Here is a 68,529-nt window from a genome sequence, read left to right as displayed (position 1 = left end):
ACTTAGGGAGAAGAGTGTCTTGGAACAGCAAGTGCAAAGGCCCTGAGGCACATGCATGCCCACTGTACGCAGGGAACAGCTGGACCAGAGGTAGTGAAGGGGAAAGTGGTTGGAGCTAGGGTCAGAGAGAGGAGGTCCGAGAGGCTGGGGCGTCTCCCCATCTCCTGGGAGGGTTTGAGTAGGGTTGGAACAGGGTCTGATGCAGGGCAGTATCAGGACCCCAGCGAGGAGGCGACTGTAGTCGTCCTGGCAGGAGAGGGTGGGGGCCGGGGCCACGTGTGGGCTGTGGATAGGTTGGTGTGTATGTCTATAGCCAAGAAGGGAGAGTCCTGCCAGCGTTAGCTGCCCCGCCTCCTGAGTTCTGCACACCACCCTGCCCGCCGAGGCCCGCCCTCCCTTCCCACTCTACAGAGGAGCGAGGCTAGGGGGAAAGCATAAATAGTGACTGTTCACATGGGAGGGACCCTGTCTGAGGCGGCTTTGACAGAGGCATCTGCGAGGTCACCGCCACTGGCGAGACTGGATGAGGACCCGGACTTCCTAGAATGTAGTGCAGTTTACGCTTTGACTTTGGTTGGTCTGTTTGTCCAAGTACAGTGTCCGTGCTTGGGGGGGCAGGGACGCTCGCTTGCAGCCAAGGCGGGAAGGGGCCTGGCACGCGGGGGGGTGTGGTGGGGGGTGCGGGTGAATGGACAAGTGGGGGGAATGAGGGGTGGACAGGGTCTCTCGAAGCTGGTGTCCTGCCCCGCACCCCACCCCACTGTCTGCCTCTCGTCCCCTCCCTTCCAGTCCCTCCTGCTCTTCAGCCGGTCCCTAGACACCAACGGCGACTGCTCGCGCGTGGTGGCTGACGGCTGGCTGGAGCTCCAGCTTGCGGACAGTGAGAGCGCGCTCCGGCTTCTGGCAGCTTCTGTGCGGCTCCGGACCCAATGGGAAAGCATCCTGGACCGGCAGCTGGCCCATCAGGCCCAGAGGCAGCGGCCAGAGGTGGACGAAGGGGAGGACGCGGCGGCTCCGGGGGACCGCAGGGAGGTGGCAGACCTGAGCCGGGACCTGCTGCGGTTCGTGGCATCTGAGGTCCGTGCTGCCTGCATGGCTGTGCCCACATTCAGAGGCCGGAAGGCCTGTCTTCTCCCTCCTTCCCTGGTCATGCTTTGGGGTTTGCATTTGACCCCAGGCACCCAGCGGCAGAGGCCAAGCCATTAGCCCCTGCGGGGCCCCTTCCCCCAACCTGCGCAGTTCTGTGTGCATTTATTGAGCACCACTGCACATGCTGTGTGAGGTGCTCTCACGAGGGGTGAAGGGTGTGCAGCCAGAGAGGGAAGCTGTAAGAAGCAGTCTGTTCACAGAGGGCGCAGGGAAGAACTGGGCGGGGCAGGTGTGAGGTCCGTTCCCCACCTCGTAAGTGGGCAGCTGGGAATTGCTCCCCGGTCTGCATGCAGATGGAGTAGAGAGAAGGGTGTGCACCAGGGTGGCTTCCCAGAGCTGCAGGCCCGGGGAACCAGGGCAGGGGGGATGGACCAGCGTGCTGGGTGATGGTGGGTTGGGTTGTTGTCCCACAGGTGACAGGGAGCAGAAAAGGGGCACCGGCATTGATGCTAGACCAGCCTCTTATAGCCAGTGGCTGAGACCGTGCTGTGACTGATTTGAGCAGTTGGCCCTGTCCTGGGTCCAATTTCAGGCATAGCTGGATCCAGGTGCCCTAACAATGTTTCCTTGAGTCTGTCTCTCTTTCCTTCCCCAGGTTCCCTACAGCCTCCGGCGGCTCACAGGGCTGGAAGTCCAGAACCTATATGTGGGACCCCAGACCATCACCGCTGCCCCCAGTCTCCCGGGTCTCTTTGGCAGCTCTACCCTCTCCCCCAACCCCACCAAAGGGGGCTACGCAGTCGCTGACTTTCTCACCTACAACTGCCTTGCGGTAAGCATGGACCCCACCTTGGCCCATCACCCCACCCCTGACCCTAAACAGAGGGAGTCCCGGCCTCCCCGGGACTAGTCACATCCCAGCTTAGGGCAGGAGGTGGTTTTGGCGTGGGGCCCGCCAGCCCCGAGGGGTGCTAGCACAGGTCGCAGGCAGGGGGTTGGTGAGTGGGGCAGGGGGCTACATCCTGACGTAGACTTCCTGCCCCAGAGTGACACGGACCTGTACAGTGACTGTCTCCGCACCTTTTGGACCTGCCCCCACTGCGGCCTGCACCTGCCCCTGACGCCCTTGGAGCGCATCGCCCACGAAAACACGTGTCCCGAGGCCCTGCAGGACGGCCCGCCAGGTAGGGACGTGGGGGAGGCCGGGGCAGCTGTGTCCACCCGCACCTCCTGTGCGGCTTTACTGCGAGGTTGGGCCTTCATCCGCTCCCCGTCTGGGGACTGAGGACCCTCAGCCCTCTGGCTCTAGTTGGTGCCACATCGGGTTTTGTCACAGAGACCGGGAACCAGGGATGGGAGGGCCCAGAACATCGCCTCTTTCTCATTCTTTTGTGTCTGTCTCTCTGGGCTCCATGTGAGGCTGACTCTGTCTGCCTTGGTTTCTGTCTGTTGCTGTGTCTCTCGTTTTTATTCTGTCCGGCTGCTGTCTTTGGCTCAGCCACCCTGTCCCTTTGTCACCCAGGGGATGCCACAGCAGGCAGACCCCACCACAGCAGCCGGGGCTGGTCTGGGAGGTGGCAGTGGGACCCCACGGTCCCCGTGCCAGGATGTGCTCTTCCTGTCTCTGTGTCCCAGGGGGTGACAGAGACAGACACGACGAGACACACAGAGTAGAGACTTGCCTGTGTGTGTGTGTGTGTGTGTGTGTGTGTGTGTGTGTGTGTGTGTGTGTTAATCAAGGAAGGCTTCCCTGAGGAGGTGGAACCAGAGGCCCCAGAGACTGGGAGGTGGCCTGAGTCCTCTGGGTGCCTGGGACTTGGAGGGTGGGGTGGGAACACGCAGAGGTGACTCCCACCCCCGACAGCCTACTTGTCTTGTAGGGGCAGAGGAAGCCGCCCCCGAACCTGTCCAGAAGACGTCTGCCCTGCAGAGGCCCTACCACTGCGAGGCCTGCCAGAAGGACTTTCTGTTCACGCCCACAGAGGTGCTGCGCCACAGGAGGCAGCACGTGTGAGTGGGGCCAGGAGCCCCACCTGCCACCCTGTCACCCCCACGAGGCTCTGGGACTCCTGCCCGAACTGCAGCCTGGGCTCAGTGCTCTGGTTGGGCTGGCCTGGCACGGAGAGGAGTGTGAACATGCGAATAAAGTCTCCTAGGTGGCCTCTGCCCTTCGAGCCTCCTGCTGCCCCTCATTGGTCCTCCCCCGCCCAGGCTCTCGTCCCATCTGCTGATCCAAGGCGCCCCGGGGCCCATGGGGACGGCGGGGCCTTCAGCTCCCAGGCAGAGGACCCTGATCCCCCCCACACGCAAGTCTGTCCTCACAGGCCCTGCTTTTCCTCAGATGGGGGAGACCTGCGTGTCGTCCGTCCGCACGATCCGCTTCGAGAATGGAGCAGGGGGTTGGGATGGGCCCACGTCTGCCGCGGTGCCCAGGGCCCTTCCCGCTGTGGGTCTGCAGCAGGTCTCACTCGCCCCTCCTTCCCCACACAGCCGCATGCCTAAGAACCGGAGGGAGACGCCGTGAACCTTGATGCTGGCAAATTCCATGGCTCAGGTGAAAGAGAAAAGCGAAAGATGCAGGCAACCAATGCGCGCTGCAGAGGAGGGAGGGAGAGCTGTGGCGTGAGCGTGGTCCCCGCGGGACCGGAGCAGCGGGAAAGGCTCCCGCCGACCCCAGTCGGGGGTCTACAGAAAGGACAGCAAATGCGTCATGGCCTGGGGGGCCTTGTTCTAGGAACAGCGTTGGCTTAACCTTTGAAGACCAGCCCGCGAGATTCTAATATTAAAACCTGAGCGCATCAGACAATTGCAACACCCCATGGCCCTGGGGAGACCCTCAGCCTCTCTGCTGTGCTCTGCCCTTTCTCTCTCTGACCAATGAGCACAGCCCCACTCTCTGTCTGCCTCAGAGGCTTCATTTGCATCTGGAAATCCAGGAAAGCTCTCGAATTTTGTTTCCCTGAGTAGGAGAGCGACTCATGGTTTTGTTGGGGCCGGGATCAGAGCCTAAATGAAGCCACTGCAGGGGTATTAAACAGGAAGGGGGTTAAAAGAGGGATGGGGGCGCCGACGGCAGCCTGGGAGGCTGGAGCTGTGGGCTCCGGTCAGGCCCTCAGGAGTGACCCCCAGGACGACAGGACCCTGAGGCCACTGCCGCCGGGAGCGCTGGGTGCAAACACGCCAGGCCCCAGCCGTGACCCTGGGTGTCTTCTGCCTCCTTGTGTGGATGGGGTCTGCCTGCTGGCACCTGCTCCGCAGCCAGAGTCTGGCTCTGCTGCCAGAGGCGGGGGGTCAGGTGGGCCCACCCGGCGCCCCCGCCATGGGCAACACAGGAGGAAGCCGAGGAGGTGCAGGACCACGACAGAAGGAGGAAGAACCCCCTGCAATCCACCTGCGGGGGCAGAGCCTCCAGTCTCCTTCACGCACGTGTTTCCAGACAGCTACAAACTGGTCAACGTCCTGCGGTGCCCTTGGCCCCTTGAACGGTTCTGGGAGACAGATCCTAAGTGTTTCCCCAGCTTGTTGCACTTTACTCTGAAAGCGGACTCTTCACGAATGGCGGAGCAATGGCCCGAGTGTAGACACCCCACTTGTAAATACCTGTGTCCTTCCCTTGCGTGTCTGGACTGTTTGTTAATTCCCAAACAGCGCAATAGTGGACACCTTTGTTTGCATCAGGGGCTCTCGGTCTGCTTCTGAATTCCTTTTAAAAAGGCTCTCCCCATTATGGATAATTCAGGAAGACGGGAAATAGAAGGGAAAAGAATCCCCCAGAATCCCTCCCCACCTGAGAGACCCTGGGCACCAGGGGCTTTGGATTCTGTCAGCTTCTTTGCACAAAGCATCTGCACAGACACAGAAGCCGCTTATCACCCGTGCGTCAGTCCCCTTGGGCCTTGGTGGGGCCGCCCGGAGCCACAAGCCGCTTCCTTCCATTCTGCACCACGCTCTGCACCCCCCACCCCTGCACACGGTGCCTCTCCCCCAGCTTCCGGCTGCTTCCTTAGCGCCTTCCCGAGAGAGCAATTAGTGGGTCAAAAGGTAAGAGCGTCCTCCCCATTCCGTTTCACCACCGCATCTCACTTTGCTGCTTTCTTTTGGCTTTGTTTTTGGTGGCTTTACTCAACATTTTGAAGTTTTTTATGGTGGTCAAATCTCTCTCCCCTTATGATCCCTGAAAATGCCTTCCCTGATCCAAGGCATTAAAAATAGAGAAATAAGGGGATGCCTGGGTGGCTCAGTGGGTTAAGCATCGGCCTTCGGCTCAGGTCATGATCTCAGGGTCCTGGGATCAAGCTCCGCGTGGGGAATCTCTGCTCAGTGGGGAGCCTGCTTCCCTTCCTCTCTCTCTGCCTGCTTCTCTGCCTACTTGTGATCTCTGTCAAATAAATAAATAAAAGCTTTAAAAAAATAAAAAGAAAAAATAAAAAGAATAGGGAAATAACCGGTTTATGGGAGAAAATAATTCAGAGCTGCTCCCACACACTGCTCAGCCACGTCTCCTTAGAACATTACGTCTTGTCAGGACTGTTCCTGACAAGTCCTTTTTTTCATGTTAAAACATAAATGAATACTTTTCCTCTTTTTCATGTTAAAACATAAAGGAATGTCTCACTGGCAAGAAGCAGTTTTTATTTGTGTGTGCGCATGCGCACTGGCAGGGAGGTGCTAAAATGGAAGCTATCCAGCATCTGCCAAAAAGATCCAAGCAGCCCTTGGGCTCCGACCCTCTAAAACCACTCTAGGGGGTGAGTCTGAAGGACCCTACCCAAGGAAGGGAGAAAACTCAACACCCAGATACAGCCTCCAGGGCATTTGTCCAAATTGAGAAGTTCTCATATCCTGGCTGGTCACCTAGGGCACTTATATCCGCTCCAAAATGTGCACAGAAACTCCAGGTGGGGCTGTAGCCTGGCCATTCTCACAACAGCAGGAAATAAGGCTCCCGGACACCTCACTTTCCACCCATCAGACTGGCCCAAATTAAAAAAATTGATAAGGTTCCCCTGGGGCAAGGGCTTGGGGAGAGGGGCACCTCCAGCCGCCCCGAGGGAACTTCGTACTTGGATTTCACAGCAGCTTTCAAGATGCAGTGTGTACGCATCACTCAACACCTTTTAAAACTTTCTCTTAGGGGCGCCTGGGTGGCTCAGTGGATTAAAGCCTCTCTGCCTTTGGCTCAGGTCATGATCTCAGGGTCCTGGGATCGAGCCCCACATCGGGCTCTCTGCTCAGCAGGAAGCCTGCTTCCTCCCCTCTCTCTCTCTGCCTGCCTCTCTGCCTGCTTGTGGTCTCTCAGTCAATTAAATAAATAAAATCTTAAAAATAAATAAAATAAAACAAAACTTTCTCTTGAAGCGTAACACACAGAAAAGGGCACAGATGGTAAGGGAATGGCTTTGAATTTCCACAGAACACGAAACACGCCCAGGCCACCAGCATCCAGACAAACCACGGCCAGCCCGGGCCCCCCCCGGCCACCAGCACCCTGAGTCCGCGCACTGTCGCCTAGCCTTGCCCCTTCTAGAACCTCATAAGAATGTTCTCGCTCGTGTCTGGCTTCTTTGGCTAACATCCTGGTGCATGGAGCTGTGTGGTTTACTCATTCTGTTGTGGGAATTCATCGCACTTTGTTTAATCTGTTCTTTTGTTGATGGGCGGCTGGCCGGGTTCATGCCACTGCGAACACACAGTCCGTGTGGCTTTGCGTGAGCCCATCTGTGCCCTTCTGCAGAGTTCGAGCCCAGGAGTGGCGTCGCAGGGTCATGGGACACACACGGGTTCAATGATGGTAGATTTTTTGCAGTTGTCTTCCAAAGTCGTTGTACCAGTGTGTGCTCCTACTAGCCATGCGTGAGACCTCCCATTAGCTATGCAGATGACTTTTTATTTTATTTTATTTTATTTATTTGACAGAGAGAGAGGAGGAAGTGGGCTCCCTGCAGGGAGCCCGATGCGGGACTCGATCCCAGGACCCTGGGACCATGACCCGAGCTGAAGGCAGAGGCTTAACCCACTGAGCCACCCAGGCGCCCCCTACGCAGATGACATTTATTGTGTATTTATTGCATTGTACTTGCATTTTCCACAATGGCTCATGGTGTCAAGTATCTTTTCATGGGCTTATTGGCCATTTGTTTATCTACTTTTGGTCATTTATTTTTTTTTTAAGATTTTATTTATTTATTTGACAGATAGAGATCAGGAGTAGGCAGAGAGGCAGGCACAGAGAGAGGAGGAAGCAGGCTCCCCGCTGAGCAGAGAGCCCAATGTGGGGATGTGGGGCTTGATCCCAGAATCCTGGGATCATGCCGGAGCCAAAGACAGTGGCTTTAACCCACTGAGCTACCTGGGCGCCCCTACTTTTTGTCATTTATATCCAATATTTTGACTCTTATGAAGGAATTATCTTACTGATTTGAAGGAGTTCTTTTTATTATGTATATAGTTTACAGGGAGCCTAATGGCTCAGTAGGTAGAGTGGGTGGGTCTTGATCTTAGGGTTGGGAGTTTGAGTCCCAGCTTGGGTGTAGAGTTTACTAATAAAATTTAAAAAAAATACAGAGTTTATGTATTTATAATATATATATATATAGTCCTTTATAGAATATACATGTCATGCACATAGTGAATATTTCCCCCCAAGTCAATATCTGGTTTTTCAATTTCTTCCACCCTATGACCTCATTTTACCTGGGTCGTCTGTCAAGATCCCATCTCCAAATAAGGTAAGGTCACATTCATAGGTCCTGGAATTAGGACTTGAGTGTATCTTTTTGGGGGACACAACCCAACTCATATCACTGCCTCCCCACCCCCGTCCGTAATCTACCCTCTGCACGGCAGCTTCACGCAAATCACAAACCCGACTCTGTCCTTTTTCTGCTCAAAATCCTTCCAAGACAATGGAATAACTTCCTGCCGTAAAAAGGAAAGAAGCACCAAGACACAACAACGTGAAGGAACCTTGAAAGCTCTATGCTGAGTGAAAGAAGCCAGACACAAAAGACCATACAGTGTGTGTTTGTGGGGGTGGGGAGGTGGGGGGGGTGATATTTTTGTTCAGGCTCTGATCTCAGAGTTTTGGGATGAGATCTACATGGGGATGGCACTCAGTGTGGAGTCAGCTTGAGACTCTCTCTCCCGCTGCCCCTCCCCCCCTCCTCTCTAAAATAAATTAATCTTTAAAAAAAGAAAAGACCCTATAGATTTCATTTCTATGAAATGCCCAGAACAGGCAAATCCACAGAGCCAGAAAGTGGATTAGTAGCTGCCCCGGTTTGGGAGTTGGGGTGGCGGGGGCGCAGCTGTTGAAGGGTAGAAGGTTTCTTTCTTAGGGGTAATGAAAATGTCGTGCAGTTGATTATGGTGACGGCTGCGCAGCTCTGTCACTAGACAAGAGCCATCCAACCGCACGCTTTAAATGGGACAGTTTTAAGGTTAGTCAATTACATCTCAATGAAGAGGTTGCAGACAAAACCGCCTTCCACGGCTCCTCAGCGCCCTCTGGAGGGAGCCCAGGCTCATTGCCTGCCCCACAGTCATCCGCACCGAAGCTGGAATGACCCGGAGCCGCGCTGTCTCGCTGTCCTGCAAACAGAGCTCCCAGGACCCTACAAAGCCACACGTAGAGACACCGCCGGACTCATTCAAGGAGGCCCCCAGTTATGAAGGAGACCAGCTTACCCACACAATCCCCCCACCCCCGCCAGACTCAGGTAGTGACGCCCCGAGTCTCGTAATCGCAAACGCACGAGCTGGACCGAGGCACGGCATGACAGACGCAGCCTGGGACCCGGGCATTGGTGGGGGACACACGCGTGCCGCGCAGGGACAGGCTCAGCCGCCGACGCCGACCCCCAGCCGCACAGGCCCGAGCCCGCCGGGCCCCGCCACTCACAAACCCCCACCGCCCCCTGCGGGCGCCCCGGAGACCCGGCGGGTTCCCTACCTCCCCGATCCGAACCCGGGCGGCTGCGGCTTCCTCACCTTAGGAAACGAGGGAGGTATTTTTAGTTACAATTAACCTCCTGCCCAATTTCCCTCCTCCCCGGTGGCACATCCAATTGGTTTAATTAGAGAGGATTCAGCGAGAGGCATTTCCAGTCGCCGAGCAGTTGGGGAAGGGGGAGGAGAGCTGCCCCTCCCCCTTCGCCCGGGTCCTGGGTCCCCCCATTCCTCCGCCCCCACCCCTACAGGCAGCGCCGGCTTCCCCCACGGCCCGACCTCGGCCCGGCCCCGCCCCCTCCCTACCCTCCCCCACCTGCCCTCAAAGTGGGGCCCGGACGTGCTTCCTGCTTTCTAGCCCCCGTCCAACCCACTTCAGTCCCGCGGAGCTGGCGGGAGATAAACACGATTCCGAGTCACCAAAATCATATCTAACACAGAGAATAAGTCATGCTAGGTCCTTTCAAAATCACAGACTCTTAGAATTCCTTTTTTTTTTTTTTTTTTTTTTTAAATAAGAGGCCGCGCGGGCGGAGTGGTTAGCCCACAGGCTTCAGGGCGCAGGTCTGAATGGAGACCCACGCTCTCTAGCTGTGTGACCCTGGGCCGGCGCAAGGTCACCACTCTGGGCCTCAGTCTCCTCATCCCGGAAATGGGGACAGCGATTGCACTTCCTTAGTCCTAAGGGTGAACCAGGTGTGTCGGTGTGGAGCCCCTCAGAGCCTGGCCCCCAGGGTGCCGCAGCTAACTTCCACCCCGACTCTGCTCTACTTACGATCTCCTGTCACCTCAAAGTCTAAACCAAGTGCTCATTTGCTCGGCCCTTGGTGGGGGCCCCCCCACACTAGGAAGCCAGCTCCTGAGGACAGGGGTCTTCGCCTCGCTCACAGACCTGCCCAGAGCGCAGACTGCGGACCTCATAGATACCCGGGCCAAGTGAATGAGGCTCAGCTGCCTCTTGTCCACTGGGCACTTGTGACACGCCCAAGGCTGCCAGGGCTGAGGTTCAAGCCAATAATGAAATAATGACGGAGAGAATTCCAAGGAGGGGATGAGGAAGGAGCAGCAGGTAGTCTGAAGCCGGGTGCCTCGGTTTAGCTGCCCCTGAATCTTTGCAGAGGGGACTCCGAGCAGGGGAAGGTGATCCAGGGCAAAGGGAGCGCCTAGGTCGGAGGCGCAGAAGGGGGACTGAGCTATTTGCCACAGACAAGGGTCCAAACCCAAGCAACTTACAGTTTGCACTGAGCTCCATGACAGCTCCGGAACAAAACAGCAGGATTGGCAGCTCTTGGAGTTGGCAACTGACCCGTGAGATTTGAACCACGTGCACCTTGTTGCGGAGGTTGAGGGCGTCTGTGGATCACAGGCCTCACAGAGCCTCAGTTTCCGTGTTTGCATTAGGAGGTTCCAGAGGCCGCCGTGTTAGGAGGTGCATATATGAGGGGCTCCTGGGTGGCCCTGTAGGTATAGCCCCGGACTCCTGATTTAGCTCAGGTCAGGAGCCCCACGAAGTTTCGCTGCTGGAGTCTGCTTGTCCCTCTGCCTCTGCCCCGCCCCAGCCTCTCCCTCACAGGCATGCTCTCTCTATTTAATAAAATTTTGAAAAAAAAAAAAAAGATGAGTATGTGAGTGAGTGGTGTTTGGAGGTGGGCTCTGGGGGTCTCACCCTTCCAAGCTCAGGTCTGTTCAGTCCTGAGAGTGAGTATTACAGAGCAAATGAGGATTTGAACCCAGGTAGGTTGGGGCTAGAGTCTGGTTCATGACCTCCCTGCTGTGCAGCCTGGTGGTCTGTTGGCCACACATGAGAGTTTTCAAGGACACCCCGGGGTAACTGCATTTGTGTCCCATGGGACAAATGAAAAAAGTCATCTTGGAGCCACTGTGTGGAAGACTGATGCAAAAGGGGCCATTTTTCTTCATCCTCCCCGAGTCCCCATCTCTTGCGCTGTGAATTTGCAGGCTCCCGTCCCCGCCCTGTAAGGGGTGGAGTCTCTGCCTCCTCCCTTGAATCTGGCTGGCCTTGAGATCTGTGACCAAGAGGATGCAGCTCAGAGAACCAGGAGTCAGACCTGAGCTGGGACCTCCGGAGGCCTTGGGCCCTTCTGTTCCTTCTTGAGGGCCAGCTGAGCCTCTGTGTGAATGAACAGGACAACCTCCTGTGGCCCCTGCTGCCGGCCAGCAAAGCCCTCTTGCTGCCCCATCTCTGGCCACAGATACACAGCAGAGCCCTGTTGAAGTCACATGAACTGCCCAGCAGAGCCTAGTTATGCCAACCCATAGCATAACGAGCTAAAAAAGAGTTGGCCTTGTGAACCACAAAGCTTTGGGATGGTCTGTTACACAGCAATAGCTAATTGATACAGAGTGCCTGGGGACAGTGGGGATAAAGAGTATCAATTATTAGGACACCTGGGAGGCTCAGTCAGTTAAGTGTCTGCCTTCGACTCAGGTCATGATCTCTGGGTCCTGGATCGAGCCTCACATCGGGCTCCCTGCTCAGCGGGGAGTCTGCCTCTCCCTCTAACCTTCCCCCTGCTTGTTTTCTCACTCTGACAAATAAAATCTTTTAAAGAAAAGAGTATCAATTATTATAATTGGTGGTTCATGAGCTTCAAATCGATGAGAATTTGAATCTCGAAAGACACACAAGAACTCAGATTGGCGGCTTTTTGTTTTTAAAGATTTTATCATTAAAAAAAAAGTAGAAGACGTCCGTGAAGGGAGGTAGGGGAGAGAAGGGGCGGGGAGTGGGCTGGCAGGACGAGGGGACCTCTTCCAAATGTCGGATCCGGCTGACCCTCCTTCCCTGACCTCCGCAGCCCACTGCCAGTCCCTTCTCGAGCCTGGAGGCAGGGGACCCCCCCCCAGCCACCATCTTCTTAAGACCCGGGACTGGGATCTCAGTTTGGGCTCCAGGCAGAGGTGATGGCAGAAGTGGGGCGCAGGGCCTAGGGGCCTTGTCTTTGTCCTTGAGAGACCCTCGAGTGGGTGCTCAGGCCCCCATGTCCCGGTGGGGCCCCAGGGAGGTAGGCATTGCATTGGGGACCTTAGGAGGTGGGGTCCTGAAGTCAGGGGGCCAGGCGGGGACCGGAACCAGGTGTGAGCTTAGTGGTCACAGTCCGGAGGCTGGGGTCTGTGGAGAGGGGATGAGAGGCCAAGTCAGGAAGTGGGGAGGGGTTTGGTCCCACATCAGCCCCACAGTGAGAGGAGTGCAGAGGGAGGCACGGCGGGAAGGACGAGGAATAGAAATAGAGGCAACAGAGAGAGAGATGGAAAAACAGATAAGACTCTTAAAACCAAGAAAGAGAAAAGAAGACAAGGAGAGAGACTGGGAAACCCCTCCACCTCTTTTGAGGTCCCGCGACACTCAGACCAGGCCACACCCATCCTTGGTTGGTTGGGGCAGAGCTGAGATCCCTACCGACCTGCCAGGCCCTGGACAAATATCCACCTCTCCTTCCCAGGCTCCATGCCTAAGCTCTCTTAGGTCTCCACTCCCATCTCCCAGCCTTTCTGTTGGCCCCAAGTTCACTACTTGCCAGCCTGCCTGCTGGTGCCAGCCCAGGCCAGTCCTCCTTCCCCCTCATCCGTCTGGAGGCAGTGGTGATGGGGCCATAGGGCTGTCTCATAGCCTTGAGTTTACTAAGTGCACTGGGCCTTTGCATATGCTATTCCCTCCTTTCCTGCGTCACACCTTCCGTTCTCCTGGTCTCAGCTCCCAAGTCCCCTCTTCCAGGAAGTCTTCCCTGAAGCCTCCCAGCCTGGGTCTGATACTCCCTTTGGGCTCCTCCAGTTCCTGGGTTCCCTCATCCCAGCCCTGTCCACTTTGGGCATCATTGTCTGAAGACACTCTCCCCCACTGGACAAGAAGCCCTGTGAGGGCAGGGCTGGGCTGTTGTGGTCACTGCTGTGTCCCCAGCACTACCCAGCCCAGGGCCAGGCACACAAGTACTCAGGGAATGTGCATTAAATAAGGGAGTGTAGAGGTGCTGAACTGAAGATTCTGGACTTCACCACAGGGCACTAGGGAGCCATAGAAGAGTTTTAACTCGGAATCAGTCAAGGTCTGATTCGTGTTGTAGAAATTGCAGGCAGTTCCTGAACCCTGGGCCTTTGCACACACTATTCCCTCTACTTTTCTGAGCTCAGTGAACCTATACAAGTGAAGTTTTCTTTCTGAGCATCAATTTTTCTCATCTGTAACACAAAAATAATAATTTCTCCCTCTTGGGGGTTTTCTATGAAGACTAAGTGGGAAGATGCTCTGAAGTCTTAAGACCTGGGAGAGTGAAAGAATGTACCCTACTCTCTTGCCCCTCCCTCTTCTCCCCAGTGGACTCCTATTCATCCTTCAATGCCCTACCTAGAAGTTACTTCCTCTCTGAAGTCTTTCCTGCTATCTCAGGGCCAGGGGACGTCTCCCTCCTCCAAGCAAGCTCTGTATTGTTCCACCTCTTGCTCTGGACCATCATTCCTTTCTGATGTTCACTTCCTCCAAAGCTCAAATTTTCTCAAGAGCAGGACCCTGTTTGAGACTGGTCAGGATCCGGAAAAGGGCTTCATGTCCGCCGGAGGTGTGTGAACAGATGGGTGTGCGGTTGACTGGGTGGGCAGGTGGGCGGGTGAAGCTTTGGAGGGGGCGGATCAGTGTGGATGGGGGTGGAAGACTGGGTTGATGTATTTGCTGGTTGGAGGACCGGTGGCGGACGGAGGCATGGGTGGCTCACGGGTGGGCGGCTGGATTGGTGCGGAGGTGGACGGCTGACCAGGTGGGTGGGCGGGCAGATGACTACGGATTGAGTGGATGTGTGTTTGCATGGAGAGTGGGTAAGTGGATGACTGATGGATGGACACACGTACAGACAAATGAATGAGCGGGTGGGTGGATAAACCATCTTCCCACTGAGCCCTGCAGACCCACGAGGACCCCCTCCAGGTGGGCGCAGTATTGGAATCTGGAGGCCTTACAGAGCTTTGAGATCTACATAACCCCCAACCCAGAACCCCGAGACATAGGACACTCACATTTGTCCTGAATCTATAGATAATGCCACTCTCCTTCTAAGTTCAAACTCATTCCCATCGACCCTGGAAGAGAAAAGAGGAGGGTTGTTCATCTTCCCCGACTTTCCCATATGCCCAAATCCCTCCCACCGTCTCCCTCCCCAGGGGATCCCACTACCAAGACAGACTGAGTCATCATTTAAGAAAGTACTAGACCTGGGACGCCTGGGTGGCTCAGTCCACTGAGCCTCTGATTCTTGGTTTCAGCTCAGGTCCTGATCTCAGGGTTGTGAGATCAAGCCCCACGGTGGGCTCTGTGCTCCTCACAGGGTCCATCTGTCCCTCTTCCTCTGGTGCTCCACCCCTACCCCACCCTGCGTGCGAGCGTTTGTATGTGTGTGTGTGTGTGTGTGTGTACACATGCATGCGTGTGTGCGCTCTCGCCTCTCTCAAATAAAATAAATAAAATCTTTTTTAAAAAGGTACTAGTCCTTTAAGTAGAACCTTCCAGTGGATGGGCGGAGCCTGGAAGAAACAAGCTCAGCTAAGAAGTGGGCTCCAGGAAATCTGTGATGGTCCCCCCAGCTCCACTGTTATGCAAATGAATTACTGCATTATTCTTGAACTGGATCCCAGAAGGTGGGGCATCTTCGTTGAGAGGAGGGGTCTGGTGTGCTGGGGGCAGGGTTAGTTAAGGGGCGGGGACTTACCTGGAGGCCTGACAGTCATGTGTGGCTGAGCTTCCGTGTAGCCCCCCATGGGCTGGCCCTCTGGGCTGAAGGCTGCACTCTGCCCTGGGAAGGAGGTTGAGGGGTGCAGGCTGAGCCCCAGGATATGCGGGCCCCAGCTTTGATACTCCCTGGGGAACATTAGGCCCTCTCTCCCCGTTTTCTCCCGGTACCTGTGCGGTTGGATTGATCGATCATTGGTTGCACGATGCGTCTCCGGGCGTTGATGAACCTGGGAGGGGGTTGTGGAAACCGAGGAGGGTGTAAAGAGGGAGTAGGAGAGAGGCCGAAATGAACACACACACGGAGATGGAGCTGGAAAGAGGACGGGACAGAGGAGGGGAGAGGAGAAGCTCCCGGGGGCTTCGGGGCCTCCTTCAGCACCGTGGACAGCGCCCGGCCTCCCACCCAGGCTGGCCCAGGGACTCACAGGAGCCTCCTGGGTCACTCACCAGTTGTTGACTTGCAGGATCGTGAGCCCGGTGTCCTGCGCCAGCTGCTTCTTCTGCTCCTCCGAGGGGTATGGGTGCTGTGACCACCAGCAGAGAGTCACCCTGCCTGCCCAGCTGCCATCTGACCTCCAGGGCCCGGCCCCGTGGGGATGGTGAGCCCAGGCTGGGGCAGGGCCCAGAGACTCAGCTTGTTTAAGCGGCTCCAGGCTTCCCCAGGGGCCAGTGGAGGGAAGCGGAGCCAAGCTTCGGGCAATTATGCTTGTGGGCGCCCCCACCTCTTCTAGCAATTAGGGGCTAATTGGCCAGCTCTCATTAGGGAGACCAAAGCTCAGGGCGGGGGCTCCAGCACCAGAAGGGAGGCAAAGCCCAGCACGGGCCCTGTCTGAGTCTCTATCAGGGTCCCAGTGCATGTCTCAGTGCATGTCTCTCGCTGTCCCGGTCTCAGTCCCTCTGGGACTCCGTCTCTCCCTGACTTTTTTTTTTTCACTCTTCCTGTATTTTCCCAGCTCCCTCCACAAGGCAGCATGTTGCACTCGAGAAGCCCAAACTGCCCACTGCCCGTATCTGAACCCACGTCTGGCTAGGAGACCTCTTGGCTCCTCGCTTACAGAATGGAACCTCCCAGCCCCAACCTCATAGGCTCTGTTTGGTGATTGGTGGGGGGGATGTGAATGGCTGGTGGGTTAGGGGAAGGACTGAGCCCTAATGGCACCTGGAAGGCAGCTAGCACTCACGGATGCTTGCTCGAGTCAGGCCCCATCCCTTGAAATTCACCCTCTGTATCTCCCCCCGAGTCTCAGTCTCCCATCTCTGGGTCTCTCTTGGGGCCTCAGTCTCTGTGTGGCCATCCTTCTCTTTCTCTCTCTATGCCCACCCTGCACCCGGGCCCCAGGGCTCTCACCGAGAGGTGCTGGAACAGCCATGCTCTCATGATGTTAGTAGCCACCTTGGGGAAGATCCCCCTCTTCTTATTCCGCCGCCGCTCCTGGTCCAGCTCCTCGTCCTCTCCCCCGGAACTGGGAGAGGCCACACTTGTGTCTAGTCCATCTCCTGAGGGAGGACAGGCAAGCTGTGTTTGTGGGCAGCAAGCAGGGAGATCAGAGGGACCCAGAACCCTTACCCAAGAGACCACTCCACACCCCTATTATCCTTGCACTTCTGGAAGTCCTACTTGCTGTCTAACTTCAATCCTCAGACTGACTCCCACATTTCCCCTCCACCTCCCAGGCTTCTTACCTTGGTCACTGGAGTTGTCCCCACTCTGGGAGGCTAGGCCCCCACTGGATGGACCCGGGGTCCCCAAATGTACAGACCCGCTGTCCTCATGGTCTCTAATCCACATATTATTCTGGAAAACAAGAGCTAAAAGTCAGTGCAACGCTTGGGTGCCCTATAGCACAGTGACTGAGACCATGGGCTCTGGAGCTGGGACACCTGAATGTAAATCCTGTCTCTGCTTCTTTCCTGGCTGTGTGGCCTTGGGCAAGTTGCTTCACTTCTCTGTGCCTCTGTTTCCTTAACTGGAAAACAGAAGAAAACAACTGTCCCCACCTCACAGAGCCTGGAAAGGACTCGGTGAGATCATTCACGTAGACACACAGCAGTCGCCCCATAAACGTGAGCTTACAGAGATCCACAGCAGCTTAGCTGAAATCCTAGAGGGCCAGCAGTGTTTCAGAATTTAGAACTTTCCACATTTTAATTTTTTTTTAATTTATTTTTAAAAGTAACCTCCAACTCAAGACCCCAAGATCCAGAGTCGCAGCTCTACTGCCTGAGCCAGCCGGGTGCCCATAGAACGGTTCCCCTTTGTAGACACTAAATCTGCCCACACACTGTGTATTTCATGACACCCCCAGCAGGGTCTGGGGCTTAACCTCCTCATCAGACTCATTAACATTTCTGCAGCAAAATGGATGAATATTTAACTAAGTGGAATAAATAAAGTCTATAAATAGCCTCTCATTAGTTCAGGTCAGACTAAGCTGCCAAATGAGTTTGCACTAAACTTAGGGGGGATAAAAAACAACTTCTGTTTTTCAGAGATGGGGTGGGGAGGTGTCTCCGAATTGCAGGGTGGGTGGAGGGTTCAGGCTGTGCTTTATCTAGACTCTGATACACTTTGAAGAACTGGACAATGCATTAGATCAGCCCTCGGCCCCAGCTCTGTGTCCTAGGCGCCTGACCTACCTGCACACACTGTGTCAAACCCTCTTTGTCATTCAGTTTAAGGTTCAGCTCCATTGCTGGGAGGTGGACTGGGTGGGTTACAGCTCTTGTTGAATCCCAGGGCACCCCACCTGTCCTGATTGCCCTGGACCCTGCCTGTTGCTTTGTAAGCAGCCCCCCAACTCCTACCCCCCCCCCCCACCCTGTCCCACCGCAGCCTGCCATGGCCCACCATGGGTATCTCATCTGTATCCTGGGGGGGCCAGGCTGGAGATGCCACAGCTCAGAGAAGGTTACCCCGGGTGTGGCATGTCTGTATGGAACTGTGTATTTGAGTGCATGGTGGACGGGTGTGCAAACGGTGGGATCATCAGTCCGAAGGCTTTTGATCTTGGCTGCAGAGGTTCTTGGGGCTCTTCTAGCGCTGGGTCTGATGGGACGCCGTGGGTGCATGTCCACAGCGGTGTGCCTGAAGCTGCCTTGAGACTGCGGTGTGGCCCGGGTCAGTGCACTCACGCCTGCGTCCCTCTCTGAGATGACCTCGTGTACCTTCCTGAGATCACGAGCCCACGGTGTCCTAAGTTTGCGTCTGTTGTTCAAGAGATGGGTTGTCTTCTCTGTGAGACGGTGTGTGTGGTTACTGCACGCGTGGCTTCGTGACTACACCGGGCCGGATGACTGCCACGGGTGTGTATTGGCGACGCCGCGAAAACGCGGAACACCGCCAGGCCTCAGAGCGGGGTTCTCGCTGCGCATGTGCAGACTGTGGGCTGTATGGCAGAGGGTCCTCGAGGCCCGTCTGTGACTGCTGTGGGCAGCCTCCCCGAGTCTGTGCCGGGGCACGGCCATGTGCCTGTATCTGGGGGCAGGTGTGACCCCCTTGTGGGGGTGGTCCGGGTCGGGCTTTGCGCTGCTTTTACGTGACTGTCCATCGGTACCCAGCACGGCATGGAGCGTGGGTACCTGCTGCGGTCTGGCTGTCGTGTGGTGAAGGTGGCACGTGTCTGCGTGTGCGCAGGCCCTGCACTCGCGCCGCGCTGGGTCTAAGTGCTGCGGTGTCCGAATCTGGGTGGCAGGATCTGGGACCGTTTGGCTCCATCTGTCGTGGTGGCTGTTGCTCTAGAAGTGCGGGTCTCACTCGGGGTGTGCAGCGTATGACGCTGCTCTGCGCCTGGGACGCGTGTGTTTGAGTAGGTGGCATATGTGCTCATCTAGCCACGAGCGAGAATGGCGGGGACCGAGTTTGCGTGGCTGTGTCTGAGGCTGTGTGGGTACAGCTAAGTCTACGTGTATGCATATGTGCGCATGTGCTGCCATCTGGGTGTGTCCTGGTCTGCGCAGCCGCTCTTGCGTCATTGGCGCATGCCCGGTGGTCAGGCATAGCTGGCTGAGGCTGGGGGGTGGGGGCACCCTCACGCTGTAGCCTGGCTGTGTCCGCTCACAGCTATGGTTGCGGGGTGATGCCTGGTGGCCCATGCCCAGCCCACCTGATCCGGGAGGCTGGGGCAGGAGGCCGGGTAGTCCTCGAGGTCCTCCCTGCAGCCGCCATCCCGGTCCTCGATGACCAGGTCGATGGGCATCTTTCCCTTGAGGCAGGTGATGTAGCGGTGACAGAAGTTGTCGCACAGGTCGTGGACCTGAGGGGGCACCGGGGTACTGGGGGGGCCACCCGGGAGCCAGGGCTGGGGTGTACAGGGATGGGGCAGCATTCTGCTCCAACTCCAGTGGGCAGAGGGCCTGAGGAGGGGTGGAAGGGGTGAGAAGGGGAGGGGTGGGGGGGGGGGAGTGAGGGTGTGAGGGGAAGTGAGAAGCACTCACCTTCTCCAGCTCCAGCAGGTGGAAACGGAGCACCTGGATGGCCTGTATCATCTGAAAATTGAGACAGGAAGAGACAGAGCAGGGGAGAGAAGGAGGGACGGAAGGAGGGGAGGAGGAGGGGAAGAGAGAGAGAGAAAGAGGGAGAAGGACCAGAGGAGGAGGAGGAGGAAAAGAAGGAGGAGGAGGAAGGAGAAAGGGGAGAAAAGGAGAGAGAGAAGAACAGAAAGAGTGAGATAGAATGACAAAGCCAGAGGACAGGCAGAGAGGGACAGAACCACAGGGTCAGAGAGCGACAGGGAACAGAGACAGAGACCCCGAATTAAGGAAAGATGAAATGCCAGAGAGTCAGAGACAGAGAAAGAGAAGCAAGAGGTGGAAGAGACGGGAAAGGATCCATCGGAAGAGAAGTGAATGAATGTCTGCTGTAATAAAAATACCCCATCTTTTGTCTGCTTGCCCCTTGCTCCATTTCCCACCCTCTGACTATAAACTACATTTCCCAGACCCCTTTGCCAAAGGGGTCATGCAACAGGAAGCCCTGGCTGGAGCTGGAAAGCAAAAAAAAAAAAAAAAAAAAAAAAAAAAGGGAGAAGCCAGGATATTTCTCCTCCTCTCTCCCTCTCTTCTCTCCTTTGCCCTTGGCAGCCGAGTCCCTACACTCATCTCGGCATGGGCTCTGTTGTCCTGGCTGATAGACGAGCTAATGCCTATTTGGTCTCTGTTCTGTGCCAGGCACCGTTCTAAGTGTTCAACTCTTGTTAGCTCATTATATTCTCACAACAGCCCTATGAGATAGGAAAAGCTACTAGCTACAGATGAGGAAACCAAGGCACAGGGGATTCAGCTCCTTGTCCTGGTTCACAGAACTAGTGAGTGGCAGAGCTCCGATTTGAACTCAGGCCATCAGTCCCAGTTCTCAAACTCTAGGCTGTACTCATTGTAAAATGGCAATAATTACCATTGTTTGAGAAAGTGGGTCTGATGACCTCCTGTCTGCTCCCATAACCAACCCCAGGGCTATGGAGGGTGGGATAGCAGACCCCTGCGGAGGAAGGAGCATTGAGAGGAGGGCAGAGATCTCACCAGATTGTCCAGCTCCGGGTTGGAGGAGAAGAGGGGCCTCTCAGAGCGCACCTGGGAGGAAGAGAGAGACCAGGGAGGGTGCATCCTGTCTCCTGCCCACCCCTTCTCCCTGGTTCTTCTGGCACACAGTAGATGGGGATGCCCACCTGCTTGGCAAAGGCAGCAATGTCCTCGTTGAAGGAATCAGAGGAGCATACGTCACCACCTGGAGGTGTGCCCAGCCCAGTACCGGCCCCATCCCGGGGGGAGCACGTGGCCAATTCACATTTCTCAAAGACCAGGGCCAGCAGCGGGAAGAGTGGGTGTCTGGGGGAGGCAGGACAGAAAGTTCATGAGGGGAGAGCAGGGGACGAGCAGAAGATGGAAGCACCTGGGAGGGGACAGAAGACCCGGGGAAGAGATGGAAAGACCAAGACAGAGCACGAGAGTCTGAGGCTCAAAGAAAGGGACCCGCATCCCAAGAACCCACAGAGCCTTCAGTCCTGTCCCCACTCACCCGTAGATCTCATCCTTCTCCCTCCTCAGGCCATCACTGTCCAAGCCCAGGGGCTGGGGTTGGGGAGGCCGATGGGGGCCATAGGGCCCGGGGGCTCTCGGTGCCGAGGGCACTGCCTCTGGGAAGCCAGCCAGGGCTGCAGTGCTGTCCACAATGCCTGGGTAGTGGGGCAGCTCATCGTACTGGGGGGAGGCGAGAAGGGGAGAACAACAGGGAGGCATCAGGAAACCTCCCTACCCTGGCACCCAGATGTCGCTCCTTGCCTCCCCGAACCAGCCCTTTCACTCCCTGGGTCTGAGTTCTGCCACCTTTAGACCGTGGATGTCCCATGGAACTGTCTGGGTGGGTCTGAGAGCCCCGCGCCATGGTCTTCTCTTATACCCCTGGCCTATGAAAAATGTTCCATCAGGGATTCTTGATGTGTGGGCACGAGGGTCCAGAGGAGAGACACTGACCCAGGTCTCAGGTCTGAGGGTCAGGGTGGGGGTCAGGGATCAGCTGATGGTAACTCCCAGCTCCTCCCAGAGCAAGGAGGGGAGAGAGCCATGGAGAGATTAGCCATGGAGAGATTCAGAGAGAGACTAGGAACGAGATACAGAGATACAATCGACAGACAGAGGAGGGGAAAGAGCGGGATGGAGGAGAGAAAATACAGGAGAGAGATACTCACGGGAGACTTCCCATAAAAGCAGCACAGCACGTCATTTATGCATAAATGTATGTCTACACTGCCCCCCCCCCGTCAATTTCATCCCACAGTTGTCAAATAGGCACATCTGACTCTGCCTTAACAACCTGTCACACCCCACTCACCATGTGAGTCCGCCCCCTTCGCCCCCCAAGAACTAAACTTTAGACACAGCAACGAAGGAATGAGTGGGTGAATGAATGAATGAGGCATTTAGCGCATGCGTGAATGGCCGAACTTGGTATTTAGCGCATGCGTGAATGAATGAATGAGGCATACAGCACAGCACCTGGCACACATTTCATAAACACTTGTTGAACCGAAGTGTAAGCCCGTACAACGGCACAACCCACTTGTGTGATCCGCCCCAAAGTGAACCACTATCATCACAAAAGCACGCACCCTGGGGAGGCCAGAGGGGCCTTAATCCACAGGGCCAAACCCTCTCCTTGGACTTGAGGAAACAGGCTCAAAGAATCAAAGAGACTCAAACAGAAGGATGCAGACATTCCTCCCCTGGGTAGCCCTGGCCCCTGCCCCTAGCGGGTGTGTGCCGAGGGCTCTGTGTGTGTATGTCCCCCTCGCCATCTCTTTCTCTTCCTCCTCTCCTAACTTCTGAGCCCTGAAGTTGAATCCAACTGTTCCTAAGATGTGCAATGGGTCCCTCACAGCCTGCCATGTTCCCACCCCCTCCACCCCCAAAGGTGCGTACTCACCTCCTTGCCCGATCCCCTCCGACTGCCCCATCCCCAGGACCACAGAAGAGAGAATTCCTTGGCCCAGCCTGGTGAGAACCCCTTACCCAGTACTGTCCCCACCCCTAATCCTCGGGAGGACTTGGAACAAAAGTAGACCGGGGAGGAGGACTGGGGAGGGCAGAAGAGGAAGGAGGGGGTAGGAGAAAGAACCTGAGATGGAGCAGGAGACTCAGGGGTGGAAAGAGGGGGGAGACCCGGGGCAGAGACAGAGGAGACGGGGAATAGTGGGGAATAGTCAGAGGAGGAGATCCAGGGGTGGAGAGAGGGGGACACCCGGAGCAGAGATAGAGAAGATCCGGGGATAGAGAGAGGAGGAGACCCGGAGCAGAGACAGGAGAGACCAGGGGTAGAGAGGGGAGGCAGAGAAAGACGTGGAGAGGGCGGGACTGGCTGACGGGGGCCAGAGAGCCGGAGCGGGGGACGACGGAGGGACAGGGTGCGCGGCCGGGCTGGGACGCGGGGTGCCCACCCTCAGACCTACCCTCCGGGCCATGGGCTGATGCCGGTGGCAGCTCCCGGGTCCCTCCAGGGCCTGGCCGGCAGGGCGGGCGCAGCCCGGGGCAGCGGCCCCCGACGGGCCGCGGTGCGGACGCCAGGGGGTGGGGCAGGAGACCGGGAGCCCGGCCCCCCCACCCCCGCCGCCGTCAGTGGCCGGCGCCGGGCAGCGCGGAGGCTACGCGCATGGACCCCCGGCGCCCTCCCCCCCGCGGGGGTCAGGGCGAGGGGCTCATGACGGCGGGGGCAGGGGTGAGCGGGGGGCAGGCCCCCAGTCCTTTCACCCCCCCGCCCCCGGGGTCCCGGGAGGATCGGGGCGGCCCGCGGCCGACGGACCCGGAGACTGGGGAGACCGGGGTGGTGGTGGTGGAGAGACTGGGAGAGGGCGCGGGCGGGCAAGGGGGGGGGGGCGGGGGCGGCGGGGGGTCCTGGCGGCAGCCGGCCGGAGGGCTGCCAGCGGCTGGGTGGCTCGGTGTCTCCCCGCCTCCCGGTCTCTCCCGGTCTCTCCCGGTCTCTCCCTCTCTCTGTGGTCACATCCGGAAGTTCCACATCGAGATGCTTAACCCGCTGTCCGCCGGTGGCTGGGCCGCGGGCGGGGCGGGCGGCCCCTCCCCCACCCGCCCCCCCTCCCCCTCTTCCTCCCGCGCCGCCGCCCTCGGGGCGGCCTTTGTGTCGGGGTCTTCCCGGGTCCGCACCCAGGCCGCCACAGTCCGCGCCGCCCTCTCCCCGCACCCGGCCGGGGCCTCCTCGGCCTCCCGCCCCGCGGCCGCCACAGGTCTCTGTCCGCCCTGCCTGGCCCCTGCTCCCCGGCTCCCTTTCTCTCCGGTGCGCCTCTCTTTGGCCTCTCTGTCTCTTTGTCTCTCTCTCTTCGACTCTGTCCGTCAGTCTGTCTCTAGGAGACGAATGAGCAGACAGAGAAGAGAACCTGAGTCTGGAAGTAACCAAACCCCATATTTTAGTTTCTGTTCTTGCTCCGGGTCCCCTAACTTCCCTCCTCTGGGAGCCAAGGATGCTCATGGGCCTGTGTCTGAGGCTGTGTGTGTGTGTGTGTGTCTGGTTGTGAGATGATGCAGGGTTATTGCTGTCTCTAAATATGGTGCCTATTGGGGGGGGGTGTCTGCCTCCGTTCAGCATCAGGCCTCCCACGGTGGTGTGGCAGCCCCCGACTTGGGGGGGTGGTGCGTGTGTGTGCACATGGGGGGTTGCACAGATGTGCAGGCTTGGAGGTGTTCCTGTGTCTCTCTGCCCAGTTCTGACCACCGGCCTTTCACAGGGGTCTCCCCCGCCCTGGGTTTGGGCAGTTTGTGGAATGTGCAAAGTTGAGGGTAAACCATGGGCCTGCTCAGAGCAGGTCTGGAGCTTTTATCTGGCTCCTGGAGGATCTGGGACCCAGACAGCCTGTGCAACTAGGGTCCTAATGAGACACAGGAGGTTTCTGCAACAAAAATTAATATTGAGGGGTGCCTGGGGGGCTCAGAGGGTTAAGACCTGCCTTCGGCTCATGTCATGATCTCAGGGTCCTGGGATGGAGCCCCACATTGGGCTCTCTGCTCAGCAGAGAGCCTGCCCCCCCCCATCTACTTGTGACCTCTCTGTCTCTGTGGGTCAAATAAATAAAATCTTTTAAAAAATTAATATTGAGCTCTAACTGTGTATGGGGCAGGGTGGGGGGAGTGTCCTGGAGACATAGCAGGGAGAAAAGATAAACTTCTTGGCCCCCTGGCACTTGAGTTCTCTTGGGGAGGTCTGGGGAAGAGTAGACCAGTGTAAAAATAATGCCTGGAGTTGACAAGTGTTCTGAAGCAAAGCAGAACAAGGACAGAGATAATATAAGGGGATGTGGAAAGCCCTCAGAAGAGGTGCTATCTGAGCAGGGACCCCGAAGGTGAGGGAGGGAGCCATGTGGACTTCTGAACCCAGAAGCAGAGGAACAGCAAGTGCAAAGGCCCTGGGGCAGGAATGTGTCTGGTGCGTTGGAGAAACAGTGAGGAGGTCAGCAAGGGTGACCACGGCAGAGGGCAGGTAGGAGAAGAGAGACAGACACCTTGGATTCATCATCTCTCTGGCTTTTTCTACATTAGGGGTCTTTATCTTCTGGTGGCCTCAAATTCCTGAGAGGATGTGCTCATGCACATCCTGGAGGCCTGTGAATGGTGTGAAACTGCAAATGGTGGGCTGGGTGCCCGTGTGTGCTCCTTTCCCAGGGAAATGGCCCCTTGTTTTCATCCTATTGTCATAAAGGGATACTGGATCCCCAAAAGTTACCCAAACATCACTCCTGAGTGAGTGTGCCAGAGAGAAGTGAGACAGAGATCCAGACGGAAGGGGGAGAGCAACAGAGATCCAGAAAGAGGGAGACAGAGATCCAGAAGGAAGGGGGACAGAATTCAAGAAAGAAAGGGACTTGACAGGGGTGGCAGTGAGAGAGGGGTGGAGGCAGTGTGCTCACCCCTGCTGGGCTCGCTAAGGATATTTTTATGACCCTCATAAACAGCTCTCCTCTGCGGTGATCTGCTTCTCCACCCTCCCATCATGTGGAAGCGAAACAAAACCACCCAGGGCTGCAGTGAGCCCATGGCAGCTAAAGCAGGAGGGACTGAGGTTAGGAGAGCAGCAGCACTTCCCAGTGGGAGAGGGCTAGGGAGCAGAGGGCTGTGAGGAGGGCAAGGACAGGACGATGACCCCGGTCCCTGTCACTCCTGGGAAGGTCCCCTCCTCTCCCACCCCAGGCTCAGCTGGTGTCATTCCAGAACCCTCCCTCCTCTGTCTCTCTCACTGGGTCACCTTCTCCGACTCCCTCACTCTGTCTCACACGGGACCTCGGGCCCTGTCTCTCTGTCCCTGACTCCACCACCAGCCCTCCAGCCTGGCCATCTCTGGGTGTCCTCCAGGAACCCGGGGTCCAGACCCACCTTGGCCCCTCCTCTCAGTCTGTCTCCCCATGGGCAGAATGGGCAAGGGACTTGGTGGGGGGGGGCATGGTTAAAGCAGAGAGTGCCAGGACCCGGAGAGCCCTGGCTGACTCTGGGGCCCCCTGTGCCAGTGGGCACTGCTCCTGAGGCTCTTGGGAGCAACTGTCCCTGGGGTGACGCTGGCCCTTTAAGGATGGCGGAAGGCAGGGTAAGGGGGCCGGGAGAGCCTTTCATCACTGCCACACACCCCGCCCCCCAGATAGGGGTTTTGGAGCAGAAAATTAATTTAAATCACTTTTTAATTAAAGATGCAAAGCTCTTCTGTCTGCCCCCCCACAACTGCCTTCAGCTGAGGTTCAGGGTGGGAGAGCCTAGGATGTGGACGCCCAGGCTCGCCTTACATCTTGGGGGGTATGCTGAGGTCCGCTCCCCAAGCTGACTCTGAAAACAAGACGTGTGGCCTGATGTGACAGTCCCAGTGGGGAGTGCGTGGACAGAGGGAGAGAGGCAACCGCGTTTTCACTGGGGTGGGGCGTCCCAGGGAGGCCAATGGGAGGTTGTGAATGAGAACCAGGCCAAACCATTGTGGAGAGAGCCAGGGAAGGGCGGGGGGCAGATTGAGTTACAGACAGGGGGGGGGGGGGGGGGGGGAGAGAGGGAGAAAGACAAGAGTCATCTCTGCCATTGCTCTGAGCTCAGAGGACACCCCAGCCCCCCAAACAAGGAGGAGGGCCTCTGACTCTTGGGTATAAATCTTTTTAATTAAAGAGAGGAGCGAGATGTTGGCAAGGGGAAAGTAGGAGTGTCTGGAAAACTGATGGAGGGAGGGGAAGGAAGGAGGTCTGCAATTTTCTCACTGCCCTGCCCCCCCAGCCTGTCTGTCTCTGACAGACAGACAGACACACTTGCACCCCCGTCTCCCACCTCTCTCTCTCTTTCTCTCTCTCTGACTTCCAGCCTCCTCTGCAGAGCTGAGCTGCCTTGTCTCCCAGGGGAGGGAGCAGGTGGGGTCCAGGCCTGGACCCTGGTGTGGTCACTTCTCTGAAGGCGGTGTTTGGACCCCTGGGTACAGGTATGGGGAGTGTGTGTGGCTCAGCATGGACACAGACCCCCCCAACCCAGGTGAGCCCCGAGCACAGGAGGGGGTCTCACTCTGTAGCCCATCAAGTCCTCTATGAGGAGCCCTGGGGGACCTCCAGGTCCTTGCAATGCAGATTACCCCCACCTGGCCGCCAACCTCTCCATGGCGGCTGGGGAGGACCTTCTCCCTCAGCTCTGTCCTCTCTGGGGCTTTGCCCACCAGGCGGCTGTGATTTCCCAGGGACCCGGGGGCATCCCCCACAGTCAGCTCTAAATGGATGGAGGGAGCAAGGAGCTGCTCAGGGGTCCCCTGTCTTCTGTCGTGGTCCTACAAGCTCTCTGCCTCAGTTTCCCCTCTGTCAACAGCGCGGGGTTTGTCTTTCCATCTCTCTTTCTCCTTCCTCATCCTAGCCTCTCTGCAAGGATCTGTATCTTTGCTCAGGGCTAGGATGAAGGGATCCTAAAAGAGGGTCCTTTGTGTCTCCTTCTGTCTTGGGTATGTCTCCATCTGTCTGTCTCACTGTCTCTCCCTCCCTCTTGTCATCTGTCTCTGTGTCTCCTTTTCTCTGGATGGTCTCTCTGCCTCCCCCTCCCACTAGCTCATCTCTGTCTCTGGGGACTGCTGTCTCTCAGCCTTCGTGTCCCCCCTCTTTCCCCTCCTTCTTCGTCCCCCTCCAACCCCCCCAACTCCGTGGCCCTGGGTTTCCGCCTTCTTGTATCTCTCCCTTGCCCCCCCACCCTCTGCCCAGGCCCTTCATAGATGCATCGCCCCAATCCCCAGTGCCTCCCCTGTCTGGCTCCAGGAGAGGGAAACATTTATCTTGTTGGGGGGAGGAGCCCCCCCCACCCCTCTGCCGGCCTCCTGGGCCCATCCATCACTGGAGCCCACGACTCAGGCAGCTCATTTGTCACTGCCGCCTGCTGCCCCACCAAGCAATCATACCATTAGCCATGGCTCAGCAGAGGCCACCAGGACTGGCCTGACCCAGGTGGGGGAGGGGCACTGGCCAGGACTCCCACCCCCGACCCCACTCCTGTCTTCCTGTCCCTTCCCTCCTTTTTCTTCCAATCGGCTTTCTTCTGCCAGCCTTGCTCCGGGCCTTAGTGTCTGCTTTCTGGGTCTCATCTCTGCTCTTCTCTTCTCTCCCCTCCTTCTCCCCCTCCTCTTCCTCTTCCCCTCCCCCTCCCTCCTCGCCTTCTTCCCCCTCCTCCTCTCCCTCTCAGTCCCTCTGGTCCCTCTCTCCCTCTCGCTCACCATACACCTCCCTGTCCTGAGTGTGTCTGTCTGTCCATTTGTCTGTCTCTTGTCTCTCTCTCCCCATCTTTTCCTTTCTGTCTCAGTCTCTCTTTGTCTGGATGAGCTCTCTGTCTCTCACCCTCACAATCCCCGGTCTCTGTGTCTCCCCGACATCTTCCTCACCCCCACCAGGCCCTGCTCTGGTCCCCCTCTGTCTGCTCCCTGGTCCACAGCTCTCTGGCATCCCGTGCCTTTAAGGGGCTCTGACCCTCTAGTAATATCTCCGCCCCATTTGTACCATCTCCGCCCCATCTCTCCCTCTCTCTCCCATCTGCTTCCACACAGCATTTTAAAGTCTCTGCCCTCCCCTCTCCCCGTCTAATTTTCCCGTCTCTCCTTGGTCTTTGTCTCTGCTTTGTTCTGTGGCCCCCTCCTCTACTGACCCCAACTGCCCCTTTCAATCCATCATCCTTGACATTTCCTTCTCTCCATCTCCTGGGGAGAAAATTGCAGGCAGAGGGCAGGGGGGCAGGGAGGCCAACTATAGGGGGCGGGGAGGGCAAGAGGGCCAGGGCCTGAGGAGACACTGAGAACTGGGAAGCCCACCCCTTCTCTCCCCCAGTCTTCAGTGCCGGGAAGGTCTCCCTAACTTCGATCCTTAGGGGAACAGCCAGGAGCCAGCCTTTCCTTGTCCCCTGGAGGGACAGCCAGGCCTCCCTTCTCAGTGCCCATGCACTTTCCCATTGGACGAGGGAGAGGATAGGGCCGTGTGGGGCAAAGGTGCCCCACTCATGCCCCTGTGACCCACCACTAGCTCCCATACTGGCACCTGCACCCACCAGAAGTGCTGGGAGCCAAGCCCTGGAAAGCCTCATCAGCAGTCTGGACGTAGTGGATAAACACCCCAATTTCCTCACCCTGAGGTCGGGCACCCTAAAGAGGATTCTGCACCATCCCTGAGTGGTCCCAGCAGGGTTGAGACCCTGTTTCCCGAAGGGGGTGACTTGCTAATCAACACATCCTTAATGCTTTCCTTCCCCCACCCCCACCCCCAGGGTCTCCTGGAATCACTTCCCAGATAAGCCACTTGCCTCCCATCCTTGCTTTGGGCCAGCTTCTGCAGAGTCCAGCCTCAGACCGTGGCCAGGCAAGGGGGGAGGTGGATAGGCACTGAAAGTGGGTAAGGGGAGGAGAGATCCCCTGAGAATCAGATCTGTCCTTGTGGCTAGGCTATGGTGGTGCCCAGCTTAGATGTTGCTTGTGAAGGTGTTTTTTAGATGAGATTAATATTTAAATCAGGGGACTCTAAGTAAAGTTGATAATCCTATGTAAAGTGGGTGGGCCTCACCCAATCAGTTGAAGGCCTTTAGAGTAAAAGACAGATGTCCCCTGGGAAGGCTGGAAATCTACTTCCAGACTGCCTTCCAGTTTGAGCTGCAACATCACCGCCTCCCTGGGTCTCCAGTCAGCTGGCCTGCCAGCTTTGAACTCTCCAGCTCTCACAGTTGCATGAGCTAATTCTTTAAAATAAATCTATCTAGGGGCCCCTGGGTGGCTCAGTCCTTAAGTGTCTGCCTTCCTCTCAGGTCATGATCCCAGGGTCCTGGGATCCATCCCCACATTGGGCTCCCTGGGCCTGCCGCTCCCCGCTTGGGCTCTCTCTCTCTCTTCCTCTGCCCCCCCCCCATTTAAAAAAAAAAAAAGGAAGAAAGGGGTTCAAGAGGTAGAGACACTGAGAAGATAGGGGACAAGAGGCAATGGTGGGTTAGCTCTAAAGACAACGTATTTATTACCTTTAACTTCCCGAAGCTGCCCTTACAAGTTACCACCAACTCAGGTTTATCCTCTCACAGCTGTGGAAGTCAGCGTTCCGAAACCAGTCACTGAGCCTACATCAAGGTGTCGGCAAGCGCTGGAAGCTCCAGGGAAGAATCCGTTCTTTGCCGCTTCCAGCTTCCGGGGGTTTGTGGTCCAGCTTCCGGCGGCCTGTGGTCCAGCTTCCAGGGGCTTGTGGTCCAGCTTCCGGCGGCCTGTAGTTCAGCTTCCGGGGGCTTGTGGTCCAGCTTCCGGCGGCTTGTGGCCACGTGACGCTTGTCTCGAAGGGCCAACATCTTTGCATCTCTGTGCCTCGTGCTTACCCCCCCCCCCCATTCGTGTCTAGTATCCTCTCCCTCTGCTTCCTTCTTTTAAAGATGCCTAAGACCACATTCAGGGCTGTCCAGGATTATCCAGCATGATCGGCCCATCTCAAGACCCTTTGTTTAATCCCACCTGCAAAATCCCACCTGAATGTCCTACAAGGTAACATTCAACAGGTCCTGTGGATGAGGGCATGGATATCTTCGGGGGCGCTAGTATTCAGCATGCCACGAATGGCTGCCAACAATTCTTCCCCACCCTCTAGGCTCGCACTCCACCCATCAAAGAGGCGGTGGGGACTTCCCTGCCTTCTGAAGTCTTGCAAATGGCTTGTGGTAGACATGACCCAAGGCCCCGCAGCTTCTATAGAGGCTCCCTTGCAACCTGGTGGAGAAGTTGTTCCACCAACTAGGGAGGAGGGGTCCGCGTGGAGAAGCAAAGTGGCCCAGCCCACAGGCAGCGCCCACTGCCAGCCACGAGGGAGGGCATCTCACTCATTCCAGCCCCAGCCGAGCTACCGAATGAATACAGCCGTGTGATGACCTTGGCCAACGCAAGGTGGACCAGAAGAGCCAATGTCAATGCACAGAAATGTGAGAAATAATGCAGCGTTGTTTTAAGCCACCAAATTCCAAGTGGCTTCTTACTCCACAATAGGTGATTGATGAAACACACGCGCGCGCGCTCGTGTGGGGGGCCAACATTTGGGAACAGATAGAGAGGGAGGGAAGATACAGATCAAGAAAGCAAAGCAGAGAGACAGAGACAAGAGAGAGGTGGAGAAAGCAAGGCTTAAAAGAGAACTTTGGAGACAGAGAGTGGGGAGAGACAACAGTGGAGAGACAAGAGGCAGAGAAGTCATCAGGAGAGTCAGGGGCTTGAAGCCCCAGCTAGGCTTTCAGCCCCTCAGCCAGCACCAGCCATGAGCCCCATGAGTGTGTTACCTGAGACACCAGCCCAGCCGGGCTGAGCCTTCAGATCGCTGGAGCCTCAGCGGACTTCTGACTGTGGTCCCGGGACATACCCCAAGCAAAGATGCCCCAGGTCAACCCATAGAGCCCTGGGAGCCAAGCCACCCACTGAACTGTGGGAGAAGATACGGACCCATCATTTTCAGCCATTAAGTCTTGGGGTGGTTTGCTCTGTGGCCACAGACATCCAGATCAGGGAGCTTGGAGGGTCAGGGACAGGTGTGGGTGAGGAGTGGGACACGGGGGAGTTGGGGGGGTCTTAGGTGGAAGATCTAATTGGGAGACACAGGCTAAGGACTTGGGGAATGGTTTGGGAAGATGAGGTTGGGGAAATAGGGGTTTCAAGTTTGGGGCCATTTGGAGGGTCTGGACTGGGTCTGGATGGGGACCTTGATCTCTGAACAGGTGATGCAAAGGGTCCGAGACCCTCTAGTGTTGATGTCGGTTTCATCCCACACCCCTACTCTGACGGCTTTGAGTTTCTCAGCATCCACGCCGCACACTCCCTCAGACGTTTCTGCAGAAGACATTTTTCATTTTCCCTCAACATTCATTCTCCCAGTTTTCCTGAAACATCTTTGGAGATTTTAAGCAGGATGACTCAGGACAAAAACTACATTTTTTTCCCCAGTTCCTCTCACAGCAAGACATGGCCACGTGAGTCAAGTCACCGAGATGCAGAAGGAAGTGATAGGTATCATTCTTGGGTCATAGCCTTACAGGGAGTGGTGGATCCCAGACCGCTCCTCCTTGCCCCAGCCTTCTGGTTAGGCTGATACCACGGACATGAGCCCATCCTGAGCTAAACTAATGAGGGCCACACTCTGGCTATGCCAGAGAAATGAGACAAAAGAAACCTGAGATTTTATTGCCCCAGTGAAATAGTTTTGCTATTCCAGATGCAACTGTCACACGAGAGTAAGATAAGCTCTTACCTTATTGAACCCATTATTTTTTTGGATCCCCATTATTCACATCTAAACCCACATCTACCTACTATCAGTGAAAATATTACCGGTTAGCCTTTACAAGGGCTTAATACATGTCAGGCACTATTCTTCACTTTTACGGGTGAAGAAACAAGCCCAGAGAGGTTAAGTGACTTGGTCCAGGGGGTACAGCCAGTGAGTGGTAGAGCTGGGACTGGAACCCAGGTCCTCTTACTCGAGGACCAACGTATTTGAGTCTTTTAAGTCTTTAACTGACCTGAAAGTCCAGTGAATGCTACAGGCCCTTTCCTGGGAAAAGGCTCCCATATGTGCAGTTTACACATGAGCTCAGAAAGTTCCTGAAAGCTGTCCACCGGTCTTGCAGTCTATTCCCTCAGCACCTGTCTGTGGTCTTGGATGCGCACAGTGGAAGGTGACTGACTGATTCCACAGAAGCCAAGTGTATGTGTCAGCTTAGGTTGGGTGATACAGTAACAAACATCCCTCAAATCTCAGTTGAACGAAATAAAGACCCGACCTTCCCTTCCCTTTCCCTTCCCTTCCCTTCCTTCCTTCCTAATCTCTATGGCCAACATGGAGCTTGAATCACAACTCCAACATCAAGAGTTGGCGTGCTCTACTGATTGAGCCAGCCAGGCCTCCCAGACTTATTTCTTGATCCAGCTACAAGCCCACAGCAAGTCGGGTACATAACACCTTCACTCTAGGACCCCAGGCTGTTAGAGCGGTCCCTACATACATTATAGCTCACCATGGCTCAAGAAAAAGAGACATGGTAGAGCACGTACCGGCATTGGAAGCTTCCACCCAGAAGGGCCTCCTGTCCCTCCTGCCTTCTTTCTTTAGCTGCGGCAAGTCACCTGGTCACTACTGAGTTCAAAGGCCTGGGAATGCACAGTCTTCCCACAGGGAAGGCAAACAGAATTTAGCAAATGCCAATACAATTGACTATACGGAACTTAAGAAAAAAGGTATGAGGGGCTCCCAGAAGCACTGAGTGGCCTGGAGAGCTGGTCCTGAGGCTAAGGCTCCAGAAAAGAGCTCCAAACCATGCCAAGAACAGACCCAACAGGGAAAGCACCTCGATGGCCATTGGCAGATCTGGGTCTTGGACGTCATCCCAGTTTGTCCTGCTGCAGGGTCTGGGGCATAACCGCGCCTGCCCCCCAGCACAGATGCTGCCTGTGTGTCTGTGCCCCTTCTTGCAACTAGCAAGCCAGAGGGGGCCGCTGCCACACCAGCCTCACCAGCTCCATGGACCCCCTACAGAGTCTCCTTTTGCCTTTGGAGTTGAGGACTCCTGCTGGCGAGTCTGGCCCCGAGAAGGTGAGTTCTATGGCCCTTTCTGGTGGATACGAACTTCCCAGGCTGGAAATGTCCCCGCGCATAGTGAGTGCATTTAGGAGCCAGAAATACAAGAAGTTTCCACTGTGTGCTCACGTTACTGAGGTCCAGCGAGAGATGGGAGTTGGCATTAGGAGGCTTCGGCAAGCCTCTGTACTCATTTCCTGTTGCTCTTATAACCCATTACCTACAGCTCGGGGGCTCGAATGACACACACTGCTTCTCCTTACAGTTCTGGAGACCAGAGGTCCAATATCAAGGTGATGGACGCTCATTCTGGAGGCTCTAGGGGAGAAGCTGGTCCCTTGTCTTCTTCAGTTTCCAGAAGTGACTGAGCCCTTCCCCAGGAACTCCAACCTCTGCTCCCCTGTCACAGGTCCTGCTGTTGGCCACCCCCTCCCCCTTTCGGAAGACCCTTGTGGTTGCACTTAGGGCCCACGCAGATAAGCCAGTGTCATGTTCACCTCCTAAGATGTCGGCCTTGATCACATTGGTGACGTCCCTCTGGCTGCGGAAAGGAACCTACCCGCAGGTTCTGAGGGTTAACAAGAGGACCTGCTGGGGGGGCTGTTATTCAGCCTACCACCATGTGGCTTCATGGAGTGCATCCAAGGGTTCTGTCCTATGGACTCCTAGAGCCCTGGAGTGAGGTCAGGGCACTCACCCTCGCACCTCCCCCCTGCCCGGCCCCGCCCCATGGGTGTGGGTCCACTCGCATGCCCATACCAGAGTCACAGCTCTTGTAGGGGTAGCCCTCTCCATGTGGCCATCCTTTCCAGCTTCTGGAAGTCACTGTCCCCACACCTTGTCCCTCAGGCTTGGGGCGTTACTAGCTCTCAGCTCTGCCAGCCCCAGAGGCCTGCATCTACCTTTGTCCATTTCACTACACCCTGCTGGCTTAGAGCGTCCCCAGTCTCCCAGTTCCCTCCCACCTGTGTCCTGCTAGAGTCCTTCCACTCACAGGTCCCAACCTGACCGCCCCCTCTTGCACCCTGTTTGGCATATGTCCCCCACTGCCCTGCGAGCTGGGCGAGAGCATGTCCCAGGGATATTGTGGTCCCTGCAGTAGCCCCAGCAGAGGGCCAGGCACAGAGCAGGCATGTACTGGATATACGAGATTGAAGAATCTGGGGGCTAGAGGGAGAGGAAGGGATAGTCCCCATTTTGTCTCCCCGGGGTTTGGGTTTTTAGGAACCAAGTCTCAGGTGGCAAAGCAGGTGTATATGGAGTCTGCATTTCTCTGCCCTTCTGGGGCTGTTCTAGGATGGCCATCCTGGTGCGTGCCATTGGGGAGGGGAGAGAGAGAGGAGGTGGAGAGAGAGAGAATATAAATTATAAAAGTGGGCAAGCTGGAAATATCTAGAAAGTATAACCTTTCCATCTGTTGCGCTCTATGTGCTTGGTGTTATCCTAAGATATATATATATAATTCAGTAGAACCCTGCACCACTAGTCCCCATCATTATTGTTCCTGTCCCCATTTTCCAGATGAGGGAACTGAGGCACGAAGAAAGGAAATCATTGTGCTATTGCTTCCTGCCATGACAAGTAACTGAAATCACTCCCCCGCTGACTCTCTTGGAACTCCTAGCATGGGGGAAGAATAGTGACTTTGGGATGGGACGGACCTTGTCTCATCCACGTCCCAAGCTCTGGATATGCTCTCTGGAAAGCTGAGATCTTACTCACCGCCCCCAGCCCAGGCTCACCCATTTCCTTGCCTCTACCCCACTGTCTTTGTTCAACCTGCTAAGACAGAGGTGTCCTTGTCCCATCTGGTGCTCTGGCCCTCATCCTCTTCCATCCCCGCCTTCCAAGCTATGAGACTTTGGGTGAGTTGCTTCCCCTCTCTGAGCCTGTTTCCACACCTGTAGAAGGGGGGTGATCCTAGAAGGGGACTGCATGTTTTCCCTCCATTTGGCTGCCTTCCGCTCCCTCCTCTCTCTAGACCAGCCTGACCCCTCCCCCACATCCTTCTCCAAATTGCTCTTGTCCGTTCCTGCTGCTCACCTTCCTCCACCTTTCAGCCCTGTCAACCGCACCCTCATTCTGGAAACTCTTATCTGGGCTTCAGGTGTCTTAGTCTCCTGGTTTCCCACCTACCTTTCTGGCATGTTCTTCTCCATCTGCAGGTATCCCATGTTCCTTGTGCCCCACCCCCTCCGTGGCTTGGTGATAAGGCATTGCCAGCAGATCCCCAAATCTCTGTCCCAGATGTCCCCTGGATGTCCCCCCTCCAGGCATGTCTCTCTGGATGTCCCCGAGGTATCACCCTTAGCATGTACTCACCTGAATCCGGCATGTTCTCCAAACCTGGCGCCCCTAGTTATCCCCACCTTCATTCCCCAAACCCCGGAGAGACCTCACTGCTTCTGCAAGATAGTCTCCACACTGACTCCCTCCCTGTCTCCACCCTCCACCCATCTCCCCTGGGGGGGGAGGCTGATCTATATGCACCAAATAGTAACCCCTGGCTTCCGGTTGAGTTCAACCAATGGGAGGCGCCAGCAGGAGCCTGGTGGGTGGGAGGAGAGCCAGGTGGTTTTCACTCTCCAGACCCCTTCTCTCTTCAGTGTGGGACGTGGGTGCCTACTCCTGGCCTTCACTAAACCTACAGCTTCAAGGCTCAACAGCTTCAGGTACTACCACCTTCAAGCCCGGGGTGGTTACTGCTCCCTCTATTGCTGGCCCCCGGGTATTGCGCCTTCCCCCAGGCTTGTTTCCCTTGACCTTGCCCGCCCCTTAATCCCTTAATAGCTTTTCCTTAAACTTCCCCTGGCTACTTCATTTGCGCCCACAACTTTCCTGCCAGGGCCCTGCCTGCAGGCTCTCCCTGAACCCCCTCATCCAGCCTGATCCATTATCTTCTAAACCGTCCCCTCACACCTCCATCTCCCTACTCCAGGAGGAAAGTTGAAAAATGTAAATCAGACATCAACTGCCTGCCCCCTCTTTAACACCTTTCCAAAGCTCCCCTTTGCTTTTGGGATAAATTCCAAGCTCCTTAGAGTGGCGATAAGGTCTCCTGAGATCCCTCCACTCCCCGCCCCCATACACCCATTCCCCATTCATGCTAACCACTGGCAGGAGTATGAAAAAGCCAGTAACTCACAAGTCTGTACACCTTTACATAGGCTGTGCCCTTTTCCACACGTGCGCACACACGCACACCCACGCCCCTTCTCCTATTTCAGGATTCTGAGAAAAGTCACTTGCTTTATTCAGGAAACTCCCATCAACCCCAGCTCCTCTGATCAGACAAATCTGGGTCTTCTTTTGTGCTCCCAGGATGGCCAGTGAAGAGGAATAGTTTGTGGCTGGTGGGATGGGGGCGTGGCTAGGAAAGCTCCCGAGTGAGGCGTGGGGGCGTGGCTAGGGAGTACCGGGTGTCCAGCGGGGGCGCGGCGTCGGGGCGTGGCTAGGGAAAACTGGGCGGTGAAGGGGGGTGTGGATACGGGAAGCAAGTGTGGACTTTCAGTATGGCTGGTGCAAGTGGGTGTCCTTTCAGAGAATGCGGGACATGGAAAAACCCAGAGTACCTGGTCTGTTCCACAGTTGCCCAAGTCTCAGCCAGAGACCTCATTAGCTCCCTCCTCTAGAATCCCAACTTCTCACGGGAAGGCTGTTTTTCAGGCAGAATTTCAAATTTTTATGGCAACTTTTACAGAAATCACAGAGAAGAGACAGCGACTGGTGCTGATGAGCTAGGAGTAGAGAAAAGGGAGTGGGTAACAGGTCTGGGATGTTGGGGTGATGCGCAACAGGACGACAGAACGCTAAAAACCTGTGGGAAGCAGGGTGTTATGGGAGTTGCAGGGTGATCCTCAGGGTCCCAAGCAGTGGGCAGCACATCGCACTCCCCAAGTGTGTCCTTTGGGCAGGAAACAATAATAAGAAAATACAGATGGCCTACCTACAGACGGGTGGCCTCCAAAGTTAAAAATGCCCACCCAGACCCCCTGGCCCCAGTCCCACCCTCCCACCCACCCCTGCTCCCCATCAGGCAGAGATGTGGCAGCATTTGCTGGCTTGTAGCATTGGTCCTCTGGGACCCTCGGTCTCCTCTTCGAGGGTCCTGCCTGGATTGGCTGGCACTGAGGGCAAAATGAGCCTTCTAGATTGTCAGGGGAGATGGCTGGACTCCCTTTGATTCCTGGCCTCTTCCCCAAAGTCAATTCTCATGGCTGGGGGAGTCTGCTGCCCTCACAAAAGGAAAGTCTGTCACCCCCTTTCCCCAAGACATGCACCCTCCCTCGTCCCCCCTCCCCCAAACACACTATATATACACACAGGCCCCCTCCCCTCCTTCCAAGGTGTGGCTGGGCTCTCAGAGGTAGTGGAGGCAAGTGGGGGCACTGGAATGTGAGAAGTTGCAGGTTCAAATGTGCCTCCTCCAGCTCTGAAACCCCAAACTTCTCCCCTCCCTTCTCCAAGCCTCGAGAATTAGTGTCCTCCCAAGGGCCTGAGTGGAGAAATCAGGGAAGGTGTGGCCCCCTTATGCACGCACCTACCTGTTCCTCCGCCCCATCCCCGAGGGGCTGAACAGAGCTCCCTGAGGGTTGGGGAGAAGGGCCGAGATCGGGGACATCCTGGGATGTATCAGCCTCCTTCAAAGGTCCCCCTGGGGGGGCTGGGTTCCGAGGCCCTAGGGCACAGGGTGGTAGTGATGGGGGGATTCACTAGGGGACGGGGGTCGTAAGGGATAGGGAAAGCCTCGGTGTCTAGGGAGACCGATGGTAGATTCTCCAGAAGGTCATTGGGTAGGGAGTGGTTCTCTGGGGCCAGGCCTCGAGTTGGCACTGTGCCCAGGGGTGTGAACAGTGACTAACAGGGATGGGTTGCAGTTGCGGGTCCCTCCGGGTGACTCCTGAAGGGGAAGGGAGAAGGAGGGTGTTAGTGGGGACAGAGGAAGGGGATATCAGTTCCCAGGAGGAAGGGAGGCTGAGTCCCAGGAGAGGAGGCTGAGTCTCTGGAGCGCGAAGGAGACGCGGGTCCGGAGCAGGGGCAGCCGAGTCTCTAGGGCGGGGCGGGGGATACCCTAGAAGCCCCGGATGTGGCAGTAAGCCTCGAGGCTGGCAAAAAGGATGTAGAGGAACCAGAGGCCCAGGAAGAGCGCGGTGGTGGCGAGCTTGGGGCCGCGCGGGCCGCCCAGCTCGCCCCCGATGTGCGGCCGGCGGCGGTACAGCAGCACGGCGATGCCCACGAAGGCGAAGACGGTGAAGAGCGTGACGGAGAAGGCCAGCGTGCCAGTGCGCACCTCGAACGGGCGGCCCTGCACCGCCCAGTACACAGCGGCCACCGACCAGGCCACCCCCAGGCCCAGGAACACGTTCACGGCGTTGGAGCCGGTCACGTTGCCGATGGACGCGTCCGCGCACTGATCCTGCAGCGCCGCCACCTTGCTGGCGAACGTGTCTGCGGGGGGCAGAGACACAGCAGTCAGTGGGGCTTGGCCGGTCCCCGCCGCCTGCTTTCCCTAAGACCCGATGCCATCCCTGTGCTCCGAGGAGCCAGATCGCGCTGTGGGCCCTACCCGCCTCCCACGGCTGCAGCTCGGCCCCTGAGACCTTGACACCCCCACCCAGGAGACCTTCCCTACGCTTGCTCTCCGCAGAGGCAGCTGCCTGCTTTCTAAGGAACTCGCTGCCTGCTTTAGAGGGGGCTTGTCTGCATTCAGTGGTATCCGCTACCTACATTCCATGCCATCCGCTGCCTGCTTTGTATGGACTCAGTGTCTGATTTGGGTGGAGGGGACCCCCCCTCTCTGCATTCTATGGGGCCTGCTGCGTGCGTACTTTCGATGGGATTCGCTGCTTTCCATAGGAACCACTCTCTGCATCGCATGAATCCACTGCCTACTTTCTGTTGGCCCAATCAACCCACTGCCACCAGGCTGGACAAAATAAGTGTCAGGTTCCATCCACACGCGACGCTGTCGCTGTCAACCCTCCCACCCCGACCCCGGGGGAATGCGGGCATCGGAGAACCATTCACTGTAGTCTGCGGGACCCGCCACCTGCTTCTAGGCCTACAGCGCCACCACCTGACGAGCGAACATACCCACGTGGGCAAAAAAATAAAGGAGTCCGGCTCCCCACATCTGGTCTTCCCACTCTTGTAAGAATTTCTGTCTGGGCCACCTGGTTTCTAAGAGACCCTCCCTCAGGTTTATTTGGGAAGAGGGGCTCATGGCCATTGTGTTTCCAGGGACACACACTAAAGTCTTTGAGGCTCCACTGTCTTATTTCCATGGCACCCCTGCCTCCAACGTCTGGCTGGGACTCTGCCCTCTCATCTTAGTTAAAGCTTTGAGACTCATTGGCCTCATTCCTGTCATGCCCACCAATATGGTTGGATGGAATCTTCCACGTGGTTTCTCCAGGGGAAGGTAATTAACATTTTGTTTCTGTGGTACCCACTGAGTGGTACCTATGAAGTCCCCACCTTATTTCTGTGGGACCCCTCTCCTACCTTTCCCTACAATGCCCCACCCCCTCCTTTCTATGGAACCCACCATCATATCTCTGTGGGGCTCACCATATGGGTTCCGTGTGATGGGTTCCATCCCACCCCCTGATATCTGCAGAACCTTTCTTTTAGGTTCTACTGTCTGATGTCTCTGAGACTCTCCCCGGACATGCAGTTTCCCAGGGGGTTACCGGGGATGGAGGTGCCCAGGGCCACGAAGACTACAGCGTTGACAGAGTCCTTGAGGCCAACGGTGCAGCCAAAGTGGGAGGCCAGGTCCCCGATGAGCGCAGTGAGCAGGCCGATGACCAGGATGCAGACGCCGAAGCAGGCCCAGCCGTGGCAGTACTCAGTGGGAGGCACACAGGCAAATAGCACCTTCCAGAACACCGTCAGGAAGTGCATGACGTAGTCAAAGCAGGAAGGCAGCCGTTCCTCCCGGGACCCGTCCTCCTCCTCCTCCTCGTCCCCTGTGGGCACACGACCCAGCTGGGGCACACACCCACGCCTCCTTCTTTCTCACCTGCAGACCCCTCCCATTTGGGGCAATTTCCAGGTAGTGAATTCCACGAAACTAACTGCTTTCACAGAATCCCTTGCAGCTAGAATACACGGGCCCAGAAAAAAAACACTCACTTTTCCAGAATCCCTTGAAGCTAGAGGCTGTGCGCCAGACTAAAAATATGAGGTTTGCTAGGATCCCTTGCTGCTAGACGTGGCCACATCCCTAGCTAAAAAAGAGTCTTTTTCTCAGAAGGCTTTTCAGCTACCATTTACAGACAGGCATTTCTGTAGCTACAAATAATGACTTCCTCTGATTCACTGCATTTAACCATAGCCGCATACTCAACTAATGGTACTTGCTGTCCCAGAATCCTTTGCAGCTAGAGCACGCCAGACACCCAGCTAACATGATTCATGTTCCCAGAATCCGCTCGGACTAGCAACAGCTGGGTCCTCAGATAAAATACTCACTTTCCCGGAACTCCTTGCAGCTAGTGGCAGGCCTGTCCTCAGCTGAATACTTGCTTTCCCACCATCCCTTGCAGCAGGGGCCATATGACCCAGTCTGGCAATGAGACCTAAACAGAGGGTTTCTGGAAGGCTCCAGCTTTCCTGACATGGGCACCGTGTTACGGATCTGTTTGGCTGAACCTCGTCCAGGATGCCTCACTCACTGTTACAGTTGTGTGTGTCACGCACTGTGATGGAATTTCACCTGCTTTCGATTTGTAACAGGGAAGCACAGATGCTATGTTTTGTCTACTTTGCCCTAAACTGAGAAGCATAAAACCATGAATGAGCAGTAGTGAGCAACTCGAATGGCCAAGCACTACAGATGGAAGGATGCCGATAAAAAACAGTGTAACCCTCCTTGCTTCCCTGCTTCTGCTTTCTGCCTGCCTGGAATGTGAACTTGACACCTGGAGGTGTGGCAGCCATCTTGCAACCATGAGGGCAAACCGCTGAAAGTGGGAGAGAAAAATAAAGAAGGAGCCTGGGCATTTAAGGATGTTACTGAGCTGCCAACTCTTTATCGCCTCCTCCAGATTTCTTTGTTCTGTGAGAAAAAGAAACTCTAGCATGCACAAGCCACCGTGGTTGAGTTTTCTGGTGTTTGCAGCTGAATGCATTTCTAATTGGCTACAGTGAGAAATGGCCAAAGTCAGAGTGGGGAGAACACACTTTTGGGAGGGAAGGGGCTGCTGTCATTACATCTCTTGGGGCATTTTCCTGCCCTGCTTCATATCCTGCCTTGGTTTCCTACTGCCCTTATACCCAGGCCCACACTCCTGCGCTTGGCATCCAAGAATGTGCAGGTTCTGCTTACTTCTCTGGTCTTTCCCATCTTCTTCAGCCTTTCTCATGGAGGGGGCCTTGTGGTTATGTCTGTGGCTCTGGGGATACCTCTCTGGTGTCAAACCCTGAAGCTGCTGTGTGATCTTGAATCAGGGTTCTAACCTCTCTGAGCCTCCGGAGGAGGGCCCCAGAAAGAACTCTGTGTGCAGCCTGGCCCACCTCCAGTGTGATGGTTAATGTTGGTAGCCCCTTCTAGTGCCTAGGTAGAGTCACAGATGCTGCAAACCAAGGCTGCCCTGCAAAGAGCTTACAGTTCAGGCAGGGACAGAAAGGATGTAAGACAGAAGCACCTCTATGTGCCAGACGGAACACGATTCATCCTTCAAGGAGGTGAGAACCGCCCTTCTCCACAGAGCCTCAAGGATCGAAAGGCATTTGTTGAACAAAGTGTAAAATGATCAAACACCAAGCCAGATACTTGGGAAACATCAGTTAAATAAGGTCATACAGGAAATGGACTTCCCAGCTGCCTGGCACTCCACGGTCCCCGTCATCACTGTCACCATCAGTTTGATTACTTATTACTGGTCTGGTTTCCCCTTCCCCCCACTCTTTCCTCCGATCTCATCTGTTGCTTTCTACAGACCCACTGGGTGACTCACGTTGGCTCTCCGTGACCACAATCTCACGCCTTCTCTTCTTCACTGAGCCCAGAGGGAAGGCTGCGACTTCCAGCTTCCTTGGATGGGAGGTTCAGTTCCTCACCACATTGTCACGCCCCACCCCAGCCTCTCCTTCCTTCCACAGACTCCTGGAGCCTCCCCCACTGAAAATGCTCTGTGGGCCCCCATGCACTGAAATGACACCCAAGCTCCCTACTGTGGCCCATGAGGACCTGCGCAGTCTGGACTCTGCCCACCGCTAGCCTCATCCCTTGCTGCTTCTTTGTGCCTGAAACTAGTCACCCCACTTTCCCCCGCAAACTGTGCCATGACCTGGCTGACTTCCAGACTCTCGGTTTCGCTCTGCCTAGAACACCTCCCTGTCTCTTCCCTCCTCCTGGCTAACTCCTATTCCAATTTGAAGACTCAGCTCAGAAGCCTCCTCCTGCAGGGAGCCCTCCCTGACCTTCAGGCTGGGTCAGCACCCTATCTGAGCTCCCACAGCCACATCAGATCCCCTGTCCCAGCCCTGCCCACTCTGTGAGAACAAGGCCCAAACTGTCATGGTTATCTCTTTGTCCCCAGCACTGTCCTACACAGGGCTGAGTCCGGAAGATCCCTCTGAAACAGATACTGAAAGAACGTGGCTTCAGAGAGAGACACCACTTCGATTCCATTAGGCCTCTGAGCTGGTGTCTGCAGCTCTGCTACCTGTTACTTTTCCATCCCCGAAGCCTGGTTTCTTTTGATCCCACTGAACAACCACAATTCCTGGTGTATTTTCAATTCCTACCAGTTAGGCCTCCCTGAAGGAAATCTGAGGTTGTATAAGGGACAGAAGCCTTGAGCTTCACCTCAGCTCTTTCTGAATTCCTTGTGGGACTTCAGGCCAGTCCCTCCTCTGCCTCTGGACCTCAGTTTCCCCAGTATCACAAAGGGCCAGTGTGGGTCTTCAGGATTGTCTGTGAATCCAAGTGTCATGGTGTCTCTGGCCACAGGGGGGCAGTGTGGGCCCGCCCGAGACCTAAGGAGGGAAACCAGGGCAGGTGGGAGAGAGCTGGGTGCCCTGGTGACCATCTCCATGGCAACAGAGGAATCCAGCCTGTCCGGGGAGGCCAAGACTTGTAACCTGGTCCCACCCTGGGGCTGTCTGATGAGAAAGCCCTGCCAGACGGCTCCTGCCTGAAGCTCTCCCCCTCCACCCCTCCTGAGGTCTTTCTCTGCATGTCTCTCAGTCTCTCTGTCTCTGGCCTTCTGCAGTTTGGCACTTCGCTCTATATCTCTCATGCTCTCTCCACGTCTCTGTCTTTCTCCGTGGTTCTCTGTGCATCTCTTTGTGTGTCCGTCTCTCCTGTTTGTATCCATTCCTCATCTTTTCCTCTGTCTTTCCCTATCTCTTTCTTTATTGTTTTTTCTCTTCTCTATCGTGTTGTCCTTCTCATCCCTCTTTCTGTTTCTCTCCCCGTTCCCCTGTCTCTTCATCCCTCTCTCCCTCTCCTTTTTCCTCCCTCCCCACTTACCTGCGCTCACCGTAACGGCCTCTAAAAACTGTTCCCTCCAGGAATGGGTCCCAATCACCAAAGCCAAGTTGGTTTTTTTGATGAGTTTATCCACTGTGTTCTGAGGATGAAAGGATGGGGAAGAGATCATTGCCCATGGCCACCTCAGGGCACCCCGAGGCTTCCTGCGGAACACTGGGGTTGAGGCTCACAGCCCATGTTCAGGGGTCCCCAACCCCCCACAGCCCGGTTCATAGCAAGAAGGGGAAAGGGAGTGTTGCTGTCCATGGAGCTAGCAGAAGGATGGGAGGATGGTCTTGGACCCCTGGCCACCCCTCCCTTGGGTTGGGCCACCCCAACCCAATAGTTGATTCCTCCTGGACCCTCCCCAAGGAAATGACTCGAGGAAGCTGGGGCCCCAGAAAGTCACCTTAAAGTCATATGACTCCTCAATGATGACCTCCAGACGGCAGTTTTCCCCAAGAACTGGCTTGCCCATCTCCGCTATCCTCCGAGCCTCTTCTTCCTCGGCTGTCAACTTCCTGTCTCCGTCTCCTGCAGCATGGAGGATGGGAGTTAGACTCCAGGGAGGCCCACCTCACTGGGCCCATGATGCCCTTGCTACCTGTTCCCACTGAGAAAGAAAACTCTGTCTGCTGTCTTCTGGGAAGCCTCCCTGGTGGTACGCCCCCAGCCTGCCCCAGTGTCCCATCTGACCACCATCTTCCCCAGCCTAAGACCCAGTTGGTCCATGAAGTTCAGCTGGTGGGCTCTGAGCTTCATATGGAAGAAGCTGTGCGACCTTGGGCAATGCCTTGGACTCTCTGTGCCTCAGTGTTCATAACCATAAAACAGGAACAAAGGCAGTAGCTACCTCATGGGTGCTTGTGATGGTTAAAGAAGTTTATTCATGTGCGGTGCTTAACACAGTGCCTGCTACACAATAAATAATCCCAAAGGGTATTTCCTTTGTTAAAATCACCACTGTCATCATTATCATCACCACCCAAGCTCTGAAAAACATCCTTGAGTGTGTCTGAGGTGGTGAGGAAAGAAGGGATTCCCAATTTTGGTACAGATCTTGGACCCAGACCCAGCCACAGCTCATCTCCCCAAAGCATGTTGGTCCTTTGGTCCAAGCCCAGTACCAACTTAACCCTAATTCTCAGTGGAAAGTCACCTCCACCAGGAACACTCTCAGAAAGCTCTGCCAGCAATGACATTTACTGTGTTAAGCTGCTGGGATGAAGTTCCTACTACTTACCCTAAAACGATCTTTAGTCTGACCTGTGTCCTAACCCCAAACCCTAATTCTGATCTCAGCTCCAAAACTGCTCTGTCCCTTATCTTCAACCCACTGCTTCCACCCCCACCCCAATCTCTGACTCTGGCCCCAGTGTGAACTGTAAGTCCCCCAAAGTCACCTTAAACCCCCACTTAGGCTTTGACCTAAATCTGACCCCAATTCTAATCTGACCCCACCATAAACCCAGATGGGATCCTGCCTTTCCATTCTCCCAACCTTAACTACAAACAAAACACAATCTTGGGGCACCTGGTGGCTCAGTCGGTTGAGTGTCTGACTCTTGATTTCAGCTCAGGTCATGATCTCAGGGTCATGAGATCAAGCCCCACACTGAGCTCTGCACTGGGCATGGAGCCTGCCCAAGATTCTCTCTCACCCTTTCCCTCTGACCCTCCCTACCAACATATACTCTCTCTCTCTCTCTCTCTCAAAAACAAAACAAAACCATGATCTTGGCCTCCAAACCCCCTATTGTAACTCCAAATTCAAAAGGTCTTACCAACTCTGAGGTCAGTTCCAACAATCACCCAGCCCTGAATCTGCCCTTATCTCACTTCTAACTTGCCTCAAATGCGACCTGGAGAAGTAGCCTCCAGCTACTGGAACCCTCCCCTGAGACCTCCCTCCTGTGTCCCCCCTCCAGTCAAAGCTCAGAGGTAACTACTCACCTTGATTGAGCAGCAGAGCTGGGGAGAGAGAGAGGACAGAGAGAAGGTGAGATTGCTTCCCTGGGAAGCTCAGATCCATGAGCCTGAAGGAGTACCCACTAATGGAGCCTCCAAGGGTCCTCCCACCCTGAACCCCTTACCTCTCCCACAGCCCACCCATCACCACTCACCTGAAATCCCTCGCTTAAGCCACTGTGGCTGGCCCAGCTCGATGAAGAAATTATCCTTTTTCTCATATTCCTCATCATCGACTATCTTTACCTGAAGAGTTTTCCTGGGGGGGGGGGAGAGCACAGCATAAGGCCCCTCCCCAAGTTCCCAGATAACTCACCCACTGGCCCATTTTTTGAGCAGCCCTCCATCCCAGGGTCCCTAATCTTAGTTAATCCTCACAACTGCCCCCACAGGAAGGCTCTCTATTATTCCTGCTTGACAGAAACAAGCCTGGAAACAACTAAGGAAGCTGACGTTTATTAAATAGCAACCTGAAGGATCCTGGTAAAACCAAAGTTAGAGTAGGTCCTTCCTCTGCTCAAAATGTTCACATGGCTCCTCTCTCAGCCAAAATAAAAACCAAAGTCCTTACAGTGGCCCACAAGGCCCCATGCAATGTGGCTCTTCCTGGCCCCCTGCCCCACACCCCCTTGCTCACCCACTCCAGCTACATTGGCCTCCTCACTGTTCTTTGAATACGCCAGGCCTGCTTGTGCCTCAGGGCCTTTGCACTGACTGTTCTGGCCACCCAGAACACTCTTCCCTGGGCTCATTCTCTCAGTTTCTCTGGATCTCTGTTCAAATTAATTTCTCATTGAAGCTCCCTCCCACCACCTTCTTTAATTTTGAAATCCAGCCCTGCCCGGACCCCAGCACACCGGCCCCCTTACTCTGCTCTATGTCCTCTTTGTTCTGTATCACCTTCTAACAAACCACCTAATGTGTGTTTTTTTGTTTGTTTGTTTATGGTTTGCCATTTGCTTCTTCACATTAAGATGTAAGTTCCACCGGGGCAGTGACCCTTGTTTCTTTACATTCTTTTCTGTATACCTAGATAGTGCCTGGCACATAGTGTGTCTTCCAGAAACATTTGTTAACTCTAATCCTTTGGCTCAGGAGATACGCTGCTTCCTGCCCTCTGTCCTGACCACTTCTGAGAGTTAACTGAGTGCTAACTGATTTTCTCAGCATCCCCGCTGCTATGGTAACCCAGGGGGTGACTAGGGAGAAACAGCCAGAAGTTATTTGTGCCCTCCAGGCACATAAACCACCCCCCTCCCTCACAAAGACCCTCTAACCCCAGAAGGCCCACAGCCCTGCCACTAACAGCTCTTTCAGCTGTAGGAACCTCGAGGGCCCGGCCCCAGAACCCAGAAACACAAACACCCAGCCCACACAGTCACCCGGCAGAGGAAGCTCAGCCAATCACACCGCCCACACCCACACACCATCGCACCCCGCAGCCATTCCCTATGCAGTGGCAAAATCGCACAGACCAGATGCCTGTTAGCACAACACCCCCACCACAGCCTCGCGACTTCGCCAACCTGCAGAGCCCCGCTGTGGTACCATGTAGACTCTCCTTCCTTATATCTCCCTCATTCTGCCTCTTGGTGTCTGTTTATTTTTATTCCCTTCAGTCTCTCTCTTTCTCCATCTCTGACCCTCTCTGTCTCAGGCTCTCCCCCAGCTCTCTGCCTTTCTTTATCTGTGTTCTTTTCTCCCCATCTCTGTCTCTCCACGTCCATAGGATGGAATTGCCAAAGTCAACACAACTCAAGCAAGGGGCTCTCAATCATACAGTCTCTCAGTGGACCCATCTCAACAAACGGAGGCACAGGACACAGCGACACCCATGACGAGACAGATGCACACAAGACAGTCATGTGGGGACGTATGCCCACCTCCACCCTCATCCCCTCCTGGTCTCAGGATATTTTAAATTTTCTGTGGGTGAAAAGAAATGGCCGCCCCCAACCTCAGGAGCGGGCTGGGAACTGTCCAAGGTGCTGGAACGCCGTGGCAAGAAGCAGGGTCTCTGGAGACGTTCTCCTCACACACTGTGACATGCAGACAGCTGCCGACCCGGTGGCACGCTGACAGACAGGGTGATACACACACACACCTCCGACGCTCACACTCTTGCAGACACGCCGTGATCCGCTGACATGCGGTGACTGACACGCAGTGACACGTGTGCCAACGGGCGCCCTGACAGGCGTGCCCTCAGGGGACCCAGGGAGGAGAAACCCAGATGGCAGGGGACAGCAAGAGGGACTTGAGCTTGACAAAGGCAGGACTTCCTGAGATCAAAGGAAGCAGCCTTTCTCCCCAGTCTGTCACTCTGTCACCCTCATGCCTGCCTCCCGTTTCCTGGAAACCCCGCTCTCCCACCCTCTGCAGCCACTGATCTCGAACCAGGCTTCTTTGTATCCTGTCTCTTGTGCTTCTCTCTGACCCAAACTCTTTTCTCTCTGTTGCATCAAGAGGACCTCTCCTTCCCTGAGTCCCACTGAGTTTCTCTCAGGAAGAAGGTCTCTCTTTCTTCCCCACATCTCACTTCCCTTCAGGCTTCCTGGATTGTAGCCTTTCAATCTCCCTGGCACCCTCTCTCCCCAAATTTTTCAGTTTCCTTCTTCCTTTGTATCAAAGTTTCTGTCTTCCTCTCTCTAACTCTGTCTGTCTCTCCATCTCTATCTCTCATCTTCTCTGTCTCTGTCTCTCTCTCCCATTCTCTCCCCACCACCCCGTCTTTGGGCGGCTCTCCTCCACCTCGGTGTTGATCCTGCCTGGGGCCGCCCCTCCAGCCCGGCTGCTTCCAAGCACCTCTAATTAGCGCCTGCCCGTGAGAGGAAGGATGTGTTTCCCTAATCGCTAATTAGCCTCCTGTTCTCTGTCATCTGAAGCCACAGCTGGAAGCTTGGGCGGGGGCGTGGGTGGGGGCGGCAGCAGAGGGCGTCCCAGCCTGGGGAAGCCGTGTGGGGGAGGAGAGGGCCTGTGGGGTCGCAGCAGCAGGAGGGAAACAGGTTAGACTACAGGAAGGACCAGAATGAGCAGAAAGACACCTTTCCCCATTGCCTCTGCCTCTTGAATGTGATAGATAGGGTCTGGGATGGTGCCCTCAGCCAAGTTCTCAGCTCAAGCCAGAAACAGAAGAGATGGAAAGGTACGGAGAGTCCGTAACTGAAACATAACCCGAGTCAGAGAGCTAGACACTGAAGACCTAGATCTAGAGATTAAGAGAGACCCAGAGATAGACTGCCAGGATCGAGACGCGAAGGAAGGGATGGAGAGGCTGGGAGAGCAGTGAGAAGCTCAGCGGAGGCCAGGGCACAGAGGTAAGGAGGTGGAGGGGGAAGGGAGTGCGGTGGGGGCTGTGCTCGGTGGGAGGAGCGTGGGCGGCAGGAGGAGGGAGACAGACGGGCAGCGGGGGCGGAAGGGCTCAGGCAAAGGGGGGAGGCGCCGTCTGCCTCCCAGGCAGGCAGCGGGGGACGTGAGGCTGCAGGCACACAGTGGGGAGACTCAGGCATCTGTGTAAGGGGGTGGCCGGGTGTCTGGGCGTGAGACCAGCCCTGACGCCGTGTTTTAGTGAGCGTGTCTGTGACTTAGTGATTCCGCATGTGCCAGCGTGTGTGTTGGGTGTGTCTGTATCCAGCGCACTACCCCAGACCCCACGCCACCTTCCGCAAATCCAGTGTCTTCTGTGTCTCCCCTGGCCCTGCACTTACCTTCCCAGGCCCCCACAGTCCTACTCGGTCTCTTCTCAAAGCCTAGCCCACATTCCCCTTAAGTGTCGGGCCATTTTCCCAGGTTCAAGTGTCTTCCTACCCACAAGCTCCACCCTTTCCCTAGTCCTGCCCCGAGCTCCACCCTCTCCCCTTAGGTCCCGCTTTCTTCCGCCTTCCTCGTCCAACTCCGTGGGTCCCTTCCCAGACCCCATCCATCGGCTTAGGCCTAGCTGCTTCTGCATTTCCATAGGCGCCGCCCCACCTCGATTGGAACCTCCCCTCTTGTCCACGAGGCCCCTCTCCTCAGGCCGCATTCCATCCCCACTAGCCACAATTAAATCCTCTACACTCCTCTCCCCAGGCCTCTGTCCTCCTTCTCCTCTCTCTCCTCACCTGGCCCTACTTCCCCCGGTCCACCTTCCTCTCCTCAAACCAGCTTCTTTCTCCCCCGCCCTTCCCACGCCCAGTCTCTTCCTCTTAGCCCCGCCCCGTCACTCCTGTCTCCTCCCCCCTCGCCCCCGTCCCGCTCCCTCTCAGAGCGGTGCCCCGCCTCCCCTCAGGCCCCGCCCGCCACAAGACACGCCCCCCAACTCCGCCGAGGCCCGGCCCTCGTCCTGCGACCCCGCCCACTCTTGCGGCTCACCCACTGGCCGGCCGCGCCCACGTCTCCGGCCCCGCCCCATCTCCCCGCGGAGTCCCATCCTCTCCCCGTCCCCGCGTGCTCACATGGTCTCGTCGTCGCCGAACTCGAGCTCGCCGCACGCGTCCTCGTAGTGCACGCCGCCGCCGCGCGCCGTACCGTCCACCGTGCGGTACGGGAGGCGCACGGTTCCCCGCGCGCCCGAGCTGCGCACGACGCGCACGTCCACGGTGCCCATGCACTCGCTCACGTGCAGCAGGCGGTCCTGGAAGGAGAAGATGCCCGCGTGGTCGTCGTCCAGGATGGTGACGGTGGCCAGCAGTGGCGCCACCAGCCGTCCCTTGGGCCGCCCACCGCCGTCGGGCTCGAACATGCCCTGCGCGTCCCCCACGCGCAGGTTCAGCAGCCGCACGAAGAAGTGTTCGTCCTCCTCAAAGATGTCGTCGTCGATGATGCCGATGCGCAGCTCCTTCTGTGTCTCGCCCGGCTTAAACACCAGCGTGCCCTCACTGCCGCGGGAGGGATGGGAGGGGGAGAAAGAAAGGGGTGAAGGTGGGTCCCCTCTGTGGGAAGGAGGGGACTCAGGGCATGCTTCCTGGAGAAGGGAAAGGCACCACCGAAAACTCCCGAGTATGAGGATGGACAGGCATTACGTAAATAACACTGAGGATGAAAAAAAAAAAAATACTGAGGATGAATCAGGGTGGGCTTCCGAGGGTGGGAAGGAAGGGGCAGCAAAGGGGGATAAGACAGAGTGGGTCCCTCCATCATGGAACCCATGAGGATTAGGAACGCCAGCATTAAATAATGTTGAAGATGAGATCAGTGCCGGCTTCCTGGGGGTGTTTCTAGTGGACAGCAATGCTCCGGGCAGAGGGAACAGCACATGCAAAATCCCAGAGTGGAGAGAGCCTGCAGTGTTCCATAAACACACTTCTCCAACTTTACGGGGCATACAGATCCCCTGGGAGGTCTTGCTAAAATGCAGGTCGGTTCAGCGGCTCTGGGTTTCAAGACTGCATTTCTAAGTCGCTCCCACAGATGTGGACTCTCCCATGAAGGATACAGGGGCCACACTTGGGAGTAGCAGGGATGTGGGGCCCAGAGCTGACCTTATTCACGCTTCTGATGAAAACCTCTGAGTCCTCCTGAGTACTCTCAAGAGAACGCCCACACTCCTTAACTTGGGGTCATTCATTCATTCATTCATTCAACAAAGACTCCCTGAGTATCTTCTCTGTGCCCTGTTCTGGGTGGTGCTGGGAACAGAGGGTGATGAGGCCCTGTCTTCACAGGGCTCACCACATTCACAGGCCCGTGGGAGAGCCATATCGTGGTGACAATTACACATTTAATAATTTAATTACGGTCCATTCATTCAACAAATATTTACTGAACAGCTGTTGTGTGCTAGGCACTATTCTTAGTGTTGGGGAAACAGCAGCAAAACCAGATCAGAGGGGCGCCTGGATGGCTCAGTCAGTTGAGCGTCTGCCTTCAGCTCAGTCATGATCCCAGGGTCCCCAGATAGAGCCTCACATGGGCTCCCTGCTCAGTGGGAAGCCTGCTTCTTGCTCTCCTACTCGCCCTCTCATGCTCTCTCTTTCTCACTCTCTCTCTCTCTCAAAGAAATAGATTTTAAAAAAAGAGATGGATAAACAACAAACATATAATAAAATGTCAAGTAGTGATGGTGTTATGGAGAAAAATAGAGGAAAACAGAGGAAAAAGGGTAGGGAGTGAGATGTTGTGTTAGAATGTCAGAGAAAGCTTTTCTGAGGGGTGACGTTTGAGCAGAGACTTGAGGGAGGTAAGGAAGGGAGCCATATGGAGGATATCTGGGGAAAAGTATCCCAGTGCTAACGTCCTGAGGTAGGAGCAGCTTGGAGTATTTGAGGATGCAAGTGTGGCTCCAGTGGAGGGAGCAAGGGTGGGGGGAAGGAGATGAGGCAGATGACATCACAGAGGAAACAGGGCAGATGTCAGGGGCCCCAGCTGGGAATCTGGTGCTTATTCCAAGTAGGGTGGGAAGTAGGGTGGGAAGCATGGCGGGCCTCTGAGGAGGGGAAGGATATGAGCTGGCTTGGGCCTAAATGAGCATCAGTTGTGTAAGTCTCTGAACATATGTGAGATGCTCTATAATGGGGCAGGGGAAGAAATGAGATAATGATGGCAGAGTAGTCAGAGTGAAACTTTGGGGGGACAGGGAATGAGTGGGCTCCTGGCAGGGCTGTAGGCATCAAAGTGACTCTGGGATGTAAATGCACCTTGAAAATCTACAATTTCTCCTCCCAATCCATCCCAGCATGCACCAGTGACCCCATTTCTGAAAGGTGTTATATGATCCATGAGTGTTCTCTATCATTACTGTGATAAATTTGATAAGAAACAGGTCCTGGGCTCCAGTTCTCCCAAAAAACTTCAGCTCTGTGTGTGTGTGCGTGGGGGGGGGGTCAGAGACCCCAAGGTTCTGGCAAAGAGGTAGAATCAGATGATAAGACTGGGAGGAGACAGGTAAGGAGCTCCCTGTGGCTGTAGCCTTCCTCCCTGGAGCCGCTGTCCATGGTAGCTGAGTTACCCAGCCCGGTGAGCCCACCTGCTCTGAGCAGGGTCTCGAGGCTCTCTTGGCTTGTGTGATCTCGGCGGTTAGGATCTGCGGCCCTCTGAACTTCAGGCTCCTCTTCTGTAAAGTGGAACTAATAACAGTGTCTACCTCATGGCGGGCGGTGTTACAAGGATTGAGTTATAAGACAAGGAAAGCACTCAGCACAAGTTAGCTAGTGATATTTGCATATTCAGATTAGAATCTTAGGGGCACCTGGGTGGCTCAGTGGGTTAAGTGTCTCACTCTTGGTTTCAGCTCAGGTCATGATCTCAGGGCTGTAAGACAGAGCCCTACGTTGGGGTCCTCACTCAGAGTCTGCTTGTCCCTCTCCCTCTGTTCTTCCCACTGCATGCTCTCTCTCTCTTTCTCAAATAAATAAATAAAATCTTTTTTTTTTTAAAGATTTTATTTATTTATTTGACAGACAGAGATCACAAGCAGGCAGACAGGCAGGCAGAGAGAGCAGAGGAGGAAGCAGACTCCCTGCTGAGCAGAGAGCCCGATGCGGGACTCGATCCCAGGACCCTGAGATCATGACCTGAGCTGAAGGCAGCGGCTTAACCCACTGAGCCACCCAGGCATCCCTAAATAAAATCTTTTTAAAAAGATTAGAATCTTAGAATCCTACAGTTATGGGATGTTAGAGATGTTAGCTTAGGTGGGGATTTTAGCACCAACTTTACCAAATGGTTAAAGGGACATCACTGGTAGTGGGACGGGGGGGGGGGGAGTCATGGGCCTCTTGGTATAATGGACCAAGGAGGACATTGCACCACTTGCATGAATTCTGGCCAAAAGTGCATCGCCTGAATCTAATCATGAGGACATATTTGACAACCCAAATTGAGGGTTGTTCTACTAAGTAGCCTGTCTTCAAAAGTGTCAGGGGCACGAAAGTCCTAGAGAAGCAGAGGGATGGATTCAGACTGATGAACTCTAAAGAGACATGACAACGAAATGCAACATTTGGGTCTGGATCGGATTGGAAGAGAGGGAGGGAGGGAAAACACAGCCACAAGATGTTACAGGGACGACAGGCGGGGCGGGGTGGGGTGTGGTGGGGATACAAACAGGCACCGCAGTCTGGGCAATAATATTGATTCAGTATTACATTTCCTGAGTGTGGCAGTCAGATTGTGACTGGGGGGGGGGGTGGCTGTCATAAATCTTAGCAGGGGCACACTCAAGTATTTACAGGTGAGTGGTCATGCTGTCTCAAGCCGTTCCCATCTAGCTCCACAATGATTAATACTAGTATATATTAGGGAGGGTGAGTGAAGGCAAACAGGACAGCAAATGAACAGTTGGTGACTCTGGGCGAAGGTGATATGAGGGTTCACCAAACCATTTCTGCAGCCCTTCTGTGGGCGTGAATTTTTTCCAAAATCAAAGGTCAGAAAGACAAAGAACATGGGGATTTTAGAAACCAGGTATGATAGAAATATAGAAGACGGACTTGTGTTTCAACACTGGATGCACAAATTCTGAGAAGATGAAAATATGAGAACCAGCACATGGGAGACTGGTTAGGTGTGGAGTAGAATACCCAAATGTGGGAATCCTGGAATTTTAAAACTTTAGACCCTAGCATGTTAGGATTATAGGTGCTTAAATCTCAGAATCTTGGAACAGATGTGCTCTTCTGGTAGCTCGGAGATCATATTAAATTTGAAGAAACTGAGGCCCATGGATCCTAATCCATATGATCTCTGTGGGCAAATCAGAAAATGGCTTCCCTCCCTCAAGACCCTTTATTTCCATGAATCAGGACATTGTCATAACAGACATACAAATCTACAATGTCCACTATGTGAATAGAGCTTTCTTAGATGTGGTACTCGTAGGCAGTGCACAACCTTAATAACCATACATGACATCCCTGAATGCCCACACTGAAGCAGGAACTTGCTCAAGAAACAGGTTCCAGGACTTGGACTGGAACCCAGTTGTCCTGCCTCCCAGTCCTAGACCTAAGCTGCACTGATAAGTGATGCCAGGCCTGTGACCGTCACCTGGGATAGGAGAGCAGGGACAAGAGAAAGGTGTCAACTTTGCCTAGCTCTTTGGTTCCACCACTGAGCAGCATTTACTCCTACACTTCAGACATCTCAGTACTGAGGTCATTTGCAGGAGAGAGAGGCGCCTCTGATCCCAGCAGGTGACACCCGTCCTCACTTCCTCCTGCAAAACCTTTGGTGGGGGCAGCTGCAGACTAGGGGGGTGGGTAGGAGTGGAAGGGTGAAGAGGTTGAGTGACAGCAGGCCCCAGTATGGTGAATGCTTCTTCTTCAGTCTAAGGAAGCTGGGAGATGGAGGAGGGTAGGGAGAGGGGGCGTTTGGTCATGGGTGACCAAAGGGATCCCATGTCACAGGATGACAGGACAAAGATCCTGAGCCCCACTCAGGGGAAGCAGAATGGAGGGGGAGAGAGGTGGGAGGGTGGGAGAAATGAAAGGGGATGGGCAGACCAAAGGACCTTGGACTGACCCAAGGTGGAGGGAATGATCTACAAATGCCTGAAGCTGCCAAAATATTGAAAGATTGGAAATGCCTCGGCAGAGGCAGGGGGAGGCTGGAGCAGAGTGGCGGAGCTGAAGATTTGTGAAACCCAGAAGCTCGGCTCCAGCGAGAGAAGAGTTAAAGGGACGAGGGCGAGCAGAACTGAAGATCTACAATTAGGTCCGCCTTAGCTTTACCCAGGGAAGAGGATGAAAGGGAGGTATGGCAGACTACTTGGCAGGTGGAACCGGGGAGAAGCTCAGTCATCAACACTCTCTCCCGTCCTCTGCCTTAATTTCTTCACAGCTGACATTTTTCTGTCTTCAGTGTCTACTCCCTGATGGCCCGTCTTTCCCACGAGAATGTCAGCTGCTTTTGGGCAGACGCTTGACGTATTTCATTCACTGCTGGTCTTCAAGGCCCAGATCTGTTTCTGGCACATAGTAGACCCATTATAAATGGTATTATTATAGAGAACTATGGCAGACTGCACATCGGTCAACAAATGACACTGTAAAACTATCATTCTTGAAAGAGTATGGTATGGACAGAAGAACTACAAACAGATAAGACTTTTGTGGGTCATGTGAGGATAGAAAAGTTATCTTGTTTACTGTTCTGTGTTTTGTTGTTGCTGTTTTAAGGTGGGGAAGGGCAGAGGGAGAGGGAGAATCTTAAGCAGCCTCCACACCCAGTGCCCAGCCAGACAGGGCTCTCTGTCTCACCACCCGGAGATCATGACCTGAGCCAAAATCAAGAGTCCCAGGATTAAGCCCACTGCGCCACCCAGGCACCCTAACTGTTCTGCGTCTAAAGGTTGTACCTGACACATAGTAGGTATTCAGTAGGAACTGCTGAAGGAGGGAAGATCACAGATCTCCTCAAAGAGGGGTGAGGAGAGGGATGGGGGAGGGGCAGAGAGATACAGGAGGGTACAAAGGGGGGGCTTCTTGAAGGTGCCACAAAAACCTGGAGATAATTTGGGTCCCACCTCTTCCCTCTTATGCCATTTAATTTTCCCACCTAGCACTTAAAACCCCTTCATATTCTTAATCTATTCAATAGTTCATTGCTTTATTGCAACTTGAGGATAGGGGCCTTAGCTGTCTTGTTCACCACGGTACACCCCCAGGTATACCGTAGCTGCTCAATAAACATTTTTACTTTAGTCACGGTGTGTTAGGTGGTGGTGGTGGGGGACTTGTCCTATCCAGTAACACCACATAGAATGAGCTGTAATCATGAACGCAGGTGTCGTCAAGCGCAAGAACCCGCAGGTAGCCGGTATGCCGGGGAGCCGGGACAGCCGAGCTAACTGGCAAGCGCTAGAAGAGCGTGCGATGCCAAGAAGGCTCTCAGCGGGAATGAATGAACGAACCATGAATGAAAGCCGCGGATGGGTGGGTGCTGGAGGCAGCCCGGAGCCGGGCGATCGCGGAGGCCGGCGGCGGGGGGTGGGGGTGGGGGGGGACCTCCGCCCTGAGAGCCGCCAACCCACCTGTACTCGTAGTCGGAGCCGGCCTTGGCGGAGCCGTCCTCGGTGCGGTAGTCCACGTAGAAGGTGCTGTTGCCCTCCCCGCCTTGGCAGGTGACGGACAGCAGGACGGAGCCACAGTTCTCCAGGCAGTGGTAGAGGCTGGGCTCGAAGAAGATGCGGCTGGCGCCGTCCTCCTCGTCCTCGCCGGGGCCCTCGGCCGGGGAGGCCCTGCGCGACGCGTCCACCGCGTGTCGCCGCAGCACGTTGCCCGCGCCCGTCATCAGCCGCGTGGCCTGGATGCGGTAGAAGGCGCGGCTCTTCTGCTGGTGCAGCAGCGCGTAGTAGTTGGCGATGCCCACCAGCTGCTCCAGGTCCTTGTCCGGGTGCTTCTGCTTGAGGTCCTTGAGGATCTGGATGACCTCGCGGCGGCTGGCGTCCAGCTCGCGGGCCTCGGCGGGGCTCGGGCCCAGGCCGCCCACCTCGCCCGGCACCTCGGCGCCCACGAACGTGCCGTCCAGCTCGATGCTCTTGGGGGGGTCGCCCTCGGCGCCGATGATGATGCCGCTGCGCGGGTCGGTGCGGTAGCGCTTGTACACGTACTTGTAGAAGAGCAGCCGCTTGTCGGCCATCCAGGCGAACACCACGCACACGGGGAAGAAGACGAGGGTCAGCAGCGCCTCCCACACCTGCGGGTGGCCGCGTGGGTCAGGACCGCCGCGCCGCCAGGGGGCGCGCTCGCCGCCCCACCGCCCGGCCGCCCCCCCGCGTCTCCCTCCCGGTGGTCGCCTGGCGCCCCCCGTCAGCCCCTCCGCTCCGCATCTCCCCGCATCTCGGTCCCTGCCCCGCTTCGTCCCCTCTCTGCTTCCTTCTTTCTCTCCCTGCCTCCGTCCCATTCGGCGCCGGTCGGTTTTTGAATCTTTTTTCCTCTCTGTCTTGTTGCTTCTGTCCCCTTGTCCGCCTTTTGTATCTTTTGTAGATACCCATCTCTCTCCCTTGTGAGATGCTTCGCAGTTTCTCTCCCCATCCCACCCCCACCCCCGCCTCTTTCCTAGTCGCCTGATGCATGCATGCCTCCATCCGCTCACCCGTCCACCCGTCCACCCATCCGTCCGTCCATCCATCCGTTCATCCATCCATCCATCCACCCATCCGCCTTTTATCACGTTGAGAACCACGCCCACCTGCCCCAGTGCCGGGAACCCAGCTCCCCTCAAGGGGCAGAGCCTGTGTCCCTTCCTGCCTCTCTTTCCTTCCATCTTTTTCTCCCTGCTCCACTTCCCCTCCACCCCTCCTCACCTGGGATGCCCCTGACTTGTCCAAACCCCACCCATCACCTAGGGCCTGCTCTCCACTCTACCTCCTGCTAAAGCTCCCTGATTCCCTCTCCCTTCCCCTCTCCCGCCCCGCCTCCCTGGACCAGTGACTACAGCCTTTGCCAGACTCTCCTTAGAATCTGGCCCTTAGGGACAGGACTTTGACTCTAAAAGAAGCAAAAGTTGGCTCCCCTTACAGCCTCATGCAGCAAGTTCCCATGTTTATATGCTACCTCCCCAGAGAAACAAGGAAAGACTGAGTCCAGATCCTGGTTCTAGAAGAGGGAGGTCTGGCTCAGCCTCTTGCCTGTAAGGTGGGGGTGTCCCCAAGACTGAATGAGCTTATGTACCCCTAACACTTAGCACTGTCGGTTCCTGACACGTGGAAAAGACTCAGAATGTGAAATTAACATTACCATTATTATACTAACACTCACTGAGGTCCGGGACTCAGTCTGCAAGTAGTTACCTTTCTCATTAAAGATAAGGAAGGAACCATTAAAGGTTATTTACCATCAGAGGGCCCCCAGAGGTGTCTTTAAAATGGGCCCAAAAGGGAAAATATCTTTTCCGATCCAATGCCCACACACCTTGTCGCTGTGTTTACTGATGGCTCAGAGAGAAGGGCAGGACTTGGAAACAGCCTCACAAGGCCACCAGGCAGGTCTGTGAAAAGAAGCTGAATTTTCTACACAAGCTGTAAAATGAATTCTGGCCTTGTGTTCATTGCACTGGTCACTGTGTATATTGCAACAGGATTCTCCCAGACAGCCTCCAACCCCTAAGATTTGCTCGCCCCCCTTGCAGGTAAATAAAAGGCGAATCTAGGAGACTTATATCTTCCTTCCAGGGCACCTACTGCGTAAGGGCATATTGACTTGCACATCCTGGGAGGGAAATGAGACAGCTTTTGTGGACAAGAACACCCCCAAGAGGAGGCGTCTCCAATCTGGGGTCCTTTGTGAGCTGCCACCACAATTGTGGGGGGGGATATCTGGTCCAGCGACTCATGGGGCAGCCCCACACAATGCACACCTGTCCCATGTCCTGCCTGACCTCAGAACCTCCCGCTGGACATGTGCAGTGGCGAAAAAACCTGCTTCTAATAATTAGAATCTAGAACTCAGCTCTGTTACATGTATATGAAGTGTTTTCCTGATGCTCTAATATATGCTGAATGTGCTTATTTTTAATCTTGTGGCTACCCACTCCTCTGCTCGGCTCCTTGCATGGAACATTTCCTGATTTTTTCTTTCTCTTAAACCCAAACTTATTCGGTGAAAGTAGGTGCTGGCATCTGGTACCCACACCATGACTTTTAACGTAGCTGTGAGACATCGCTTTCCTTTATATCAGTTTGGCCATATACAGACTTTCGGATAGCCAACAGCACAGGCAAGTTCATTAATGGGAGGAATCACTCACATTTACTCTGTCCTGGGCTTGCTGTTCTGAGCCCTTCCATGTGTAATTTGTTTGATCCCCACACCACCCTCTGGAGTCAGTGCTATGCTGATGCCCAGGTGACAGCTGAGGAGACTGAGGCAGACAAGGTGAGGAACTTGCCCAAGAAACAGCTGGGGAGCAGCAGAAGTGGAGTTTGAACCCAGTGTGTCTGGGTCCAGGGTCCATGCACTTGGCTACTGGGGAAGAAGGCCTCTCTTCTCTCATCTAAGAATTTCAGGTCCAAGTAAAAGGTAACAAAGCATTTGCTAGAAAAAGGGAGCACTCGGTATGAAGGGTCAAGAACCAAGGATCCGGTCTAACCCCTTCCATGGTTCAGATATGAAAACTAAGGCCCCGAGAAGGTATGGGCTTTGCCTGAGGTCACACAGCACTTGGGGAGAAAACTCAGAGCCAGACCCATCTTGCTGCTCCAGTTCTCTCCATTGAGGAGGAAGTGGCACTATCTTGATCTCATGCCAGTTCCTTCCATTATTTCATGAAAATGTCCCATAAGCCTGGCCTCCGCGTTACTCCCAAAGGGATCCCCCATGGCGACTTCTCCACCCAGAGCTGTGATATTTTCAAGCTTGTTTTCTCAGTCTGAGCCTGGCTCCTTCTCGGGGTGGGGAGAAGCTCTCTCCTCCACCCCCATCCCTACCCACTTGTCGCTCATGGTATCTAAAATTCTCTTCATAGCTTTGCTGTGACTCCTCATCAAAGACCATTTTGAAAACCCAAGCCAGTATACCATCCTTTCTATAAGCTCATGAGAACCGTGTGACGCAACCTTCTGTACTTTTCACCACGGCTTCCAGGAGACTCAGCATTCTAGTCATTATTCAGCTACAGTAAACATCTCTCTTCCTCTCTTATCCCTGTCTCCTGGTGTTACCGTCTCCCCCTTAGCTCACCTGTGATTTCTGGTCCCTCCCTCTGCTTTTACATCACCTGCAAAGAATTTTTATACTTCTAACTTCAGCTGCTTCCTGGAAAGAGACTAGAATTGGCAGAACCAGATAGATTTGCGCAGAGAGATTATACACATGTGTGAAGGAATTCTGGGTAGCCTCAAATAAATTATGCATGTGTGTGAATGAATTAGGCCAGGCCCATAAATAAATTATGCAAATGCAGATGGCAGTCCCGGGGTTGTGGGAAATGAATTAGGCACATGTTTTAAAGGAAGACCAAGCAGAATGTGGTTAAGACACTGGACAAACCAGAGGCAAACGATTATGGGAACGTGGGTGTAAATTATGGAGCGGTGGGGCTAAATTTTGTTGGAATAGATTATGGAAAGTGGCCTTTGCAGTGGACTGGGCTTATACCTATGTTGGAAGGATTGCATATAAATTACAGTGATGTGGCATAAATTATCCTACCATCAGCAATCAATTATGAATAATGAATGAATTATGCAAATCACATTTGCATATCTGGCCAATACAGAGCTAGATTACACAGATGTGGGCCAATGCCTATGCAGGCCCATGGATACATTATACAAATTGTACCAAGTTACCCAAGTTGATTAGCACCGTCAGAAAATACAAGGCTGGATTATGCAACTGTGGCATGAATTATGCAAATGAGGTGGTCTTATTATAAAGACAGGAATAAATTATGCAAAAGACAGGGAGGGTAAGAAAACATGTGAACCTACCTGGCAAATACCTGGCTAGACCATGAAGTGGGTGTGGTATACGTTACACAGATCACAAGGACTCTGTTAACACATACGGCACCAAAGTGAGAGCTAAAGAGGTCCCTTCCAAATGGGTATAGTGTAAAATGTCACCCCTCTCTGGGTGGATGAGCCCTTTCCAGGGTCTGCAGAGCCATCCAAACATGGCTTGGGCATACTCGATGGACTCCAGCCCCAACTTGCCTCCAATACCCCATGCCCTCGTGCAGTGTACAACCTGCACAACCATACCGGGAGGCCCTCCCAGATGTGAGCATGCATTTCTGCAAATACAGGAATCAGGTCTCCAAGCCCAGGGGGCCACCCCTCTGGATTTTGCAGACATACATGCACCAAGAAGGTGTCCATGGGTCCTTGCTCACCTGGACCACACCCGGGGAAAAGACAGCCAGGATGAGATAAAGCCAGACGTAGGCGAAGATACTCCAAGAGGCAGTGACAAAGAAGACTCTCAAGTGCTTGATCTTGCGGCTCTCACCGGCTGGGATGACATAGATGCACACGGCAATGACCACAAACATGTTGAAGGCTGCACTGCCCACAATGGTGCCCGGGCCCAGCTCGCCCGCCTGGAAGTTGTGGCCGCAGACCTCAATGACGGACAGCAGGATCTCAGGGGCTGAGGAGCCCAGGGCCATGAGCGTGAGGTTGGACACTGTCTCATTCCAGATGCGGACGGTGCCCACGCTGGTCTCACCGTTGGCCTTGGTGATGGTGATCTCCTTCTCCTTTGACGTGATGACCTCGATGGATGCCATGAAGCGGTCGGCGATGATGGACACACCCAGGAACATGTAAACCATGGCCACAAAGTAGACCACAGCTCGTGCCGCCTTGTCCCCCAGGGACGGGTCATCGGGCTCCCAAACGGGCAGCAGGACCCCTGGCTGGCAGCGGTTGGAGCCCTGGCAGCCCCCAGTGCTGGTGTCACTGTCATTGGCCGGGGGAGGTGGCAGTGAGGGGGTTGGGGTGGCCGCCGCCGAGCAGGGGGTTGTCCCCAGGAGGAGCGCAAACCCCACTAAGGCCAGGGGAGCCATGGAGGGTGTTGGGTCCTGTTGGGGGAGGAGGAAGAATGTGGGTGTGGGGCATGGACCCCTCCCATTTGCACAGGAGCCAAGGCTTGCTGGGAGTAGGGCATGGGGGACAAGCAGAGGACTGACAGAGGGAGGATGAGGACAGAGGGAGATGCAGAGAGACAGAGAGGGCCAGACAGAGACCAGGGGAGAAAGATAAAAAGACAGAGGAGCGTCACACGCTGCTGGCAGAGTGTACATTGGTCTCTCCACTTTGGGGAACTACAGCTGAATATGCCGTGTCCTAGGACTCAGCTGTTCCCACTCTCAGGTACATACGCACCCGGGAGCCCTAGGTCATGTGTCTGCCAAAAGACACATCCGAGAATGTCTTAACAGCTCCCGTCTTGAAACAACCCAGATGCCTCTCAGCAGTAAATGGAGAAGCCCAGCACGGAGCCCTCACACCGAGGAATGTTATAGGGAAAGGGAACAGGCTGTTGGCCTGCCCAGCCACACAGACGAATCCCACAGACAAGGGAGGAATGAAGCCAGGCCCCAGAGAACACAGAGTGAATAATTTAGTGGGTGAGGCGAGGGGCTGGAGGCCCTCAATTCATGAGGTAAGTCTCATGGTTTCTGAGTTGGCCCCCAGAGGGCTCCTGTTCAGGGTCTGGGACATCTGTCTGTCTGTCTGAGAGGGGCTGGGGAGGGGCTGCTGGAGGGTCTTGCACTCACTTCGTTCCTGCAACGATGGCAGGTGTCTCTCTCCAGCAGCCCCCAGGTCTCTGTGAGGTGCCCGGGTCTCCAGCAGCTGTGACATAAGGCCCTGTGTTGGACTTTTGGTCTCCTTTGTGGGTTGTGGGGTCTCTACGGTTTCAGTACTTCTCCTCCAGCCTCCGATCCTGGCTCTGAGTGGCTATCTCTGTGTCTTGCCTCAGTTCCCTTTAAAAATGCAAACTAGGGGGCACCTGGGATGGCTCAGTTTGTTGGGCATCTGCCTTTGGCTCAGGTCATGATCTTAGGGTCCTGGGTTCGAGCCCCATGTGGGGCTCTGAGCTCAGTAGGGTCTGCTTTTCCCTCTCCCTCTGCCCTTCTCCCCAGCTCATGCTCTCGCTCTCTCAAATAAATAAATGAAATCTTTAAAAAAAAAAAATGTAAGTCAGTTCACCTCTTCCCTCTGCTCAGAACCCTCCACGGCTCCCAACTCAGTCTCAGCTAGAGTACCACAGCCCTCGTCCTGCCTCATGAGGTCTTGCAGGATCTGCCCCACTTGTTCCCTCTCTGGCTTCGTCTCCCCCTGTCCCCCTTGCTTGCTTGGCCCCTGCCACCTCAAGGCTCCTCACATACTAGACAAGTTCTTGCCTCCAGGCCTTTGCACCTGCTATTTCCCCTTCCTGGGATGCTCTTCCCCACATATTCACTCTCTCCTCTCCGGTTCTCCACCCAGACATCACCTTCCTGAGCTCTCGATTAAAAATGACACCACCCCACTTCAGGGTGTCCCTAGCTGGTTCTTCAGTGGAGAGGGCCAAAGCTCAGAGGTCAAAAGCTCATTCAGTGCCCCCGGCACCAACTCAACTCCCTCTCTAAGAGTGGCCTGAACTCCCAGTTCCTCTGCCCACTCTGGCATTGCCTTGGTAACCCAGTAGCCTATTAAAAAAAGGAGGGGAGGACTGAGAGAAGAAAGACGGTCGGTCGTCTGAGCCTACAACTTCCTGATCCTGTCTTGGCCAGTGCCTCCAGGTACCGGATATCATGTCTGAAAGTTCTTCTCTGAGTCTAACCCATAGCCTGCCCCCAAAACACGCCCACGTACTCACGGGCAGGGAGCTGGCTCCTGGGGGAGGGAGGCAGAATGTTGGCAGAACTTCCCTGAGGAGTGTGTGTGTGTGTGTGTGTGTGTGTGTGTGTGTGTGTGGGCGGGGCGAGGGGGATTCTTAAAGGGCCACCACACAATTAGCCCCTCAACAAGGCCCCTAATGATACATCCAATTAGCGGCCCCCTAATTAGCAACAACTTAGGCATAATTACAAACCCACCAGGATCCAAAGCAAAGACTCACTCTCTTCTCCCTCCCTTCTCCCTGGTTTTCAGGAGTGAGGAAGGCCACCTGGGAGTCAGGAATTCATCTCGAGCATCAACTCCCTCTATCATGGGAGGGCCCTGGAAAGTGCCCCCTCAAGTCCAACCACCCGTCCCTGCTGGTGAGGTCCTTCAGGGAGACCAGAGTCTGGCAAAGGGTGTCCTCATGCCTGCCCTCCTTGCTCAGGGGCTGGGCAAAGAAGCCTGCCTCAATCCCTTTTCCGGTAAAACCTGGTTTTCTCTCACTGAGGCCTTAGGGGAGGAGGGGCCAGACAGAGAAACCGTGAGATAAATATTTGTGAAATGAAGAACCAAGAGCTCTGAGTCCTGTTGCCGGGGGACAGCTGGGCTTCCTCTGCTAGACGCACCCGCCTCTGCCTCTCTCCGTCCATCCGCCAGCAGCCCTGAAACCTAATCTGAGTTTAGAACCCAGGGGCAAAAGGATCAGGTTGAGGCCAGGGTAGGAGGGCCGATAGTGGCATCTCTCCCTTTCTCCCCACCCTCGTGGGCAGGCAGCCAGCTGGGTCAGTGGCGAGTACCCCAGGTCTGCCTCACATGCCTCTCGGGGGTCTTGGAGACCTTCTGCCTAGAGTGGGACTGTAGGCGTAAGTGGGGGAAAGCCTAGTTTGGCTTGGCAGGTGGGACCTCCTCCCTCCCTCCTCTCCCTTACCTTGGCAAGGGAGGTGGCTGTTCCTGGTTGTGGTCTGGTGGGAGCAAGTGTTGCCCGCCACCCCTCGGAGGGATTTCGAGGTGGGGACACAGGCTTCTAAACACACCCACTTATTGCTCCGGTGGTGAGCCAGGCTCTCCCAGCACCACACCACATCCCGGCCTGGGATGGGGGGGGGGGGCACACACATAGTCTCAGTGTCCAGGGCCATGACACCCTGATAGGTAAACTGAGGTCCAGAGGGAGGAAAAAGCTTGGCCAGGTGAAGCAGCTTCAAATCAGGGGCAGGAGCAGGGGAGGATGGAAACGCAAGGCATGGAACTCCTAGGCTGGTGATCTTCCAAACCCAGCTGGGCCCCACGTGGATACTTGAGGACCTCACCCCATCCCAGCCAGGGCTACAGGGTAGGCTCTCCCCTTTCCCATGGTCACTAACTCTCACCCAGCTTCTCTAGGGTCCACTTTCCCCAGGAAAGAAGATGTACTGGCCAGGGACCTCCAGACTCAGAGGGGCCCTCTTGGAGCCCCCAGGGAATGGTGGGGGAGCGTTGGAGGGCCCCCCCCCCCCCCCCCCCACTGAGAGGTCTGAGGCTGGCATGCCAGGAGAGGGATGGAAGTAAGGCTGCACAAAGGACTGGCCTGACCCACGCCGGTGCCTAGTGCTGTGCCTGGAGTACGCAAGGTGCTCAGTAATCGTCCAAGGAACAGATGAGTGAAGCAAGCAATGGACAAAGGGTGAGAGACATAGCAGTCAGACTGTAGGAAGGACCGGTCTAGTCTCTACGAGGGGGAATGGGAAGGCAAGATGGGAGGACTGCTGCAGTCTCCGCCACAAAGAGTAGAGGGTAGACTGCAAGAAGGACTGGCCTCCGGATGCCAGATACAAGGCAGGGGAGAGGAGAGGAGCTCTGTTCTCATGGAAGGGACAGGGTACAAACCAGCCAGAAGGATGGGCGGGAGCTCGGCTGAAGAAGGGAGAGGACTTTGGGGGACTCCGCACCTTCTGGGGGAGCCCACTCTCCGGGAGGGGGAGTCTTCTTCCTCCAGGTCTCCCCCTTGCCAGAGGCGGGGACAAAGGTGTGTGGGAGGAGAGTTAACCAGCTACCAGGGAAGACAGAGACAGAGAAACAGAGACCTCATACCTACAGACGGAGAGGGAGAGAAGGAGGGAGAGGGGCAGGGGAGAGAGAGGGAGACACCCACAGAGACAGAAGAGATAGACACAGGAGAGGAGAGACGGGAGAGAGAGAGACAGGGACACAACACACACAACACACACAGATGGTGAAAGAGGAAGGCAGAAAGAAACCAGGGACTCAGAGACAGAACCCCGAAAAGACACAGAACAGACCCCGGCACAGAAGGAACCAGAGGGACAGAGGCGAGAGTGAGGGACTGAGAGACAGGGACACAGGCAAAGGGACTCAGAGAGGCGGCCAGACTCTGCAGGACAGGACCCCCAAGAGATGTGGAAAGACAGACAGACGAGACCCAGATGCAGGAAGGCGGAGGTAGAGGGAGAGAAGGGGAAGGGGGACTGCCCCAGATGGTGCCTCAGTGCCCCCTCAGTGCCAGGAGGCACCCCCTCCCCAGCCGGCCATGCTCCCTAGAACACAGGAGGAGCTGAGGATGTTGGCTGCTGGTGGCCCCCCAACCCACGGAAGGAACCTGGTATCCCCACCCGGGATATGCAGCACCCCCCCAACCTCCATAAACGAGCTCAGGGAAAAGCCGCTCCTGGCTCCTGAAATGTCCCCCTCTACCAGCCTGCCCAGGCAACACCATCCTGCTCCCCACACTGCCCCTCCTCCCCAACGAAGGTCTCTTACCTGCAGCTGCAGCCTGGAGCAGGTCCCCCTAGCACTGGGCTGGCAGTGGTGGGCGACTCCGCCCGACAGAGAGAGAGAGAGAGAGAGAGAGAGAGAGAGAAGCTGGAGACTGAGAGGGAGAGCCAGGGAGGAGGGGAGGGAGAGGGGATAGAGGGAGGAGAGGAAGAGGGGGGAGGGACAGGGGGGGAGTCGGGAGAGAGGGAGGAGGAGGGACGGGGGAGAGTGCTGGGAGGGAGGAGGAGGAGCCACAGACCGAGGGGAGGAGGAGGAGGCGGGGAGAGGGGAGGCTGCCCGGGCGAGGGAGGCTAGGGGAGGGGCCTGGAGAGAGGAGGCTGGGGGGAGCCTGAGCTTCCCACCCACCCTTCAGGTTCAGCACCACAGACCGGGGACAGCGGCGGAGGGTGCTCGGTGTGTGCGTGTTGGGAGGGGTTGGGGGTCATTCAGAGGCATCCCTCCTCCTCCCCAACACACACAGACTCTGATCCATACAAGGGCCAGAGAGGCACGAACAGCTACAAATAGTTACAGGCTCACAGAACCAGGGGGAGGGCAAGAATGTTTAACCAGAGTCAGATCCAAATTCACATGCTCTGCCTCCAGACAGAACCTCGCCCAGCGGGCCCGAAACAACCACAAAGGTACCCATTAATAATAGTAACAACAGTTGCCATTCATACCCCCTTTACCTCGTGCCAGGCGGTGTTAAACACTTTTTTTTTTTTTTTGGTAAGTGACTGACAGGTGTTGACACAACTAGTCCTCCAAACAACCCCATGAGGTAACATTATTAGCCTCATTTTACAGATGGGGAAATCGAGGCACAGAGTGGCCACGCGGAGCTTTGGGCTCCACACCCTTAACCACTCCACGGCATGTGTGGTCCCACATGCGGGAGCAAGTGACGAGTGGTCAGCGAACAGCCAACAGCCGGGCGAGGGGCCGAGTCCTGAAAACACACAATCCTGAGCCCTGAAGGGGACACACGCTTCATATTCACACCATCACTGACTAAACTCACCAAAATCCCACGCCAGAGTCCCACTCCCACCCAGGACGGGAGGGGATGCAGCTGAGGCCCGTGGCAGGAGAGAGGAGACCCCGCCCCCGCCACTGTGCCCAACACGGGGCCAGGCTGGACAGCCTTGGGCGGGCTGCCAGCAAGAGGGAGGCGGTTCAGCTCCCTGCAATTTCCCACGCTTGGGTCCAGGGTTCTGGGAGCTGACAAGGGCGGCCAAGGATTGGTGGGCTCCTGCCTCCCTAAAAACCCACCAGGTGGCTTGGTGTTTATGGTCTGTGTGCGTGGTCAGACCATGGGGTGGACTTCCTTGGTAGGAGGTAGACAGATGGCCAGGATGCCTGGGGGATCTGCCCGCCTCTGCCCCGGGAAGCAGGAGTCCCACCCAAACCCTGTCCCAGGGAAGAAAAAGCCCACCCTCTCCACCAGCCTGGATCCCGCTCAGGAATTTCTTCCCCAACCCCCCCCCCCCCCCGCCCCGCCCCACAGAAGCTATTCCTGGCCTGTGGGGGAGGGCGAGAGTTCTCCTGATTCCTGCCCTCCACTGGTCCTGCAAATACAGGCAGCTGCTTCCTTCTCCCTTGCCATAGACAGGGCCACAGGAGGGAGCAACTTCTAAAGCCCTCCCAGCCTTGGGCCAGGGAAATCAGCCCTGTCTCAGACTTCCTGGTCCCTGGATCCCCTGGGCTTTCCAGTCTTTTCCAGTCCAATCAGGTCTAATCCTGGGCCTTTCAGCATGGCCCACCA

General features: G+C 55.6%; 3 protein-coding genes across 6 annotated transcripts in view; 1 reads left to right on the top strand and 2 right to left on the bottom strand.

Moving 5' to 3' along the window:
• DHX34 (DExH-box helicase 34) overlaps window positions 1–3,257 on the top strand; it is a 26,216-nt gene extending 22,959 nt beyond the window's left edge. For both annotated transcript variants that reach the window (XM_059383739.1, XM_059383738.1), the window contains exons 14-17: window positions 790–1,077; window positions 1,745–1,921; window positions 2,135–2,273; window positions 2,970–3,257. In XM_059383739.1, the coding sequence (XP_059239722.1) occupies window positions 790–1,077; window positions 1,745–1,921; window positions 2,135–2,273; window positions 2,970–3,103 (738 nt within the window). In that variant the 3' untranslated portion in view covers window positions 3,104–3,257. The remainder of the gene's footprint in view (window positions 1–789; window positions 1,078–1,744; window positions 1,922–2,134; window positions 2,274–2,969) is intronic.
• Window positions 3,258–11,716: 8,459 nt separating this feature from the next.
• MEIS3 (Meis homeobox 3) lies at window positions 11,717–23,307 on the bottom strand. 3 transcript variants are annotated; one of them, XM_059382243.1, is made up of 13 exons: window positions 22,714–23,307; window positions 20,787–20,968; window positions 20,437–20,596; window positions 20,291–20,341; window positions 19,208–19,258; window positions 18,877–19,026; window positions 16,457–16,568; window positions 16,122–16,270; window positions 15,221–15,297; window positions 14,942–15,000; window positions 14,751–14,834; window positions 14,062–14,124; window positions 11,717–12,169 (listed from the first exon to the last, which is right to left on the bottom strand). In XM_059382243.1, exons 1-12 carry the CDS (start codon window positions 22,723–22,725, stop codon window positions 14,075–14,077), a joined length of 1,137 nt encoding a protein of 378 aa, XP_059238226.1. In that variant the 5' UTR covers window positions 22,726–23,307; the 3' UTR covers window positions 11,717–12,169; window positions 14,062–14,074. The 3 variants fall into 3 exon arrangements, with proteins under 3 accessions (XP_059238226.1, XP_059238227.1, XP_059238228.1); XM_059382244.1 differs by having other exon boundaries at window positions 18,877–18,975; XM_059382245.1 differs by lacking the exon at window positions 18,877–19,026 and having other exon boundaries at window positions 22,714–23,306.
• A 15,004-nt stretch (window positions 23,308–38,311) lies between these two features.
• Window positions 38,312–66,923, bottom strand: SLC8A2 (solute carrier family 8 member A2). The gene is made up of 10 exons (XM_059381651.1): window positions 66,768–66,923; window positions 61,532–62,221; window positions 56,727–57,391; window positions 50,212–50,634; window positions 45,934–46,037; window positions 45,764–45,781; window positions 44,220–44,344; window positions 43,811–43,910; window positions 40,020–40,298; window positions 38,312–38,775 (listed from the first exon to the last, which is right to left on the bottom strand). Exons 2-10 carry the CDS (start codon window positions 62,204–62,206, stop codon window positions 38,399–38,401), a joined length of 2,766 nt encoding a protein of 921 aa, XP_059237634.1. The 5' UTR covers window positions 62,207–62,221; window positions 66,768–66,923; the 3' UTR covers window positions 38,312–38,398.
• Between the last annotated feature and the right edge of the window lie 1,606 nt (window positions 66,924–68,529).

The sequence above is a fragment of the Mustela nigripes genome, chromosome 17, assembly GCF_022355385.1.
Source record: "Mustela nigripes isolate SB6536 chromosome 17, MUSNIG.SB6536, whole genome shotgun sequence".
Taxonomy (NCBI): Eukaryota; Metazoa; Chordata; class Mammalia; order Carnivora; family Mustelidae; genus Mustela; species Mustela nigripes.
This window is presented reverse-complemented; position numbering and strand designations above follow the sequence as displayed.

Bases quoted from the DNA above. Each gene is read 5' to 3' on its own strand.
- MEIS3 (XM_059382243.1), bottom strand. The intron at 16,271-16,456 runs GTAAGAAGCCTG...GTCCTCCCTCAG, and splicing joins GGACAACTCCAGTGACCAAG to GAGATGGACTAGACACAAGT. The intron at 14,835-14,941 runs GTACCGGGAGAA...CCTCCTTCCCAG, and splicing joins CGATCAATCCAACCGCACAG to GGCAGAGTGCAGCCTTCAGC.
- SLC8A2 (XM_059381651.1), bottom strand. From the start codon at position 62,206: ATGGCTCCCCTGGCCTTAGTGGGGTTTGCGCTCCTCCTGGGGACAACC. The intron at 50,635-56,726 runs GTGGGTTGGCGG...CTCCCGCGGCAG, and splicing joins GGCTCCGACTACGAGTACAG to TGAGGGCACGCTGGTGTTTA. The intron at 40,299-43,810 runs GTAAGTGGGGAG...GTGTGCCCACAG, and splicing joins GGCCGTTACGGTGAGCGCAG to GGGACGAGGAGGAGGAGGAG.